The sequence below is a fragment of the Dendropsophus ebraccatus genome, chromosome 5 (genome assembly GCF_027789765.1).
Source record: "Dendropsophus ebraccatus isolate aDenEbr1 chromosome 5, aDenEbr1.pat, whole genome shotgun sequence".
Taxonomy (NCBI): Eukaryota; Metazoa; Chordata; class Amphibia; order Anura; family Hylidae; genus Dendropsophus; species Dendropsophus ebraccatus.
In genome coordinates, this window is record NC_091458.1 from 96,510,971 (window position 1) to 96,580,082 (window position 69,112).

Here is a 69,112-nt window from a genome sequence, read left to right on the forward strand (position 1 = left end):
TAAACGCAGCATTACCTGGCCCAATATTTCCTTTAAAGCGTTTGTTGCAGGGAAATTTTATTTTACATTGCAGCCATTCAGATTAATGGTTTTACACATAACGCATGTGGGGAAGGGGGGGGGCGGTTATGAAGACTGTGCCTGGCATTTGTCCACAAAAAGGCGCAGATTTTTCAGTTGCGCACAAATCTGTGTTTTTTCCGAAGCAATCCCTGCTCGTCTGATGCTCGGGAAAGGGGATTTGGGGGCGCAGCTTCTCCCAATCTATCATAATTTACACCTGCAGTCTTAAACTCAAAAATCGAAACCAGCTCCACATCTAGTGTAGATTTCCGTGACTGCCTCAGAGTCACTAGTGTGCATCTCCCAGTAAATCCAGTCTGCGGAATGGGGATGGGGCTTTATTTAAGACCGGCGTACAGGTACACCAGTCTTGATGAATTCCCCCCATAGAGTGCTAAGCAGGGTAATGCCTCTAAGATGTTCATAGGGCATATAGAAAGGGCTTTTTTCATTAGATAAACAAAAATTAAAGGGGTTATCCCAAGAGAGGGCATAAGTACCTAATTTAGAGGTCCAACTGCTAACTCTGACTCTTTTTACTAGCCCTTGGACTTCCGAAGATAGCTAAATATAGCAGACAAGCATGTGCCAGTCTATTTACATGAGACCCCCACTGTCATTAGTGATGGAAGTCCAAGCAGTTGGTACTTATTATCTATCCTGGTGACAGGTGATAAGTTTGAAACTTGAAATAGACCGCATAACTATTAACCCCTGCAATATGTCACTAAAGCTGCTGTCACAGCAGTATTTTATAAAAAAAAAAAAAAAAAGAAAAAGACTGCCACCAGGCCTGGCTTTAGGCTTTATGGTGCCTTGTGGTGCACCCGCCTACCACCCATACCCACCCTTTTCCAGACTGCAGAATTCCTGTTAGGAACCTACTTGATCGGGACCCAGCATCATCCTCTCGCGCGGCTAGTCTGCACACTCTGGGGACGAGTGACGTCACAGAAACTCAAAGGCAGTGTAACCAGAGACGCTGAGGCTCAGCGTCATCAGCCCAGACACGAACAGTATAGCAGCTATTTCCTATGTGGTACTGACTGGCAGCTTGTCTGTCAGTCAGAGGTTGTGGCCACACGTTATTCATCTTGGAATCAGGAGCCCAGACCAATAGGGGCTGGGCCAGTCTCCTGGCGCTGGAGACTCAGTTAAAGGGGTAACGTAAAGCAGACAACTCCTTTTCCCTGCTAGAACCTCCAAATTAAGGATATGGTAATTAGTAAAGTAGTCAAGGTCCTCTGGTGCATCCTAGATGGCACCGATCCAGGCAGTGTGCCTTTCCTTTATGGAATCTTCTTTATGACCTAAGCGATTGTTTACAGTTCACAGTTGCCATGGTGATTATAGGTATCCCCAGTGATCTGAAGTATTAACCATTTAATGACTGGTGATTTGCTTTACTGCAGTGGTCATTAAACACACGTGTGACCAAGCTTATGGTTGCACTGTAAAGGTTAAAACCAGTGTGCAAAACCTGCAATAACAGCTAGAACGCTGGGGTAAAGCCTGTCACTATGTACTATGGGTTTTGCTTGGTTGCAGCACTACCCTGCTACCGTAGATTATAGAAGCTTAATTGTTGGCAAATCCAGTATATAGGTGAAAAAAGGGGATAATACATTGCTATAAGGCTGTGAACAATTAATAAATAATTAATGGAAAATCGCATTAAAAATTACAGATGAATAATGAAATGCCAATATATTTGCATGTACATCATAAAATGCATGATAGACTTTATTGTTGTGCTCTATATATGACTAATTAATAAAGAAAATTGACCAGACTATTCAATGATGCAAGTCAAGGAGAGAATCTCATTGAGATCCCTCGGGCTGACAGATTTAATTTAGAAAATTGGCACTCATTGTTTCCTTAATATTCTTGATTGAGATCACTACATCTAAGGGTGCGTTTACACAGAAAGATTTATCTGACAGATTTTGGAAGCCAAAGCCAGGAATGGATTTAAAAAGAGGATAGATCCCAGTCTTTCCTTTATGACCTGATCCCTGTTTATAGTCTGTTCCTGGTTTTGGCTTCAAAGATCTGTCAGATAAATCTGTCTGTGTAAACGCACCATAATCTAGGGATAAATATTCTCAATCACAAAGAATTTGAGTGCACTGAGGTCATAACCGTGTATTTCCCAGACATGATGGGCAATAGTAGTGTCTCTATGGTGTCTAATGTCTCCTAAATGGTTACCAATGCTTCACTTCGATGTTAGAAAATAGAAGTGGAGATAAATCAAAGAAGATAGGCCATTAATCCTATCCCTACTGATGGGCGGTCCGGGTGGGTCATCTTTCCACTCTGAACCACTGTGATAAGAGCCCAAGGGACCAATCACAACCCGGCAGGTCACAGACCATTGGGGATCAGTATAGCCAGCCACACACCCTAAAAGCATGTGTGCCTTCATACCTGTGTGCTGAGTTAGCACTGGCGTCATGACTATACAACCACTGGCTGAGCTATATTCCAACCACCGACATAACATCATCCCGGCGGTTGAGCACTGAAAAGGTGCGACACAAGGTCACCACAGAACCTCAAACTCATGGTTAGGCCTGAGAAGAAAGAAGACGACCGCCTTTTGCCAGAAGAGCCCACAGAGTGTCAGGTCTGGTAGTATAAGTGCCAGGGTTGAGAAAACTGGGTGTAGCTAACCTCTCAAGGTTCCCCGATTAGGTTGAGCAGACATTATTGGAGTTTGTCGGCTTAGGCACTTTGCACCACTGCAGACGAATCCTGGATATGTGGATTGTCCTGAATAGGTAGGATGGTTATCCCAAGCAGTTACCCCACCTTTGGGATTAGCACTACATAGATTTTATCCAATACTCCAACCAAAACTACTGTATCTTTTCCCCAAACTCCAACTAACAGAATACTCAAAGACCCCTCCTACCAGGAACTAAGGGACTTAAATAGGAGTGACTGGGACTAAACTCCCATTGGGAAAGTGCTAGAGAGTGGTGTGGGTGTGGAATAGGTAGAGATGTTTGAGGCACCCACACCAGTGATGGGGCAACAGATCAACTATGAACAAAGTTAACCCTTTATACATTCAGCTGTGCTCAGAAATAGGGGAGAGTGAGACCCCAAGTGGTGATAGTGGCAATAGGCACTCATCATTCCAGAGGGGGACACCTGACAGCGATACCATTTGACAGGTGGAATAAAGGCGTAGACATGTTTGTGTAACATACATGGGCATTCAGAAAGTAGAAAAACTCCTATTGGCAGCCCTTATGGGGATCCCTCTTCCCCAGTTGAATAGGGTAGCAGTGTATATGCATCAGAACCAGAACCAGAAGCTCTTTTTCTGTGATTGGTGGTATTGGTGGTATTGGTGGTGTTGCGGCTGTAGTTAAATTTGTAGGACGTAGAATTTAAATTTTTCAACTGTGTATTTATTGACATGTAGTTTTATAAGGTTGGTTTTATTATGACCTATCGGAGTCATACTTTATACTAAGGTCGGCCAAACCCGCCGTCAATATAAGGTTGGGTTTGGTATTCATGTTTTCCAGACAACCTTAGAGCTTTATCCAAGTTCAGCAGCCACCGCTAATCAAATGGCGATCATTCGGGTTCGGATCGACTCAAACCCGAACCCGGTTCACTCATCTCTAATACTAGTCCAATACTACTGACTGAAGATTGTAACTAACAGGGCAGCAAAGGATGCGGGAATTGTTATTTCAGCAATTGCTCTACTGAAAAAGGAAGAGGAGTAGTGATAAGACATGAAGGAAATCTGTGGGTGCAATATATCCGTTAGGGAGATACTGGAATTGTTATTGAAGTAATTGCACTATTGAAACAGATTGTAAATAATAGAAATGCAGAGACAAGAGATGACGGATATGTGGTATACACCTGTGGGTGCAATATCTTTCTATTATGCTGCATTTACACGTAACGATTATCGTGCAAATTTGCGCGATAACGGTCGAATGCGACTGATAATCGTACGTGTAAACGCAGAGAACGATCGAACGACGCACGATAAATCGTACATTTTGATCTTTCATCAGGTCATCAAATCGTCGTTCATCGTACGCAAAAAATTCGCAAATCGTTCCGTGTGAACAGTCGTTCGCCGATTTAACCAATGTGTGAGATAGGCTTAAACGATCGCAAAACGATCGCAGTGCGAATTTTCGTACGATATATCGTACCATCTAAACGCTGATCGTTATAAAAAAAAATCGTAAATCCGGCATCGCTAATCGTACGATCGGGCCAATAATCGTTACGTGTAAACGCAGCATTAGGGGGGTGAGGAAATTGTTATTCAAGCAATTGCAATATTGAAACAGTGTGTTTTTGGCTAACAGAAGTAGCAGTAAGGGATATGTAATATCCATCTCCTGTGGGGGTGCAATATATGTCTATTAGGTGGGTAGGTGAATAGTTATTTGAGCATTTGCATTATAGAAACAGACTGCAGCAGAGTGGAGATGAGCCAATAAGATTCATTTTGATTGATACAAATCTGATTTGCTGATACAACATGAGAATATGTGACATGTGGCTGTCATCTATCTCTGTTAGGGAATTGCATTATTCAAACAAAAAGATCCCAGCTAAGAATAGCAGTAAGAGCTGAGGAAGGTATGAGACACACATTGGGTACTATTATGGTGCGTTTACACAGACAGATTTATCTAACAGATCTTTGAAGCCAAAGCCAGGGACAGACTATAAACAGGGATCAGGTCATAAAGGAAAGACTGGGATCTATCCTCTTTTTAATTCCATTCCTGGCTTTGGCTTCAAAAATCTGTCAGATAAATCCGTCTGTGTAAACGCAGCATGAGCCCTGGGGGATATGTGGAGGCTCCTGGGTGGGAGGAGGCTGGGGGAATTGGTAGTTGAGTGATTGCACTATTGAACCGACTATAAAGCTAGGTGACAATCATTGTTTATATCCCCAAATTGACTGAAATTTGCTCTCTGTATTCCCACTTTTTATTTCATCAGAATTAAAAATTAGGGAAAAAAAACAACCGAATGCCCATTTACTGAGTCCCTATTTCCTATGCACTTTTCCTGTGGCTGCTACTACAGCAGGGCTAGGGAACCTCGGCTCTCCAGCTGTTGCTAAACTACAACTCCCGTCATGGGTGGACAGTGAAAGCAAAAGCTTTAGCTGTCCAGGCATGATGGGAGTTGTAGTTTTGCAGCAGCTGGAGAGCCGAGGTTCCCTAGCCCTGTACTACAGCATTATGTTCCATCTCAGCCTAGTAGTAAGAGTGTCAGGCTCGCCACATGATAACGATAAGACACGCCCCCTCACAGCCTCCCTCCAACCACAGAACAGGGGGCGTGGCTTATGGGAAAAGCTAGTATCCCCACTGATTGACAGCACAGTTATTCCAGGAGAACGAATCAGAGTGGTGGGCGGGACAGTGGCTCAAGTGGGAAGAAGTGGTCACTGCCGGGGGTAGCAGAGAGCTGGCTCCTCTACTGTAGGTGAGTATTAACCCTCTGCAGTATGGGCACAGTGCTGTGGTGAGTGACTGCTGCTGTTGCATAGCTCCTAGCTGCTTCATGGCTGTGCACATAGTACATATATATCCTGATCGCCAGCTACAAGATGTGAGAAAACTCCGCCTCATGTTTGTAAACCTCAGATAGAGAGGAGAGGAGATTGTGAGCTCTTTAGTCCCTGTATTTACTGCTATTCATGCAGCCACTGAGGACAGGCAGACGAGCCATGTTATCAATGGGAGCTCTGTGCAGATAAGTCACGTGATCAGGGGGAGCTCTGTGCAGATAAGCCACGTGGTCAGGGGGAGCTCTGTGCAGATAAGCCACGTGGTCAGGGGGAGCTCTGTGCAGATAAGTCATGTGATCAGGGGGAGCTCTGTGGGCAGGGAACCTCTGGGCAGATAAGCCATGTGATCAGTGAAATCTGTGGGCAGGGGGAGTTCTGTGCAGACCTCTGGGCAGATAAGCCATGTGTTCAGTGGGATCTCTCTGGGCAGCGGGAGTTCTGTGCAGACCTCTGGGCAGATAAGCCATGTGATCAGTGGAATCTTTATGGGCAGGGGGAGTTCTGTGCAGACCTCTGGGCAGATAAGCCATGTGATCAGTGGAATCTTTATGGGCAGGGGGAGTTCTGTGCAGATCTGCACATGTACAGGACTAAAGCAGTGGGTGTCAGTGCAGAACCAGAGGGGCATTATATTCTGACACATATACTGCTCATACCTTCAGAGCGTGCTTGTATTGCTGAGTTCTGTCACCATGTATGATCAGTTGGGGTCTGACCTCTACGGCTCCTGAGAATGAAGGGGACAGGGTTCTGATTTAGCTAGGCATCCCCTTATTTCTTCCTGCACAGCAGCCACCTACATCATGTAGCATGCGGCATTATAAACACAGCAGGGCTATATGATGGTACTGCAGCCCTGGCATCTGGGTGCGATCCAGACCAGTGTATGGGAGCAGTGATACATACACTGTATAGTATACATCACCACCATTTGCCGAGCCAAGGTATTCACACCCAGCCTGGTAGATGTACTGTAGGCAATGCCTCTCAGTAATGACAGGACCAGAGAGTACCCTGACAATATGTTTGGCAGCCATTGCATTTGAGCTCTGCAGGGAACTGCAGTGTTGCTCCATTCTGTTGAATAAGACTGGTCACAGGCGGGTGGCCAGGAGGCTGTGCAAGGAAAAAAAGGATTAGCTGGGGAAATTGTGTAGTTAATTTCAGTCTGACACAGTGTTTCCTGCTGCCACCTCCACCTGTGCCAGGAACTGTCCAGAGCAGGATAGGTCAGTTCTGGTTGGCTATGCTGTGGTCAGTTCCGCACACAGACAGAGGTGGCAGCAGAGAGCACTGTGTCAGATTGAAGAGAGTGTCACAATTTCTTCTGGGAGGCAGAAGCTGATAAATGCTAGAGGGTTTGGAACCAGTTAATTTGAAAAACGTTTTCTTTTCTCCAGAACACCCCTTTAATAAAAAAAAATGCTGATAATATACAGGGGATATGAACCTAACTGGGTCTGCCTCAAGGAACAGTACTTATTTTAGTTCCATTATGGTAGCATGTGGCTCTTTTGTAATGCATCGTATGCACATTGTTTCTGAGGCTATGTGCACACCGCATAAGAGACCAGCCGAGTCACGGAACGGCCGGTCTCTGCAATGATCATTCCGGCTGGTACTGCAGTACCGGCCGGATGATCTTTCGGGCCGCAGTGTTCTGATGCGGACACATCTGTGCACGCCCGCATCAAAGCTTTACACCGCACGCTATGGAGCGAGTGGCCGCATCCGCTCGCTCCACAGTGTGCACTGACATGGTTTTCTGCCACCGCTATTTAATGAATAGCGGGCGCAAAAAACTGACATGTCAGTTGTTTGTGGCGCCGCTAGGGATCCTGGCCGGAGTGTATAAATTAGGGGGGATTTATGAAAGAGGGCGGGGTCTTATATTAAGCCCCGCTCATTTTTTTTACATCAGGATTCGCCTCTTAGTGAATCCGTCCGTCCAGGCGCCCGAATCTGCGTCAACCGTACCAGCGAGTGTACATTTGCGTCATGATTTACACCTGCATGAGGCACGCCGATGACCCTCCTTGTCACGCCCCCCCCCCCCCAAGCTCCGCCAGCCCGCCCATCGGGTGAGCAGGGCGTACAGATGGTGTACGCCAGCGAGAAGGGGCAAATCTGCACCGTCTCCCTGGCGTACGCCTCTGACGTAATGTTCATAAATGTCTACCTATGTGTATACGCTCCGGCCGGGATCCCATAGACAGCAATGCAACGTATATTCTCGTAATAATCACAGCCGTTGTACAACGGTCAGGATTTTACGAAAATATATGTTGTGTGAATATAGCCTGATTCTGTATAGAGCAGACTAGCACAGGATTCTGCTGGATTCTAGGTGGCAGAGATGCTTGACAGTGTGAACTAGTGATGAAGAATATGATGACTGTGGTACACTGGGATACAATTCTAGTGACATGATGCAAGTTTCATGCTTTTTTATATATTTTTGGCAGATTTCATGAAATGGACAAGAAATTGCTGCTAGTGGATGTGGACTGTGGGGTAGATGACGCTCAGGCGCTTATGTTAGCGTTAGCAGCTCCTCATGTCGAGATCCTGGGAATTACCTGCTGCCATGGAAACTCTACTATAGACAATGTTTGCCGGAATGTTCTCCGTGTCTTAAAAACCTGCAACAGACTCCAGGTGACTTTTCGTTCACTGCTTTGAGATACATATTGACATTGGGCGTTGACGTTTGGCCGACAATTGGCTTGTTCTCAAATCTACCAAGGAGTGACTCCAGGAGTGATGGTTGTGGTATTACCAGTCCCTTTTCTCTACATGCTGCATTCACTTTCACAGTGGTGTAGACACTCTCCACTCCATCTCATGTCTCCAAGAGAGAGGCAGTGATGCTGCAGTTACTCTCCCAATACATTTCCCTTTGAAGGTTGTTTTTGCTTTTGTTATATTCCTATGTGTTAGTAGTTGCTTAAATGAACTATATGTGTCTTGCAGATTCCTGTCTATAGAGGGGCAAGTAGACCCCTACTGGGGGAGTCACTCCATGCCTCTCATTACCATGGAGTCGATGGATTGGGTGATGTACCGGATTCTACGTCTCCTGATCTTGACGTTTTAAGTAAAGAACATGCGGTTCTTGCAATGTTAAGATTAGTAAATGAATACTCTGGACAGGTAAGTTAATCAAGTTTATCAGTGTATGAGGAGTATCGTGGTTCAATGGTCACATTTTATGGTCCCACTAGATTCCTTTAGTTAGTGTGTAATCAGGAATACACATTACATACATACATACAGGAAGTCCCGGTAGCCGCATAGCCAGCCAAGATATTTCTGCTGACACCTAACTTTTTGTTGTTTTCTATAAATATCTATAGTAGTTCATATTGCTTTTATCCCAAAAGAAAAATTGTACGAGATCCTAGAGGGATATAAGTTACTGCTAAAGTTAAAATTTGAGGGAATCCATCTGCATATTTTGCCTACTAAACCAGTGCTGGCCACTGGGTGAAGTCTCCCTGGATTCTCCCCTCCTAGCTCAGCTTGATTTGTCTCTCCCTATTTGTCTAACAATCAAGCCAAGCCAGGTGGGGAGAAGCTTGGGAGACTGCCCAAACGACACTTCATCTAGTGCCACCGCTCAGTTGTAAGCTATATATTCCCTATAATGCTTTAACATTTCAGTAAAACAGTTGTCTGTATTGATGGAGCTTTTCAGGATTTCATGTTGCCTATGGTTCCAGCAATAAACATCTCCTTACAGACTCCCTTTAACCCCTTAAGGACAGAGCCAATTTCGATTTTTGCGTTTTAGTTTTTTCCTCCTTGTGCTTAAAAGGCCATAGCACTTGCATTTTTCCACCTAGAGACCCACATGAGCCCTTATTTTTTGCGTCACTAATTGTACTTTGCAATGACAGGCTGAATTTTTGCATAAAGTACACTGCAAAACCAGAAAAAAATTCAAAGTGTGGTGAAATTGAAAAAAAAAAATGCATTTTGTTTATTTGGGGGAAATGTGTTTTTACGCCATTCGCCCTGGGGTAAAACTGACTTGTTATATATGTTCCTCAAGTCGTTACGATTAAAACTATATATAACATGTATAACTTATATTGTATCTGATGGCCTGTAAAAAATTTAAACCATTGTCAACAAATATACGTCACTTAAAATCGCTCCTTTCTTAGGCTTATAGCGCTTTTATCCTTTGGTCTATGGGGCTGTGTGAGGTGTCATTTTTTGCGCCATGATACGTTCTTTTTATCGGTACCTTGATTGCGCATATACGACTTTTTGATCGCTTTTTATTACAATTTTTCTGGATTTGATGCGACCAAAAATGCGCAATTTTGCGCTTTGGGATTTTTTTTTACGCTGACGCCATTTACCGTGCGAGATTGGGAATGTGATTAATTAATAGTTCGTGCGATTACGCACGCGGCGATAGCAAACATGTTTGTTTATTTATTTATTTACTTTTATTTATAACCTGGGAAAAGGGGGGTGATTCTGACTTTTATTATGGGAGGGGGCTTTTTACTTTTAACAACACTTTTTTTTTTAACTTTAACACTTATACTAGAAGCCCCTCAAGGGGACTTCTAGTATAAGTGATCTGATCTCTCATAGAGATCTCTGCAGCATAGATATGCTGCAGAGATCCATGAGATAGGCACTCGTTTACTTCCGGCTGCTGCAGTCGGAAGTAAACGAGTGCCGTGCCGGGGACGGCGCCATCTTGGAGCGGTCCCCGGCCGGCTTCAGAAACGGAGATCGCTCCTCCGGGATAACATCCCGGAGGAGCGATCTCCGCCACTAGACACCAGGGAACAGCTGAATCCGGTAATCGGATGCAGCTGTCATGTTTGACAGCTGCATCTGATTACTGTATTAGCAGGCATGGTGATCGGACCGTGCCTGCTAATACCTATGGTCCCGGGCTACAAGTGGCACCCGGGACCACCGCGGTTCAGAGCGTAAATATACCCCCGATGTCGTTAAGGGGTTAAAGAGGTTATCCAGTATTAGAAAAATTACAGCTACTTTCTTGCAAAAACAGCACCACCCCTGTCCCAAGGTTGTGTGTGGTATTACAATTCAGCTCCTTTCACTTGTAGTGTCTGTGGATTCACATTTTGCTAGTGCGCATAATTTACTTGTTTAACTATAGCCCCTGCTTTTGAGGAAGGAAGTGTACCAAGTGTCTTTGTAAGGGTATGTGTACACTGAGTAATTTTGACGGAAATTCCGCTGCACAATTCTCAGCTCGCACCCGCTTGCGGACTGTGGCGCACACGCCTGTGCCCGTGTCATAGACTCCATTCTATGCACTGGCGGATTCTTTAATCCGTCCAAAGAATGAACTTGATCATTCTTTGGATGGATGAAAGAATCCGCCAGTGCATAGAATGGAGTCTATGACACGGGCACAGACGCGTGCCGCAGTCCACGAGCGGGTGCGAGCTGAGAATTCCGCAACAGAGTTTCTGTCAAAATTACTCAGTGTGCACATACCCTCATGCAGTGGAAATCATAGTCACATGGTAAAGAGAAAAGACATAAGTTAAAATGGTGCATGTATCATTCTGTCTGCCAGACCATCCAGCAGTTGCATCATTTTTCAGTGATTTGCTGATCTTTACTCATTTTGTGCCCCTGAAGATTCGCAGTCACAGTTTACACAATGGTGGAAGCACGTGAGGCCTTTATTACTTTATACTGTCCATTCAACAAGCAATGTCGTACATCATCTAGTACAAGTTCATTGGGCATGGACTGATCACACATACTCATGTCTAAACATTGACCAGTGTTCGTGGCGCAGTTCAGAGGAGTTTACTAACTCCCCAAGCACTAAACCTTTTCTAGGCCTTCATCCAAGTTGTGGTAGAAAGTCATAATACTAACACTGTATGTGCCCAGACGCAGTTTACACCAAAGTCATTCATGGCATATCCGTGGGCTGTTGTGCAAATGTCTGACAGATGGGGTCCCATTGCTGAGACTGCCATTTATAGGACAAACCTTTGTTCTCTCACCCTCATTTTACAGGTGTGTCTGAGCCTGACCACAGCCACCCGGTTTGAAAGAAGATGTAGCCACTAGAGATGAGCGAGTAGTGAAATATTTGACTTTCGAGAACTTGAATCGAATAGGCACCAATATTCGACTATTCGAACGAGTATTCGATCCCATTATAGTCTATGGGGACAAAATTTGCGGCACTTGGAAATCAAAATTCGACCACTTGGAGGTCACCAAGTCCCCCATGAAACCTCCCTAAACGATGCCAACACCTCCGGAATGACACTGGGACATTAGGGGGAGCATGCCTGGGTGCACCCAACACCCCAAAATCGCACTATAATGCCACTCTCTGCAGTTGCAAAAGAAAAATATTTGCGATTGCTTTACGAACATTTACGGCAATGTTCACATATTTCGTTCGTATTTCTTGCGGAGTGTTACATACATGATTCCAATGTGTGTCCGCAAAGCGTCATGTTATTAGCGCGTATCACGCGTAATGCTGTACGAACGTTACTGGAACAGTATGTATGACGTGTCTTTTTCTGGGTTAGTGGAACAATATGTATCACGTGCCTTTTACTGGGCTACTGAAACAGTATATATCAGGTGCCCTTTGTGGGCTACTGGAACAATATGTATAACGTGCCCTTAGTGGTGTTAAACAGGGACACTATAAGTCACTTGTACACACAGGGTACTGGAATGAATACACCTGCTGATGCTGCTGTTATCATCTATTTCTTAGCACTGAGAAGTGCTTTTCATTCAGAGATCACTTTTTCGCTAGTTATTAGCCCTGAAAAGGACTTTTGGGTTCTGTAGTAATCCTGCCTAACCAAACGCTACTAAAACCTCTTTCTCCCTGCTCCAAGATCTTTCCCTGGCTAGGTTGAAAGCGCATCTGCGGTCAAGAGGCGGGGGACAAGTATTTAATATTCCAGGTCATGTGGTTCAGCCATCCAATGAGGGTAGACGCCGCTTTCGCGCTGCGTGCGTTCTCCCAGGGTCCCTCACAGCCTCCCTGCATGGTCATTGGATTAAAAAAAAGCGCCAACTGCGATGGGAGGGCTTTCGAATGTTTCCCGCGTATTCGCCTCACTACTCGATTGAATTTGAATCTTTCCGAATACCGCAATATTCGATCGAATACCTACTCGATCGAATCGTATTCGCTCATCTCTAGTAGCCAAATATGTCTGTAGCCATAATATCTTCATTATATTTTTGGAGGCTACACAAATAGCAGAGCCAGGTTGCTTGGACTTTTGTGTAACTCCCACAGTGTTGACTACTGACCCCTGCGCTGTAAGTGCTTGGAGGCAGGACTCCCAGCTCACTTATTTATGGTATATCCTGGCTGTAAAAATGCCATAAATGCCTTTAAAGGAAAAAAAAAAACATTTTAGTGGTGCGTTCACACCTACAGGATCTGCAGCTGATTTTCTGCAGCAGATTTCATTTAAATAACTGAACACAGCATCAAATCTGCTGCAGATCCTGTAGGTGTGAACGCACCCTAGCATGGTTATTTTTAAATTTTTTAACCTTTTGTCAGGATTTGCAGGGATTTATACCCCTCTCCCCTTTGCTGAATCTTACTTAGTTTTCAGCAGCATCATGATTAATCTCATGTTAAACTATGAATAGTGTGATAAATTGTGAATCCACAGAAAACTCATTTTTGTGAAAAGACATCATATACAATTATCGTACCTAAGACATGATATCACATGGTATATTTAGATGAAGTGGTCATGCTATGGTTTTCTTGCAGCTACCATGCTACAGTCCTATCGCTATTTTACAATACCATGTTGCCAGTAATCGTGGCATTGAACTGCAACATCTAGAAGGCTACATCTGAATATACCCTGAATCCAGCCTCATCGGCAATGCCGCACCATTCATGATAGAATGTTTATTTTCTGGTGTGCAGTAACATTTACATTTTGATTCTGATTCTTGCTCTTTTACTGTGTTTCGGTTTTATCTAAATTGAATCTTGCATTGGAACACAAGGAGTCGGACATTCATTTCCATAGATGCCAATAGCAGTTTACAAAATAAAAAAAAACAACCCTTTTGCTTAAATGAGTTTGTCCTTTCTGTTCAAATATGATATTATCCCCATAGGATTGCATTATACAGTGTGAGAACATAGATTTGGATAACGTTCTAGACCCTGGAGATAAGCTAGCTAAACATTCCTTGTACAGTCTGTGACCTTGCTTAAAATAGAGATTAGAAGAATTATCACACCTAGTGGATTTCCTATTGTCACTGTACTTTTACAATAAAACCTATGTGTTATATTTAAATGCAGGTGTCTCTTGTTGCAACTGGTCCATTGACGAACCTTGCTTTAGCTGTGAACATGGATCCCACGTTTCCACAGAAAATTAAAAGTCTGTTTATTATGGGTGGAAATATGGAATGTAAGTAATTATGTACCACAATATGTGATATTACGGTTCATCAGTATTCACTTCAGTGGAGCTTAGTTGTAATACCAGACACAACCCTTGGACAGGTCGGGTGCTGGTTTTTTTTAAAAAAGACAGCAGCCATGTTTTTCTTTTCCTTTAACGTTGCTTTCACCTCAGTCCCTTGTGCTGCTGCTTCATGTACAAACAGACCTTAAGCTTCTCTCTCACCCAAATCTTGTGCAGTGTTTTTGTGCTGAAAAAATATCTGCAAATAGTTTTTCCTGCCTTTTGGACGTTTTTATCTCTGGGCTTTTATCCGCTTGCAAAAACGTTAATTACATGTCATGGGATTTTTTTCATCATGTGATTCCAGGTTTTCTATTTAAATATGGGGGAAAATATCTTCAGAAAAATTCCAATATGCAAATAATGCTTTTTTTTTCTGGCGTTTTTTACCACTATAGAAGTGTATGGAAGAAAAAATGCCAAAGTTTCTGTGATAAAACGCCCAAACGCAGGGCCTGCTGTGATTAAAAAAAACTGCAAACTGCCTGAAAAAAAAACAGAAAACACAGAAAACATCATGTGGATATTATGTTTAATATTTCCTCTTTGACTGTCAGCTAACGTCTGGCCGCAAAAGTTTGGGGCCAAAAAAAACACACCACCCGACAATTTGGGCGTTTTCATTTTTGTGTTGTCTAGCCAGAGGGTATTTTTATGAGCAACTTTTTTTCTTTGGCAAATGATGGTATAGAAAAAAAGGGAAAACCCTGAAAATGCCACATGCGAATATACCAGAACATTCCAACACTCAGCACAATATATGATCACACTGCTCCAAATTGTGTGCATTTGCATGCCCAGCATAGAACCGTAGGAGCAATGGAGCACTCAGTTCTATGGGAGTTTATGGCACCCAAAGCAATGGGCATTATAGAAAAGAAATGTTATTTTTACTTCTAATATACAATTGTCTTTTCTTTATCATACTGTTCCATACTACATTATTCATATGTTGTTCCCATCAGTACTCGTTGTTATTGTGACTTTATTAAACTGGGTTTCTTACTAGGATATATTATTGGGATATTAACAAAAAGGTATGCTAATGTATACTGCAGTCTACCCATAAGCTCTGATAGACTGAATAGACAGAAAAAGTTTTTGTTTCCTGGACTTAAGCTTTTTTTTTAAATTATTTTCAGAACTCGAAACGTGTTCTGTTATTAATTTAAAGAGTAACTGTCTCTAAATATAACTGTTGACATGTCATCAAGTTTTTGGTCCCACCAGGTCTCACTGCTGACACCCGCTGGGATCGGGAGACATAGTTGGGGAGAGGACACTGCAGCAGCAAGATCCACTCCCTGGCTGCCATCTTTGACTGTCAAAGTAGTCTCATAGACTCCCATTGACGGACAGAGCAGTATGAGAGATACCGCCGGGGATTGAATGTGCCGGCTGCTGCGGCCTTCCCCCAGTTGTGTGTCCTGATCGGTGCAGGTGACACCAGCTGTGAGCAATATCTATTGTCAGTTATTTTTGATGACAGGTACTCTACACAGTGACACTAACACTAAGGGGGGATTTATCAAACTGGTGTAAAGTATAATTGCCTTAGTTTCCCCTAGCAACCAGAGTCCACCTTTCTTTCCTCACAGATTCTTTGAAAATTGAAAGGTGGAACCTGATTGGTTGCTAGGGGAAACTAAGACAATTCTACTTTACACCAGTTTGATAAAGCTCCCCCTAAGTGTTTCTTTTGAATTGGCCTTTGGTAGTTTCTCAAAGTAGCAGTAAGCATTTGCCGCTTACACTGTATGTAGAATATAATATGAAATGTTTCTTTTTGGTTTTTCATTTTAGCAAGAGGTAATGTGACAGTTTGTGGAGAGTTCAATTTTGCATGTGACCCAGAAGCAGCTTACATTGTGCTAAACAGTTTTGATTGTCCAACTAAAATTGCAACGTGGGAGTTCACGTTAAGGAATGACCTTCCATGGGTAAGTCATACTGTTTATTTACTAGTTGAAGGAGTAGTGTGGCGAAAAATGTTTTCCCCCATTCCCTCCCCACATGAAAAGTTATATAAGTTCATAATATATTTCGGTAGGCAATTTCAGCATCTTACCCTACTTTCCCTGTTCCTGCTGGCCACCGGAAGTTACTTACTTCCGGGATCGTCAGGACCATCTTACAGCTTCGGGCACCAACTTGGCTCGAAACATAGGCCGACATGTCACGACCTGGGGTGTTCCTCTGAGCTCCCGGGCACTGCCTCCCATACCTCCCTTTCTCTGTACAGCAATGTCAGTACTATTAGAACTGCAAGTCCCAGCGCACCCGATGGTCATACATATGTCAGTCCAGTGTATGACCATCAGGTGCGCTGAGACTTGCAGTTCTAATAGTACTGACATTGCTGTACAGAGAGTGGTAGGGAAAGCAGGTCATACACTGGCCTTACGTGTACCATTAACGACCGACCCCCCCCCCCCCTTCCCCCCCGAATACAGTTCTGTACACCCTCCAGCAGCGCTAATGAGCCCCACCAACACTCCCCCCCCCCCCCCCCTTCCCGCGTGCGTGAAGATGGATGGCAACTGTTTGGCACTGACAGCTGTGAGCCGCCGGGGAGGGGGGGGGGTTGCCTGTTAACAGTGCCGGCGGGGGTACAGGACTGTATACACGGGGTGGGGGTGGGGGGTGGTTGTTAACAGTGCGGGGTCGGGGGTACTTGTCAGGCCAGTTATGACCTGCTCTACCCAGCCGTTCTCTGTACAGCAATTTCAGTACTATTAGAACTGCAAGACTTGCAGTTTTAATAGTACTGACATTACTGTACAAAAAGAGTTAGGCAGGACTCAATAGCAGAGCTTAGGGAGGTATGGGAGGCGTGCCGAGGCAGGTAGGGAGTGCCCAGGAGATCAGAGGAACGCCCAAGGAACTTTCCAGATTGTGACGTGTCGGTCTACGCCCTGACCCAAGATGGCGCCCGGGGCTGTAAGATGGTCCTGATGAACCCGGATGTGAGCCACTTCTGGTGGCCACCAGGGAAAGTGGGGTAAGATGCTGGAATTGCCTACCAAAGTATATTATGAAGTTATATAACTTTTCATGTGGGGAGAGAATGGGGGGAAACCTTTTTCGTTGCACTACTCCTTTAATTTATTATACATAATCATGTTTAGGCTAGTATAAAATAGAGAAAAAACTGTACTCACCTCCCCCACTTCCCCATCATTCTGACACAACCCAATCCAGCTGTGCAGCAATATAATATATATATATATATATATATATATATATATATATATATATATGTGTGTGTAAAAATTCATCCACTTACATCATTACTACTTATTTCTAGGATTTTTACCATGAGTGGATCTCCCAGAATACAGAAAAGGCAGAATTCATGAAAAAGATATCAGCTCACTCTGAAACATTCATCAAAAAATGTGCTGAGGAAAAAGAGGAATGGGCTAAAGGATTTGTATCTTGTGACTCCTATGCCATGGCTGCAGCTATAGATGACAACTTTGTCACCGATGCTATTAAATGTGTAGTAGGGGTTGAACTTAGTGGTACGTTGACTCGAGGAATGATGGTGTTGGATACATTAGGCTTGCTACAAAGAAAACATAAAGTGTCTGTTATGAATAAATGTGATACCGAGAAACTGAAATTCCTCTTGATGAAAGCACTAGGATAATATTATGTGTTAGTAGGAGGGTCATCATTACTCTAAATAAAATCCATTCATCCAGCATGTTAATAATCCAATAGCCCGGTAGATGTAGTTGTTTCCTATACAGACCTGTCCAGGAAACCAAATTTTTTCATAATTCTTTCCCAGGAAAATATTAATTTTTGAAAGGTTTGGGATCGGACAGGGTTGTTACAATACAGTCATAGGCTCCTGCAGTTTGAATAGAAATTAAAGTGCAGCTGTCATTTCAGAAAACTTCTGACTTACTTCTTATAGTGACATGTCACCGGTTTGATCGGCGGGGTGCAAGTGTATATGCCGGCAGTTGTAAGAATGTTTGAATTATATGCAAGTACACTTCAAATAGCTTAGACCATTAAGACCATTACCGTAGGGCATGTTTGGTGTAGGAACTGCTTCAGTATGAAGCAAACAATACAAAGTGGTGAGTAGGAACACTTTTATCTGCCTTTTTGGGCCCTAATCTGTGCCCTCTTTTATTATAAATCAAACATCTTAGGGCCAGATTGAGGATCTTAATATCCCCTTCACATCAGCAATGTGTATATATACGTTCCTACTGCACAGACTCTGTGCAGTCGGAAGGTATATATATGTTCCTGGCAGAAGGGGCTGTAGATGTGTGCAGGACCGCTGCATTGAGAGAGGCCCCGCACACATCAGTGTGTCTGGGGCCGGAGGTAATGACAAGCAGCTGCGATTCCCTCAGCTGCTTGCCATTAACCCCTTAAACGCCGCGATCTATACTGATCGCGGTGTTTAAGGTACTCATTGACAGAACCAGATTCTGCCTCTGAGTGATTGGGACCCCTGAAGTTTAAAAAAAAAAGGACCCCCCCCCCCCCGGAATGGGTCCCCGAAGTGAGATCAAGGGGAGCTGATGCAATGTTATTGCAGCCCAAGGCCTCTGAGGCCTCCTGGGCTGTCTGACATCTGGAATTGCTTCATTCTGTCTGCAGCAGGCTAAAGAAATTGAGTACTGATATGATGAATCAATGCAGTACATATATCTTGCATTGATCCCTATGAGCAATCAGTGTATTGCTCAAAGAAGTTCGCTAGGGGCACTACAAATAAGTATAAAAATTATATAAAAAAAAACTCCCAACTCCCATCCCATAATAAAAGTTAAAATTGCCCTCCTTTTCTTGTTTTTTAACCCCTTTAGGACAAGCTTCTTTTGGCCTTAAGGACCAGGCCATAATTTTCAAATCTGGCCTATATCTGGTTATATCTCTATGATGCTTTAACTTATATAAGTGATTAAGAGATTTCATGAAAAAAATTAAAAATTTTCATGTATCAAAACTCTTAAAATTTTCTGCAAGTAAAAAAAAAAAGTCACCACACATTTAAAAAAAAAAAAACATTTCACTTGTGTCTATATGTGTGCATCATTTAATAAACATCTTTTTATTTCTATATTTCTGTTGGACGTCAAAAGACATAGACGTTTAGCAGCAAATAATCACATTTTCCAAAATTAACTATAGGGACCGTTTCCGCTCTGAAATGGATGTGAAAGAGTTGTATGGTAGAAACCCCCCCCAAAAAACTGATTTTCATTCACCCTCCGCTGTATCAAGTAGTAAAGCACTGACTGAAGCAATCCAGCACACTCTAAATTCCCCTCCACGCCAGGAATTTGTGTATACATGTAGTGTATAGTTGGACGGGTTCTGTGTGCCCAAAGTGTATACCTGTAGTGTATAGTTGGGGGGGCTGTATACCTTTAGTGTACAGTTGAGGGGGGTCCTGTATACCTGTAGTGTATAGTTGGGGGGGGGGGGCTTTATACCTGTACTGTATAGTTTGGGGGTCCTGTATACCTGTACTATATAGTTGGTGAAGGTGCTATATACCTGTAGTATATAGTTGGTGGAGGTCCTGTATACCTGTAGTTTATAGTTTGAACGTTCCGGCTATATTGTATTACCTGTATTTTATAGTTTGAATTTCTGGTATACTTGTAGTGTATAGTTTGGGGGGTCCTGTATACCTGTACTGTATAGTTTGGGGGTCCTGTATGCCTGTTATGGGTAGTTGTTGAAGGTGCTGTATACCTGTAGTGCAGAATTGGGGGTCCAGTATACCTGTAGTGTATAGCTGGTGGAGGTGTAGTGTATAGTTTGGGGATCCTGTGTACCTGTAGTATATAGTTGGTGAAGGTGCTGTATACCTGTAGTGTATACTTGGGGGGTGGGGGTCCTGTATACCTGTAGTATATAGTTGGTGGAGGTCCTGTATACCTGTAGTAAATAGTTTTGGGGTCCTGTATACCTGTAGTGTATAGTTTTGGGGGTCCTGTATACCTGTAGTGTATAGTTTTGGGGGTCCTGTATAGTTGGAGTAGGGGATCCTGTATACCTGTAGTTAGAGATGAGCGAAGCGCTTCGCTGGATCAGCGCTCCACTCATCACGCCACCTGGCTTCCTGTACTGCTTCACTCCCTGCCTCACCACTCCAGGTGCCAGGGAAATGCTGGATCCATTCCTTGTAAACTGGGAGAAGTTTCCCACGATTGAATCCTATTTTTTCCCGCATCCTTGGAGGTGTGGCACAGAGAGGAGCAGTGTGGGAAGCCCGGCGGCGTGATCAGCAGAGCGCTGATCAAATTAAGCGATTCTCTTCAGTGAGCGCTTCGGCTCATCTCTACCTGTAGTATATAGTTGGTGGAGGTCCTGTGTACCCATAGTGTATAGTTTTGGGGTCCTGTATACCTGTAGTGTCCTGTATACCTGTACTGTATAGTTGAAGTAGGGGTCTATCATATATTTCTGTGGATTTTTTCTCAAGTAGCTGCCCTAGCAACCAATCAGATTCCAAATCCCTTTGAAATTAAAAGTAGTATTCCTATTGGTTGCTAAGGCTTCCAACTGCCATTACTGCTGGAGAGCTGCAGCACTAAGTATGTCACCTGTGTGTGCAGTGTGAAGATTTTCCCATTCATTTCTATGGTGCTCTCTTGCCGCTCCCCCTCCCCTCCTGTACATCTGTCTGCTGCTATTTAACCCTTTGCTTGTTTGTAACTTTTTAGTATATTTTGTTCTTGATCGGGTTGAATTGCAGCATTAGCAGTCCAGTGCCATATAAGCAAAGGTGGAGTACCAGAAATCATTTTTTAACATCATCTTTCTTAAAAAAAAATACATCTTGTGAAACATCTGATCATTTTCTGTAAATGTATCCTTATGCTCCTGTTTTCATAAATTTCTTAGTTCCCTTCTATACTTGGTATAATATCTGCTTTAAATGTGCAAATTGCTTTAGCAGAAAGTCTCATCTGTCATAGTGCGTCATGGCTTTCTATGATATGAAGTTTAATTAGCAGACTGCTTTTACTAAAGGTTCTCTGCCGCTCTACATGACAACATGCAAATTATTGTATTTCACTTTTTAATCTATATAGACAGGTGCCAAGACTACTGCTGGTTTCGAATGTAATAACCATAGATCTAATTCATCCAGTGATTTTTTTTTTTTAGTTATGTTAAACCTTTGGCCTTTTCTACATTGTTACAAAGAGCATTAAAAAAAATTCTGTTAAATTCTTTTTGTTTCAGAGTTCTTTTCTTATTTAATAATGCTCGGGTCTGGGGACAGTGATGTGTGCAGGTCCGATCGCATTGTATCGCAGTAGGAATGTATATAGCCATATGGCTGACGTGAAGGGGTTAACCATGTGACCATCTCCCTTTTTCTTAAATTGCAGGTCATGCTCCATCCTTGTCTTTTCTCTTTAAAAAAAAAAAAAAAAAAGAGAGAGACTAAACATAGGAAGTGACCTCACCCCTGTCCTTTGCACAGAAATTAGATGAGTGTATATGTGGCATGTGGGCTATTATCAGCAGCATAGTGGCTCAGTGGTTAGCACTGGGTCCTGGATTCACATGCCACAGCAGCTGTAGTGTAGTAGTTAGAAAACACAAGAGAATTCACAATTAGTTAATATTTATATGTAAATTAGTATATCACAAGCTAGAGCTATTGAGCAACTACAACTCCTATCATGCTATGTTTGGTATTTTGGGAGTAGTAGTTCTGTAAGCTTTACCTCAGTGGGTATGGTACATTCCTGGAGGTAGGGCTGCTGTTTTATTATTTTAGGCAGAAATAGTTCATGGATGATTATTTTTTTTTAAATGTGCTAGACAACTATGCTTATAAAATGATATGGTCATGATATATAATCTGTATCCTGTGTGCTGCAGTTACTATGGAGCTTTCCTAACTGCACTCCTCTACTGCCCTTACTTGGCAGGCTGTGGGGGGCAGATGACGTCCTTTCCAGTACAGAGTTTAGAAGAACTGCAGATTAGGTGAGAAGAGGAATGGGGATAATTGCTGCCAAAGCAAAAGATTAAAAAAGGAAGGATCACAGACATTGCCCAAGAAAGCCTGCATGGATTTTTTTTTTTTAATACACTTGATGACAGGTACGCTTGAAATATTTCAGGAACTTAAATATGTATTTGGTACCATTTTACAGTGATCCAAAATCTCGGCACAAAAAAAAAGAAAAGAGAACAATGCAGATTGTATCGGTGGTAAGTGAAAAGATTGATGTATCCAAAGCCGATTTCGATCTATAAATCTTTCAAAAATTTAAATCAATTCAAATCTGCTTTGTTTTATTGTCTTAACTACCTTTCTTTAATGGCTCTTGTCCAATCAGCCCCCTGTCAATATGTTGTCTATTCCCTTTATGAGCCAGAACATGTGTTACAAGGTGTTACACGGACTGCCAATGTTAAGATCGCCATGTAAATAATAAGTTTATCTGACCAAAGGACATTGGCTGTTTGCCAGGGATGCCAGATGCCGGGCTGGACCCACGATCAGCTGCTTGCTGTTTTCGACTCTGATCTCAATCTGGTTGTCTTTGATGAGACAACTACTTTAATATTATACATAATAAAATCCATGCACAAGTTTTAACTTCACAGGCAATTTACAGTAATGGTTCTGTATAAAGAAACTACGTCTGGTACTCTACTCAGATGCAGTAAGCAGAGTCTAAACTACACAGAAGGTTGTGATTGAATAAAGCAGTGCTTCTCAATTCCAGTCCTTATGGTCCACCAACAGGTCATATTTTCTGAGGATATCTCATACAAAGAACACCTGTGATACCGGATGCACTGACTATAATTATATGACCTGTTTAATACTAAGGAAATCCTCAAAATATGATCTGTTGGTGGCCATGAGGACTGGACTTGAGAAGCACTGGAGTAAAGCACTGATCGTTGCATCTTTACACACTGTTTTTATACTTTTTTTTTCTTATTTAGTTCAAACACAAAGCTTTTCTTTTTTCTTTTTTTTTTTTTAAACATTGCAGGTGACCATGTGGTTATGACAAATTCATGTCTCCTACTTGTGTTCAAGTTGTCTTCTCTTTGTGGAGTAGTCAGCACCTGACTAACAAGTAAAACCTCTCATTCCTGTGTGGCTAGGTTCATATTTGCATTCATAATTTGTGTTTGGTGCATTCAGTGCTTGACATAAAACAAAGCTGCCTTCACACTGCCTCCTTTTTTTTTGCAAAAACGCCTGCGGCCAGATGTTAGCTGGTAGTTAATAAAAGTTTATGATCTGCCTTGCACACATGGTGTTTTTTTGGGCGTTTTTCTCTCCTCTCTGGGGTTTTTGTGGCTCTGTGGCAGTTTTTGCACAACGTAGCATGCTGAGGGGGTGGCGTTTTTCTCTCATAGACTTTAGTGGAAGTCTTCAGCCTAACCCCCTGTGGTCCACAGTGTGGAAGGGGGTTAATTGTCCCCTTATCTGCTGGGATGGGTGCAGTGCTGGGGGAGAATGTCTTTGTTCTTCAGCAGAGCTTGGCACACGGAGCTACAAGTGTGCCAGGCTCTGCCTCTTCAAAGATCAGTGAATCAGTGGCTGCAGCCAGGACAATGCTGCAGCTGCTGATTGGCTGAGATGATGATGTTCCAGTGTCATTTCAGCCAATGAGTGGCTGAAGTGCATCCCTGCTTAGCCGCTGATGAGAAGACTGAAGGGTAAGTTAACCATCTCCCCCCCCCCCTTCCCCTGGAATGGAGCACAGTCTGTCTCACAAGGGGTTCATTTAACCCCCTGTGGACCAGACTGTGCCACTCTGTGCTGTGTCTGCCACCCGCTCCAGCAATGAAAGGGTCACTTAACCCCTTCCTTTCTGGAGTGGTTGCATTCAGGTCGGCATTTTGGCGCAAACATGGACTTAAGCATTGAAGTCGAAATACTTTTGAAGTCTCAAAGAGACTTTCACACATAAAGGCAAAAACGCACAAAGGGCAACAAAAAGGGCACCCTTAGAATGCAATGACAGAATCGTACTTGTTTTGGTCTGATTTTCATAACCATGATTTTTCCCAGTTGGGAAACCCTGGAGGAAAGATCAGTATATGATAGATTGTGGGTAGACTAAAAATTTGAGGTCCTGCTCCTGTACACATTACTTTAAAGTTGGTCTTAGACCTATAGTAAGGGCCCTATTATATGGTCCCACAAACACTGTATGGTGATCTTGTAGACTGGGGCTTGTTTACTGCACCACTGCATTGCAAGGCTTTACTCATGCGTGACTGATTCATTTTTTTCTACCATCTTTCCTTACACAGGGAAATTTGTGGCCAACAAACACATTTTGGCTGATAAGTGAGGGTACTGAGGCATAGATAAGAAGGCACAAGCCATTTCCAACTACAAGTCCATTGCTAATTTCTATATTCCCCTTTCCAGAAGCCCCTATATTTCATGTAGAAAAGCCAGCAGTGTACTGTATATACTTTTCTATATTAATGCTACAATACAAAAGAATTAGATCAGTTATCCCAGGATTGAATCCAGCTTTTCCCCGACATCCGGGGAAAAAGCATATACATTTAAGAAGAAAAGACATCCGCTTTACCTGCTGGTATGAAAAGGTTATAAACAGTTTGGCTGATTCATAACGTAAAAATATTTATGACCGACCACACGGCCAGATCCAATTTGATAGCCGGTCAAAAGGTTTGGTAAAATGCATCTATCTCTATCTTCACTTCTGCTGTATTATCAAGAATTTAGTTAGAAGGTCCGATCATTTTCACATGTAAATCCCCTTCTGAAAACATGCCTGGAATGTAACTAAAGCCTCCATTAATTCAATGCTGCTTAGCTAATAAAAGTTAACACTGACATCTCATGTATTTCATTGTAGGGGACAAGTGTGCATTTTCTGGATTCACTTTGATGCTAGTTGAATTTTTTGCATTCAAACCTATTGGAGAGATTTTTTAAGACTGTAGGGCAGGCACAGATGCCAAAAAGGTACAGCTGCATGCAGAAGGAGGTGTGGCCTGTGCGTGCGCCATATTTATCACTATTTACACCTACATGTAACTGTAAATTGTAGCTGTAGCTTTGAAGTGGCATAGATGTCTATGACGGTATACAGACAGTTCAGATGCACCTGAATTTATGTAGATTGGTGGACCTCTACATACATCCAACAAGTCTGTGCACTGGTTTGGATTAATAAGACCAGTGTATGAAGCTGGTCTTGATAGATACCCTTCCTTATTTCTTACTTTTTAGCTCTGTGATTTTTATATATGAACACTTTTGTGCGTTGCAGGTTTCAAAAGTTGACCCTTTATCATGGCATATAGCTCCTCCTCTGGCAGGACCATACCTAAGGCTCATAAACCTTGGTGCAGCTTGGGCCTCCCTCCTTTGTGAAAGTTTTCTTTTCAGCAGCTGACCATGGCCTGCCAGTAACCTTCACATGCAATGCTGGCAATGTTGCCTCTAAACCTTAGTAACTGGTCTGCAGGGCAGCTAAGGGGATAAGCACATTTTCATTCGGTGACTTACAGGTCTTGTCTTCTCTCCATTTGTTCTCTTTTCTTTTTGTCCGAAATTGTTATCAAGTTACATCTCTACTAAGTCTTCTTTGCTGCCCAGGCATTTTTTTCCTCGGGCCTCTTTACTACTGTAGATCCAAATACTGCCACACGTTGGGAATTTATGAAAAAAGGATGCTGAAGTAAGTCCAACATGCAGTCTGCTGTGAAGCCGACAACCCCATTGGCTTGAATGGGCAGGACGTAGTAATTTTGTCACTTTGTTCAATTTTCTGGATGTTTATTAGAGATGAGCGAACCGGGTTCGACTTGATGCGAACCCGAACGTTCGGCATTTGATTAGCTGGGGCTGCTGAACTTGGATAAAGCTCTAAGGTTGTCTGGAAAACATGAATACAGCCAATGACTATATCCATGTTTTCCACATAGCCTTAGAGCTTTATCCAAGTTCAGCAGCCACCGCTAATCAAATTCCGAACGTTTGGGTTCAGATGGACTCGAGCATGCTCCAGGTTCGCTCATCTCTAATGTTTACCTTTTTTGTCCTGCCCATTCAAATCAACGGGGCAATCAGCACCGCACAAGGCTGCACTTCGGGCTTACTTCAGCACCCTTTTTTCATAGATTCCTAACATGTAGCCTGACATAAGTCCAAAAATGCAATGTAAACCTAGCCTTATACTGCTGCACACTGTGCCCTGAATATATTACAACTACAGGCTGTGCCTCTGAATTTAAAACTGCCAGACACTGTGCCCAGAATATATTACTACCACTGGCTGTGCCTCTGAATATAATACTGCCACATACTGTGCCCTGAATATATTACTACCACAGGCTGTGCCTCTAAATATATAATACTGCCACACACTGTGCCCTGAATATATTACTACCACAGGCTGTGCCTCTATAATACTGACATACACTGTGCCTCTGAATATAATACTGCCAGACACTGTGCCCTGAATATATTACTACCACAGGCTGTGCCTCTAAATATATAATACTGCCACACACTGTGCCCTGAATATATTATTACCACAGGCTGTGCCTCTGAATATAAAACTGGCACACACTGTGCCCTGAATGCTGTATATTCATACCCCAGGCTGTGCCTCTGAATATAATACTGCCACACACTGTGCCCTGAATATATTACTACCACAGGCTATGCCTCTGAATATAATACTGCCACACACTGTGCCATGAATATATTACTACTACAGGCTATGCCTCTGAATATAATACTGCCGCACACTCTGCACTGAATATATTACTACCACAGGCTGTGCCTCTATAATACTGACATACACTGTGCCTCTGAATATAATACTGCCAGACACTGTGCCCAGAATATATTACTACCACAGGCTGTGCCTTTGAATATAATACTGCCACACACTGTGCCCTGAATATATTACTACCACAGGCTGTGCCTCTGAATATATAATACTGACACACACTGTGCCCTGAAAATATTTCTGCCACAGGCTGTGCCTCTAAATATAATACTGCCACACACTGTGCCCTGAATATATTACTACCACAGGCTGTGCCTCTGAATATAAAACTGGCACACACTGTGCCCTGAATGCTGTATATTCATACCCCAGGCTGTGCCTCTGAATATAATACTGCCACACACTGTGCCCTGAATATATTACTACCACAGGCTGGGCCTTTGAATATAATACTGCCACACACTGTGCCCTGAATATACTACTACCACAGGCTGTGCCTCTGAATATAATACTGCCACACACTGTGCCCTGAATATATTACTACCACAGGCTGTGCCTCTGAATATAATACTGCCACACACTGTGCCTTGAATATATTACTATTACAGGCTGTGCCTCTGAATATAATACTGCCACACGCGGTACCCTGAATATATTAGTACCACAGGCTGTGCCTTTGAATATAATACTGCCACATACTGTGCCCTGAATATATTACTACCACAGGCTGTGCCTTTGAATATAATACTGCCACACACTGTGCCCTGAATATATTACTACCACAGGCTGGGCCTTTGAATATAATACTGCCACACACTGTGCCCTGAATATATTACTACCACAGGCTGTGCCTCTAAATATAATACTGCCACACACTGTGCCCTGAATATATTACTACCACAGTCTGTGCCTCTAAATATAATACTGCCACACACTGTGCCCTGAATATATTACTACCACAGGCTGTGCCTTTGAATATAATACTGCCACACACTGTGCCCTGAATATATTACTACCACAGGCTGTGCCTTTGAATATAATACTGCCACACACTGTGCCCTGAATATATTACTACCACAGGCTGTGCCTTTGAATATAATACTGCCACACACTGTGCCCTGAATATATTACTACCACAGGCTGTGCCTCAATATAATACTGCCACGCACTGTGCCCTGAATATACTACTACCACAGGCTGTGCCTCTGAATATAATACTGCCACACACTGTGCCCTGAATACTTTATACTCATACCCCAGGCTGTGCCTCTGAGTAGAATAATGCCACGCACTTTGCAACACTGTATACAGTGCTGACAGGTGCTGCACCCCTGGATGCAGTACTGCTAAACACTGTGTTCCTGAATGCAGTACTGCCAACACTACTCCTCCACTGTTCACTAAAATAATCCATGATGCCACTGTGCAATGAAACATCAAAGATCACCACTGTGCCACCTGAAAGAATAAAGAATGCCACTTGGCACTTGCAACCTAAGGACACTGACACACTTGAATACGGAGAGATTGAGATGACATGGGTTCAGCAATTGCAGCTGTTGTGGCCCCTATTGCCTCTTCAATGTCCTCTGCTCTCTATCCTGATCAGATTGGTTATACTCACTACATGGCTAGTAGATTTAGGAGCCAATAAATATACACAATAATGGACTATATACAATACTAGAAAAGTAACCCCGTACATTAATTAGCTAGGTAAAGCAGTCGTTTTTTTTTTAACCTATCAGTATTTAATATAAGGGCTTTGTAGAGTGTGTAATATTTTATATGCCTATGTAGCATATAGTTCTGTATCCTGCATAGAAGGTATATAAGACCAATTGTGTATTTGTATCATATGATATTGACTTTGAAGATACAGGGTTTTTTTTTTTTCTTATGTCCGAGTGTCTCACTTTGTATTATATACTGTATTGTCCAACTATTGTTTAACCAGCTGTCACTAAGGTCCAGCAGGTCATTGTTTGCGCCTAAGACCTTTTTGATTGTTGATTGTCATGTGACCTTGCTGTCAAGGGTCATTTGCCACTTTTGCATTGAGCTAGTGACACCATGCCATGCGATGCCTGAGTCACTGGTGTAACTGGCATTGGAAACATAGATATATCATTCTATGTCCGGGTGTGTGTGTGTATATGTATATATATATATATATATATATATATATATATATATATATATATATATATACACACACATACACACGGATATATATATATATATTTATTTTTTGTTATAACATATTGCATGGGGGTATGTGTGTGGGCTGACTTCTCTGTCATATGGAAGCAGGTAAGAGGTGTCAAAGGATCTGCATCTTTAAGAAGCTGAGATTCTCTCCAGCCTGGAAACATAGTCACAATTGCAACCTTCCCAGTGCTTCTTTTGTTTGCTAGTGTGTGACAGCCAGAAATCAACGGGAGCCTTTTCTCATGGTGATTAGAAACAGCCTAACATAAGATGATCCTTCTTTTCTTCCCGTCCTTCCTTCCTTCTATCTTTTATTTTTTTATTTCTCTCTCCCTTCCTTCCGTAAACCTTTAAAATAAATATTGACCAAGTTGGAAGGAGTGAGATGCGCGGCTCCCACACACATTTACACAAAAGAGGTAGAGGAAGACTCCTGACCAGAAAAAGAAAAAGATTGTCTGGGAGCCAAACCCCCTTCAGTGTGAAGTGCCTGCTCTGGATGCTGCTGATAGTAGGGACTGCTCTTGGATTTCCAATAAGCGGCTGCAATTAGAGGCTCATCTTTGTCTGATTGTAAAGGGGGCTCGCTTCTGCTTCCACCACGGATTAAAGCAAGTCCTGCAGGATCATGGCCCTTTGAAGATGGGGAGCTTTGTGGTGTAGGGACATAATTGACTGGTGCTGGGGAGAGATTGCACAATATTGCTTGTTTTTCATCATCAGCGGATCGTTCTACGGTACAAAGTAGGTAAGGGAACTTTAAGTGTTAATTGAACCGGTGACAATTGTTTCTATACCGTGTGACTGTGTATATTCATGCTTCTATGTCTTGGGAGATTTGATCACCTAAAAGATTTGCTTTTATTATCGCTGTCTCTAGCACGTTGTTTTAGGTTTGTTTTTTACCGAAGTTTTTATTATGCGCGTTGTAATACATTGTGATGGTTGATTTATAATAATTTTAAGGTGAAAACCGAATTCTTGAAAGCCGAGGATGGAGGCATATCTGGTAGTGTTGTGTGATGCAAGCTCAGGGGAGGTAGATTTCCTTGTTGCCATGGACAGGGTCTGCTCCGAGATCAGAATGTCACATGTAGACATAGCCTGAGCTCATTTGCTGAAAATATATTGCACAGTGAGAATTGTAAATATGTAGACTTTAAATATTTACTCGAAGGTTAAGGGGCTGTCTGGAGAAAGTGGCCCCGATGAAACGTATCCCTTATACCAGGGATAGCTGCTATAAAAGTGATGTTTCATGGTTTTACTGCTGTTGGTTTATTGCATTGTATCTTGTAGTCAGATCGTTATGTATGGAGTGGACTTTATAGTAGAAAGCTCTGTATTTGTGCACTTTTATTGGAAGTTAGAAGTATAATGTATACAGCTTTTTCACGATAACTTGGTTTATTATGATAATAAAATAAGCAAAGTCTGGCTTACTTATAAATTGTGACGCTATGCTATGAATATACTGTGGCACGTGGATTAAAAAGGGTTTTCCCACCAAGAACACTCATCACCTTTCTTCAGGCTAGCCAATGAGAGTTTGATCGGTGGGGTCCCAGCGGTCAGACCCCAACCAATCAGACACTCATCACCTGTCCTGCGTAAAAGTTTTGAGTGCTGTTAAAGGGAAAACCTCTTTAAGGGCTTTTGTATCAATATAAAAAAATGCATTCAAGGTACAGTATGTGACCAAGTAAACTTGTTATATATTTTGTAATGTACTACAGTTTTAGGCTGGGTTCACACTATGTATATTTGAGGCTGTATGTGGTCCTCATGTCAGGTCCTCATAGCAACCAAAACCAGGAGTGGATTGAAAACACAGAAAGACTCTGTTCACCTAATGTTGAAATTGAGTGGATGGCCGCCATAGAACGGTAAATAACTTCCATTATTTCAATACAACAGCCGTTGTTTTAAAATAACAGCACATATTTGCCATTAAATTACGGCCATCCACTCAATTACAACATTATGTGAACAGATCCTTTCTGTGTTTTCAATCCACTCCTGGTTTTGGTTGCTATACAGCCTCAAACATACAGCCTTAAATATACGTAGTGTGAACATAGCCTTAATGTACAGGGGTGCACATTGCACTGACTTCTGTACAGGTAAGTCTGCATTCACTGGTGTTGACAACACACTGTGTACTTTCACAGTGGAATTGTGTGCAGGAAATCGGAACAGAAATCTCTTTCACGTGCTGTGGAAAAAACATAAAATTTGCACAGAAATTGGATTTTGAGTCAGCAGAATGTCTACTGTGGATTTTCCCTATTGACTTTAGTGGGGGTTACAATTTTCACAATAAATCTTCACTTTTTGAGGGTATTGTAGCAGAAACGCTACATATCTGCAGCAAAATCCACATTGTTTTTTATATATATATTTTTTTTAACTATTAACACAATCTGCTCTCATATTCAAAGCGTCAATTCATAAACAAATCTTCACCAAAATTGGTGCAATGTGGTATGGATTTACCGCTGTACATTGAAGAGGTGCAATGTGATGTGACAATCTCTGACATTTCTGCAAAAGAAGCATTCTGCACTTTCTTAAATGTGCAAAATTCACATGTTACATATAGTTAATTACATAGTTAATACGGTTGAAAAAAGACACATGTCCATCAAGTTCAACCAAGGAGGGGATGGATACAGGGAAGGGGGAGGGGTGATATATTATTTTGGTCTAAGAACTTGTGGATTATGATTTTCAAATACCATCCACCCCATCCTTATGTAACTTGCTGGGGGATTCGCAACAAATTCTGCACACATCTGAACACATCCCAAATGTTCCTAAATGTCCTCCTGTCATTGTATCACCAATCTACATAACCACCTTGCCTAATATTCTTTGTTGCCCACACTGCATACATGTAATATATGCAGTACTAATATGCAGGTGTTTATAGAGTTGATTAGGTATACATTATATCAGTGGTCAGCAACTCTTATGGAACTATCCAGCATGCTGTTACAGTCTGTAGCTTTCATGGTGTCATTGGATGTGTACATTCGAAAAAGCTGGACAGTAATAAGTTGCGTTAAGTATGTAGAGATGAGTGAAACTATAAAACCCTCAATGCTCAGCATTTGACTCTCGGTGGCTGGAGAAGATGAATGCCGCCCTAGGGTTTCTTGAATCTGAACTTACTGTAGTTTCATACCTCTCTAGTGATATGCATTGGGTACAGTATGAATAGGAATTGACTGCCAGGAAGTTTTGACAAAGGAAGGGGGAATGAAGCCTTTTATACAGATGCTGACTAGTATGTTCTCTCTGATACAATGTAAAGGTCAATGTAAAATCAGCTGACTGGCTGCAGGGAATCAGGGGGAGATTGATTGAGCCTGGATTTGCTGTATGTTCTAATATAGGGAATTAAACAGGTCTCCACTATTACACCAACATTGCCTGTTCATATGTGAACTGATACAGTTACAAGTCTTATTTATGTTGCTTTATCCTGAAGAACAGCTTAAAGGTTTTGAGTTATTTGGTAAGTATTTTTGCAGTAAAAAGAGCAATATAAGCAAACAAAATGGCTGTAGGAAAATCTTATTGATTAAATCTATAATTTTATGATATAGAGTAATGCTGCCAAAATGTGTCTGTAATGTACAGTATAAGTACAGTAGAAGCCAGGATGTGAAATACCTACATAGAAGCTTAAAATATTCAAGTCATAGATGCAATGATGTAGAGAGAAGAGAGAAGAACTTATTGTATGTCAGTGCCAGGTTGGAAAGGTTAAGTACAAATGCCATGTCCAACCTGCTGTGCGGCAGATGCTCAAAACAACTTTTGACCTTAAAAGAAATGTGAGCCACCTGTACATGAATTACATAACAAGCCTAGCTAAAAAGCTTAAAGTAAAGACAAGTAACACATTTCTTCAATTTGTATGACCGATAAACTTTCTCTTAGTACTTAATACTAGTAAAATAGAATTATATTCTAAACATTAAGTATAGGGTATAGAACCAAAACAGTATGTCATGGAGTTAGTGTAACATTGAAAACATACAGTATCTAGACTATATTTTGGGGCTAACATGTCTCGATACAGTAATTGATAGTGTGAGTCAAGTTTATGCTTACCTTGAAGCTGATGAACCCTTATCTTATATACAGTATGATACATTTTTGTTTTGCAGGTTTTTGGGTTTAATGCTATAGGGCAGTGCTTCTGAAACTTTTTCTACTGGAGCCTCATCCAACAGACCAAGGCAATGCCTGGGCCTCACCAGACTAACCAAGAGGGCGCCTGGGCCTCACTGCATGTGGTGAAAGTCCATTTAAAAGTGGAAAATAATGCTAGGGCTACCTTTTACCCATCTCCCAAGCTCTAGATAATAATAAAGCAAGTATGAAATAAGTTAATAATGTTGCTAAAATCGAGATTTTTGCAAACAGCAAAAGGACTGAGCAGATCATAGTTACTTTTGTGAAAACTGGCTCCCCAGCTGGGCCTCACCAACAACTAGGGGGCGCCCCTGACAGATTGAGAAGCACTGCTATAGGGCATAGAGGGTGTTGTGTATGGTCCTCATGGTCAGTCTGATTGTTTACAATGGCTTAAAAGTGTACGTTAGATTTCCCTTGATGAGTACAATGTACTGCATGCTGTATTCACTGTCACACTGCCAGTTGCTGGTCATGGTCCTGCAGCTGGCATCTGCTCTTTTTGTGTTTTTGGCTGTCACATTAGTTTGTCCTGTATCTTCGGGTTGCAGCACTCTGCTGTCACTGGATGTTCTTGTTACATTCACTTTTACCAGGTTTAAAGGCTCAATATTTTTTTAACAGCAGGGGCAGGAGAACATAAAAAGTACACCAACTTATCTCTCTTTGTGCTTCTCTAGCGCTGGATCACCACTCCGGAATTCCCACCGAGCCTCTCCACCAGAGCCGAGGTCCCGAACTGGTTGATGGACTGGTTGGTCAGCCAGGACGCCACTGTAGTTACTGATTGGCTGAGTGGGCTCTCCATCAGCCGGGATAGGCATTGTTCCCTGAGTCCTGATGTCATCACAACTTGGGGGAAAACGCCTTCTGGCGGGGATCCCAGGGCAGGAAAGATGTAAGCAAAGGTTGCTTGTTATTTTCTCCCCTGCCCCTGCCGCCTGTTCTCCCCTGCCCCTGCTGCCTGTCAGATATTTGACAGGGCTGGACTTCTCCTTTAACTCCTAATGCACAGGTCTATGATCTACAACTGCTTCTGTGTGTCTGCAGTCTTAGCAATAAGGTATGTTCACTTGCCCATCCTGGTCATTGACCTCCCTTTCTGCTTTGGCTACTCCTGCTTTTGACCTTCTGATTCTGCTATTTCCATCTGCCCTCTGGTAAACCATGGCCATGCTCTTGCCTTCTTTTACTGTTCCAAGTCTATTTCTCAGTCTTGACCTCTGAATATACCCCTGTGGGCTATAACTTGGGAATGTTGCTACATTGAGGTCTGTACATGCTTCTGGCTCGGGGTGAATGCCATACCTCAGGTACTCTGTCCTAGGCTAACATAGATGCAATGAGTTATTTTCCTTAGAATAGTTCAACAACCAATATATTTCCTAGCTTTTTGCCACTGAGCAGTCTGAAAAGCCTGTCAGATGAGCTTACTGATGTAGCGTTCCTCTCAGTGTAAGAGCAGCAGGAAAAGGGAGGAAGTTGTACTCAGCAGCTGAAAGTATTGACCAAGGGGAGGACTGGTCACACAGGCTGTAGATAGGATGAAAAGTACACAAAAGGCAGTTTTCAGGGGAGAATCATATTTACTATGTGCAATTGTAGAAAGAAAAAACAGATCCCAGGGCTCATCCTAGACTCCTGAACACAAGAACCTTACATATAGCAAATGTTAATGCAAGGATGTAGCCACAGGAGAAGAATCTGAATCTAGGAACAGGCTGCAAACTGTATATCAGGAGGTCTAAAAATAAATAACGGCATGAATATTATGTCACCAAACATGAGCCACCTTCTCCTGTTCCCATGTAAAAGTAAAGATACCAGGTTTTGTAAAAGATGGTGATTTTATGGCAAGGGTGTGATTTATTTGGGTATAAGGGAATAAGAAGGAAAGTAAGCTCCATTCTTTTAGAACAGTTGATGGAGATCTTATATAGGCAGTTGACCCTAGGACTCTATTAGTATTGATTTAGGAGACTTTCTTGTTCCTCTAAGGTCAACATAAATATACATACACACATACACACACACACACACACACACACTGCCTTATTTACTAAAATGCCATTGTTTCCCGCTCCTCCGTGGTTTGTGTCCCATTGCCCTTAGTAAATTCCATGGGTTTTCCACACGACAAAGCCAAAACCTGACCATCCCACCACACTAGAAGTGGCTCAATGGATAACCCATAAAAAAGACAGTTTGCTTAATAAATATATTAGTTATGGTGAGTTTTAAAGGGAAACACTCCATGGCAAGCCCACTTTTCGTTTAAAAGCATAAAATGCTGGATGTTTTGGGTTTCTGGTATTTTTGTGTCGCACACCATGGGTGTATAAGGTGAAACAGTAAACTGGCAGGAAAAATGGACACTTTTCTGATGGAAACACATTAGTAAATCAGCCCCACTATGTATGTGGGTATATATATATATATATATATATATATATATATATATACAGTGGTGCCTTAGATTATGAGCATATTTCGATCCGGGACCGTGCTTTTAATTAAAATCCACTCTTAAACCAAAGCGAATTTTCCCTTAAGGAATCATAGAAATGCAGACAATTGGTTCCACACCCCAAAATAATGATTTATTATTATGAATAACATGTAAAACAAATGAAACAAACAGTCAGAAACTGCAGAATATGTGATATTATAGGTAACTGTACAGTAATGGAGAGGATGGGAAACACAAAGGCTGACAGAGACTGCAGGGAGCATGAAGGAGTGAGCAGGACATATGTGGGCACTGTAAAGCAGTAATCTCTGTCCAGGGAGAGAGGGGTTACAGCTATGAAGAGATTACCTCCACAGTCCTGTCCCCTGATGTAAGCCCCAGCCTGAAGTGGATCTGCTATGATTTGGAAGGTGAGGGAGACTTGCTGGATCAGAGTACAGAGTTGTAGACCACACTATGCAGACCTTTCCCCTCCCCTCCCCCACTCGTGCTCCCACCCGGTACAGGGAGCTCTTAAACCACCTCTTGAAAAACTGTGAGCTCTTAAACCACAACGCTCTTAAACCAAGTTACTCTTAAACCAAGGTACCACTGTATATGTATGTATGTGCGTGTGTGTATATACATATATAATATATATATATATATCTATATATATATATATATATATATATGTATATGTGTATATATATATATATATATATATATATATATATATATATATATATACACACAGTGGTGCCTTGGATTACGAGCATAATTCGTTCCGGAACCGTGCTTGTAATCCAAATCCACTCTTAAACAAAAGCAAATTTTCCCATAAGAAATCATAGAAATGCAGACAATTAGTTCCACACCCCAAAAATAATGATTTATTATTCTGAATAACATGTAAAACAAATGAAACAAACATTCAGAAACAGCATATTATGTGATATTATAAGTTACTGTACAGTAATGGAGAGGATGGGAAACACAAGGGCGGACAGAGACTGCAGGGAGCATGAAGGAATGAGCAGGGTATATGTGGGCACATACATGCAGCAATTATTGTCCGGGGAGAGAGGGGTTACAGCTATGAAGAGATTACCTCCACAGTCCTGTCCCCTAAGGCAAGCCCCAACCTGAAGTGGATGTGCTATCATTTGGAAGGTGAGGGAGACTTCCTGGGTCAGAGTACAGGGCTGTAGACCCCGCTATGCAGGCCATGCCCCTCCCCCACTCCCCCTCCCACCCAGTACAGGGAGCTCTTAAACCAAAGCAATGCTCTTAAACCAAGTCATAATTTTGAAAAACTGTGAGCTCTTAAACCAAAGCGCTCTTAAACCAAGGTACCACTGTGTGTGTATATGTATATATATATATATATATATATATATATATATATATATATATATATTAGGGAACATGGAAAAATAACTGCCTAGATTAAATGCGTTTTCACTGTAGGCAGTACCATGGCCTTCATATTAAAATGGTTCTAATGGGAACAGATGAGATGGAGTCATCCTATTTTAAGATTCAGCGTCAGTATTTAATTAAGAAGACAGCCTTCACTGATTCACATTCACTGCTAATTAATTTGTCTCTCCTTATCTGGGAAATCAATAGCGTTTAGCTTTTTGATAGCACCTTCACAAATGATCAATGTGTATCTACATGTCTGAAATGGTAGGGGAAGGCAAGTCTGGATATTTTACTGTAATATTCTGGAATTTATCATCAAGATTTGTATTTTGACTAGAGTAATGGTGAATATTATGATAATTTATGCTGAAACCTTAATTAAAATGCTTCTTAATCTAGGACATGGGTGACACCAAACCTCCTCTCTCTGCAGTCATTGCTTTGCTCCCTCATATGGCTGCATTTTTATGTATGTAGTATGTAGTATATTACTTATTTATGTGACATTTGATGAACTAACAATTCTATGATCCACCAACAAACGTTTGTTGCATATAGCAATCTGCATACCTGTATAACCCATACACAGTTTTAATTTCTTTGTGTCTGAGTTTACTTTCACTTTCGTGTTTTCATGTGTTTTTTTTCCATCTGTAGGGCAGGATTATGGCTTTATTTTTGTTCCTTGACTTATACACCATTATGCAATTTACTGGGCAGGGTTAAGAAGATTATATTTTAATTGATCAGATTTTTCAGAAACTTCTAATATATATGCAGTGCTATAGAATTGCATACATCAGTAATATTGGTGCTCTGGTAATAGACCCATTGGCAGCTCTGGTAATCAGAGACTCACTGGTTGCTAATGTGACCCATCGCCACCCTGCCATCACAAGATAATAAGACAGGAGAAATGGCAGACTATGATCAAAGATAGTCAAAACAGGACAATATAAGAAAGCATGTTTACTGTATGCATGAAACAATAGTATTAGAAATTGTACATGGGACAGTGTTAATATACTCAGATTATAGTAACTATATCAGTAACGGGGGCACCGTTCTACTCATGTGCAACACTTAAAACGAATGTACCTGATGAAAGTGAATCCAGTCCAAATTAGTTTTGAATTTTTTTTTAAACAATGAGAAAAAATAAAATATATTTTTTTCCCCTCATCATTGTTTTTAAAAAAAAACTAAACTTATATGGCCCTGATTGGGAATTCTTTTTTTTTTTATATTTTTTATTTTTTTTTATTTTAAACGACTATATAACTATAACTATATTTCATTTCCATCAGGGGAATTGAACTAAAGAAAACAAACTGGTGCTGGTCTCTAGATAGGCTATTTTCCCCTAGAGCATAGCTCCTACACAGGCTTACAGGTTCAACTATATCTGATTGTAGATCAGTCCTTTATTGATACTGACTGACCGCTGAGTGAGCCGGAGGCCGAGCAGCATTGATTATTCATGAAGATGAGAAGGAAGGAGTGGTGAGGCGTGCTAGAGTGAGCCACAACTCCTCATTGACTCTTCATTACAGTAGGGGACTCGAGATTGCGCATAATCACCTCCATAGACAAATTACCAAAGGATAACATGCCCATTAGGGGACTGCCAACTACACTTTCAGCACCTCGGGTAGGGCTCAGGTGCGGACAGATTCCTTTTAACATACAGAATCAAAAAACAGGAAGTCCTGGTATTGTATTGTTTAAAAGCAATAGCAATAGTAGTATTGATATTTTGGTGCATTGTGCATCCCTATAGCCAGTACTGCGTCTTCCTCAAAAACTGCACCAAAATCATAGATATGAATCCAGCCCTAGGATATAAGCATGCACTTTTTATAAAATGTACTTGTGTTAGAGGGTTTCAGTGTTCATTTTGGCGCACGTTTTCAGAGAGAGATTCTGGAGATTCTAGCCACTACACTCCAGTTTTTTAAACATTCTGTGAAAATAATAGCATTTGGTCTATAGATAGAATTGGTAAAGTTTTTTTCTGGACTGAATGGGGTTTGTTGAAAGCCCATTAACTAACATTGCACTTGGTTGAGTATTGCTACGTTTACACAGAGCGATAATTCGTCCAATAGATTGTTTAACGATTTTGAAGCAACGATTTGGTTTTATAACGATCAGCGTTTAGACAAATAAATCGATAAAAAATTTGTAAGAAAAATCGTTATTGCGATCAAAATGAACGATTTCTCGCTCGTTTGCTGTGTTTACACAGTACAATTATCGCTCAAATGCGATCGTTTATGTGAAAATTCGAACAATAATCGTTCCGTGTAAACGCAAAATAATTTGGTGTAATTTCCACAGCTGAAATCTATAGGTACATGATTTGCCCATCCTCCCTTAGAGCCTCTCCTAGCCAGCCCAATTTGCCAACCTCAGTATAATGTTGATAGGCAGGCTTGATTTACAGTGGGGAAAGAATATTTGTTCATATTAAAATTGCAGTAATTACATGAACATGTGTGGTAACAGATGTCAGAATCTATTGAAATGTAAAGAAAGGAATTCTTACTGATCATTATGCAGATGAGGAGAAGAAATCCCAATAACATCAAATCATAAGAGAGTTTTTTTTATATAGAATTCTTTCCTGGTGGGTTTTAAGACCTAACAATTCAGAATTTAAACTGGCAGCCAAATGTTTTAAAGATAGAAATTTCAATTTTTTTTTTAACCCCATAGGGACACAGCTTATTTTAGTATTTTTTCTCGTCTCCTAACAGCGATAACGTTTTTATTTTTCAGTCTACAAAGATATACTTAGTCTAAAAAGATGTGAGCACACCGTGCCTAAGGCTTCGTTACCACTTCGGGAACATAGCAAGGAAAGGCGTCCATCTCGTAATATAAATGGCCGTTAATAATGATCATGATCATTATTATTGGTCATCTATGTTACAAGATGGCTTCCCTTTTCACGCTATGTAATAACATAGCCATAAAGCCTAAGGGCCCTATTACACGGGACGATTATTGTGCGAAAAATCGTTATATAGTTCGAATTTAAACGATAATCTTCTGTGTAATTGCAGGCAACGATCGAAAAATCGTTCGTATGTCGTTGATCGTTGATTTAGATCTGAACCTAAAATTATCGTTAATAGTTTGCTGTAATTCCATATTCGTTCGCTTGAGTTCCGCATTTGTTCACTAATTATTCAGTGTAATTGCACATTGTCCATTGTTTTGCTGGGATCAGATGGAATAAACGATCATAGTAACGATCTGACTAACAACCATCGTTCTGTGTAATATGGTGAACGATTTTAGGTTAACGATAAACAATCTCGTTTGCGATCGTTTATCGTAAGTCGTTAATCGTAAAAAATCGCTCTGTGTAATAAGACCCTAATTAGATTCACTTTCTGTTCAGGTTGGGGGAGGGTGTAACTGGTTCTTTATAAAAAAAAAACCTGCACCCCGCTCAGTCGTAAAGAAGAACATGAACATCTGAAACAACTGTCTATAGATTTGTGGCTCTCCATTTTGGAGGATACTCTGGTTTGGCTAATATAAATTATTGAGTAGAGCTGTGTTTCATAAGTTTACTTTTAAAGATAAATATACATTGTTCTTCAATTCCTTGGCTTTTTGAAGACCTCTGCTTGCTGTCAGTAACTTCAAAGTTTCTTGTGTACATGTGAAGGCCGAAAATGGTCTTGGTTTGGTGCCACTCATATCAGTGTCAGTATATGTGAAAACTATAAATTGTCTGTCAATGAAGACAAGAGGGGGGTTGTACTACTGCTGCTGTGTGTTGCTCATAATGGATTTTGTATCTCTTGACCAATACAATAAACCTAGCAGCTGTGTGAGTAAAATTGATTACCATAGTTTTTACAGAATGTTTCCATCCTCCAAAATATATGGTGTTAAAGAAAGCATTATACCTATGGACACAGATTACTCTTGTGATTTGGATAGAATTATATAGAGTGACAGACCGGTATTTTCATCTAACTGTGCTATGAATATAAATTACCATAACTGGAAAATGTATTTAGAAGGAAATGAATACCATGTCATGTGGAAAATTCACCTTGGTCTGTGCTCACATTCATAAGACCATGGGCACTGTATTCAACTCCTTCATTTGATTGCAATTTTCTTTCATATTTATAAAGTGGAAGAAGCTTCAAATCATATTTTAGATGTGCAACCATTATATGGTCTGTTTTGTGCTGTACAGGTATTGTATATTCACCCAGGTTTATAGAGATTAAATGTTCTTTTTCTTTAGCATGTGCATGACTTCTGCAAGGCCTATTCAGATAAATGAGGAAGTTATGTGCATTTCTACAACACATATGACAAGAGAACATATTCATATTATAATATGTATTAATATGTAAGGCTATGTTCACATAGTATCTTTATTTGGCCATTTAATGGCCGGGCTGTCTTGTAGGACAGCCGTTATTTTGAGTCCAAATTACGGCCAGTATTTCATAATGATTGCCACAATTGTATAAATAACGGCCATCATTTGTACTCAAAATGATAGCCACCGTAAAGTGGTCAAAAAATTACAATAAGTAAACATAGCCTAACAGTGTGTAAACTGTGTAAGATCCCTTTGTCAAGGGAGAGGAGGGAATCATAGTTTTCGAGCAGGTACTCATATAAAAGTAGTGCTGTCCAATGTTGTACATTATTAGCTTTAAACTGCTGGCTCAAGAATCTGAAACATTCCAGGAGATTTTGAGTCTTTTTCTCTGATTAGACAAGTTGGCCTTTATTTGTCTGATTTCATTGTTTAACCCCAAGATAAATGGTGTCAGGGGTGGCATTCATATTTTCCATTAAATGTGTAATACACATACCTATGTAAACAGTGCCATCACTGGTCATTTTTGGAATATTTTTGAACACAAAAGAAATTGCCCAGTAAATGTTTTTGGCAACTTTAATGCTACATAAAGCCCTGCTCCCATACCCCACTGGATTTACATTCACCTTGTGATCCAGCTTTTCCATCCTGTGCATGAGAAAAGCACACGAGGGAAACGGATCTTTGAACTGATCCCATTTATTTCAGAGACAGTTTAAACCGTCCCTGATTTAAAGCATTTGGCGTGTTAATAGTGCTAGATTGCCAGAGACGCCGTACGTCAGAACGGCCTTAATGTTATGTAAAAAAGGATAGGACAACTGATGCATTTATGCCATCAATTGTGGCATCAGTTGTTACAAAAGAAGAATGCTGGACTGCCAAATACATGTAAACCCAGGACATTAAAGATGAGTGAACATTGAGCACGCTTGGGTTTGTCCGAACCCGAGCATGCAGCATTTGATAACCAGTGGCTGAGGAAGTTGTATCTATGTTTTTCAGGACTTCCTAGGACTGCATCCAACTTCTTCAGCCACCGGTAATCAAATGGTACACGCTCGGGTTCAGATGAACCCCAGCATGCTCCAGGTTCGCTTATCTCTTTTAAACATACTAAGAAGTGAAATTGACCCAATGTCTCATCACACCACACCTGTAATAGTTTTCACTTCTGCACAACAAGATTTGCAGTAATTTGACATTTCGGTCTGGGCGCATTATTATTTATGTCGATTTATGTATTTGCACAATTTTGAAGCATTGTGACATGCTGAAAAAACAACCAAAAGGTTTATGTTTAAAACATGTCAAAAGGAAGCCGACACATGATAAAACATATTACTTATTCGGGTTAAGATTAAACAGTTTTAATTTGACACGGTTCTAGTATTTTCCTCTTCACATTAAGTACAATATGTGAGGGGAATAAAGCTGTCACTATTACTTGGAAAAGCATCATCACTGCCATGGTTGTCTCTGCTAAATTGACACATTGCAGATTTCTAAAATCTGGTGTAGTCCTGCCGCTCTAAAATGGCTTAATCTTAAAGAAGGTTTATTGATCCTATGTTACTGCTCATGTCTGAAAATACCATAGACGCCAAATAACTGCTGTATTTCTGTGTGTTCAGGGGTATGTGTCCATTTCTATCATATTCTGCATTTAAGCTATTTAATAAAACATTTGCTTCTAGCATATCTTAAGAAGGGAATGAGCGCCTTATTTTTAGTCTCCATTTCTCGAGACGAGTCAAATTAAGGGAATTCTCACAGAGGAAAACATTGTTTTTTGATGTGGTGTGAAAACCCGACATCTGTTCACCATATATTAGGATGTAAGCAGCAATGCACCACGTTACCTCAGTTGCCATAGTGATAACAAAACCAATGAAGGAACCACGTAAGGGATGAGTGAGGTGAGTAAGTGTGAAATTGATTCAGTTGTACACTGGAATATGGGGATGTGATTATTTTTTCAGGATGCAATTTCTGGTAGGGAATACCATTCCTATTTATTAATGTTATCACCACTCTGCATATTTACCCATGATCAAAATAATCCATTTTACTTCTGTGTGAATTTGCTTTTTATTTACTGTGACGCCTGACTTTTCATGTAGCTGTATTTTATTATCTGTAATGTAGGCTCCATACAGCAGAGTTGATCTGTTTATGGCACTTTAGATTTTAATGTATTTCCATATTCATAGATGTTTCTTTGTCAATATAAACTGGGGAAGTGTATTCTGTGCTGCAAATAGGACTTGTAATGTGGGTTGAGCCATTGGATGTTTTTGTTTGTCTTTACGTTTCTTATGCTTTCTATAGTCCCTTGGTATTTTGCCTATTTTGTGAATGTCTTGACTGTTGCTTTGTTTTCAGCCATTGATATTTAGTTATATAATTGGTAGTAGCAGTATGTCAGGACTGCTTTGTGCCATAGAAAGCTTCTTTGTGTCTTACTGAAAGGACCAAAGGTAACCAGTATTACTGATGACATAATGCAAGGGGTTCTATTAGCATTGCAATTTGATATCATTTCTTTCTTAATTTTTTTCTTATTTACTTCAATGTGTTGGTTACACTCTGACATCAGGAACACCATAAAAGATTATTTGTATTTTCCGGCATGTAAGACGACTTTTTAACCCGAAAAATCTTCTTAGAAGTCGGTGGTCGTCTTATACTTGGGCTATGGTCACCCCATATGGTGGTGGTGGTGGTGGTGGGGGGTTAAAAAATGACTGCATCCCCACCGTACGGGGCGACCATTATAAAAAACCAAACAGTTAACTCACCTGTGGTCTGTTCCTGTCCTCCGCGCGTCTCCTGGCCCATTCCCGCCGCAGGCAGTGTGACGTACACTGACTGCCCGGGGATCCACCGAAGCTCTCCCGAACAGCCGAGCGTCTCATCAGATATGCTCGGCTGCTGGGAGAACTTTGGGAGAATGACGGAGGCTCTGGAAGTACCTGAAGCCTCTGTCATTCTCCGAAGCTCGCTCAGCTGCTCAGGAGAGCTTCGGGGGTTCCACGGTGCAGGCAGTGTACGTCACACTGCCTGCGCCTGAAACGGGCCAGGAGAGGCGCGATGACGCTGGGAATGGGCCCCAGGTGAGTTAAGTTTTTTTTTTTAAATTTAGCTGCAGAATCAGAGGTTGTTAAATACGCCCAGTCGCCTTATACGCCAGAAAATACGTTACATTTGGTATGTACACTTGAATACATACTAAATTGAACATTTATGCAGCCAAATGGCTTCACATGTTATGTGATCTATATAATTGCATCTTTGCCATTGACTTAAGGGACACAGTATTTTATTGATGTATTAAAAACCATAGTTAGGTGCATTTTGCAGTACAGTTAAACGAAGGGGCTTTGGAAATGTTACACTGTATATCCAGACAAGTCAACAAACAGTACGTAATAGAACGAGGACTATACCTCATAAGAATTATTATTTTTAAGGGACTAAAAAAACCTAAATGCTTACATGTGTTATGTAGTTTCTTCATCTTTCTGGATAACATTTGTGGGTTTGTTGGGAGGGAGTTATCAATTCTTTTACCAGAAAACTTGTAGGGGAAAAAAAAATTGTGCCGTGCTCCTAATTTTTGTGCACAACATAAGGAAAGGCATATGCTTTTCCAAATAACGGATTGCTCAAAAATATGTGACAGTTTTTCATCAAAACCTACACAAAAATGATTGATAAATTCCCTCTGTGAGGTATAAAATTATAGGAAACCTGTCATCGCTTTCATGCTGCCTGAACTATGAGTCATCAAGGAGGTCTCCAGCGGCTTCTCCCAGAGAATGGGGTATTTTAGTTTATTTTATGCCCATAGCAGGCTGTGTTTTTTATGTGAGAAAACTGCTTTGAGATTGTTAAATATTTTCTCAAAGACCTGTGATCTGTATAAAAGCATTTGACATGTGGCCTTATTTTTATATGGCCATAGAATTTCTTAAAGACTTCTTCTAATACTTCTGTTATTAAGGCTGGGGTCACACATGGCAGATTCTGGGAAATCAGAAGTGGAGTCAAAAGTAATGAGAAAGAAATAGAACATATACTTCTCCTTTTTGCTTTATCCACTTCTGGCTTTCAAAAAACTACCAGCTTGAGATACATTGTACCATATATGATGTGAACAGTTTTTATATCATGCACAATAATTAGGGGGACATTTATGAAAAGTATGGAAGCGGGTGTAGATTTGATATGGCAGGCGCAGGTTCGGGCGCCCGGCTGGATTCACTAAGAGGCATGGGCTCTTAGTGAATTTGGCCGGGGGAAAAGGCGGCAGGGCCTAAGTTAAGACCGACATACAAGTATGCCGGTCCTCATAAATGCCCCCTTAGTGTTTAGCTAATAGGTGGTCATCAGCTGATGTATTCATACACATGTGGCCAGCTACTAATGTGGCCTTACTTTTGTAGTTTAGTTAAAGGGGTTATTGAGCTAAAGAGCTCAAATATTTTTCTTTCATATCAACTGGTTACAGAAAGTTTATATAGATTTGTAATTTGCTTCAGTTCCTGTCTCAGACAGAGATGTCAGCAGAGAGCACTAAATAGTTGGCATATTTACTAAGTGTGTTGCAGGGTAAGACATAAAGATGTAGCAGTTAACTCTTAAAACATCACCCTGTATTTAAACTGGCAGGGTTACAAGGGTTATCCCATTACAAATGTTCATGGCATATCCACAAGAGTTACAGGAACAGAATTGCTAGAAAACTAAGACAGAATACCACTGCAGTTGGGCCGGGGACCATTGTTCTACAGATGGGTGCAGGTTCAAGAACTGGCAAATGTAGCAGCTGAACATCACAACACACTGGTATTAATTTCCTTCATAGTGTATTGACTGCCCAACACATTTATAAAGGAGTTTTGTCCCAGAAAACATAGTAAAATCCACCACACTTGACACTTTATTTTCACACACTAAAAAGGGGATTGCTAAGGATTAGCTGTGTTAAAAAGAGTATTCTGGTATAAGAGAATTAACCCTGCAAAAAATAGCTGCATGTGAAAAAGGTGTCCTACTCCAGAATAGCACATGCATGTACAAACTTGGGGCCCGTTTATTGAGGGTGGCTATCAACCTGTTTAAAAGTGGCAGGAATCAGCTAACAAATGAGCAAACAATTGTTTTTCGAAATTATTGTTATCGGCGACACATCTCCCTGTATAAACAGGGGATATACCTCTAATAACAATGCATTTAAATGGCCATACAAGTGATCTAGCAATCATAAAGTTCTTGTGAAGGCTCTGCAAACATTGGTGTCTCCCAATGGTTTGTCTGTCTAAAACCTAGCTAGTGTAAAGTAAGTTTTAGGAAATCCCCCCTCCCACAATGTAAGCAGTCTTTATCAACATAGGTACTAGAAAAAAATATGTTCCCCATATTATCACAGGGTATCCTCTATTAGCTTGCTGCATGTGGCTATAAAGTCAAACTTTGAACAGCCTGTGAGCAGGTGGCGGGGGGATTGGGGGGGTTAAGGGGGCCGGCATTTACATACTCGCAGCGGGATGACAATTTTTTTTACAAATGACAGGGAAGGTATACGCAGCGGATTTTGCTTTTAACTCCCAGCGTGAACTCTGCTGCCGATATGGTACGTGTGAACCCACCCTAAGGGTAGCTTCACATGTACCATATTGCAGCACACAGCATCAAATATGCACCATCAAATCTGCTGCAGACCCTGTACGTGTGGATGCACTTATATATTACCTTGTATCTGTTTGGATACTATAAGCTGGTCCCATATACTTATAGAGTATTCTACATCACCAGTTTTTACAAAATTCAGTACTCAAAATTGTTCTTCCAAACTATAGGCATCATGCGGCAGCTTAGGTTTTGGCTTGAGATAGAGAATGACAATAAACAAATTCTCCACTCTCCCAATCACATTAGAGAGAGATTTGATATTTAATTTCCTGTCAATGGACATGTATCTATGTGTAAAGTGATATTGAAAAACATCTGTATCCTAGTAATTGTCCTAGTAATCTAACTGTGGAGATCAATGAAGAGTCTGCAAAATGAAATTATAATGGTCATTTCTGGAATCCCGGCGGACTTGTGTTTATCCGTATTTCCATTTACTTTCCTTATATTCTTATTAATGATGACCTAATGGTGTGTTTATTTGGACAAATATTCTAGCTTAAACTTTCACACATTATAATGGGAGTTGACTTGGCCTGATAAGAGGGGAAAATATATCTTCATAATATTCAGTGTTGTGTATTACATTAGCCTACACAGATAATATGGCAGAGCTTGGAGGATTGCTGCATTTAAATAAAAAAAAAAGTGAACTGAGGCTCTAGGGCAACGACTTTGTCTATTGAGGCTTAGGAAATATCATGGTATAATGTCATTTGTAAGTTAAACAAACTCATTATAGAGAGTCCTGATTAGAGTCCCTGTCATGCTGCAGCTTTCTGTTTGCTATTTAATGCAGGTTTCACATAAGCGTAATGTACCTATGATGCTGTAAGTTATAATCATTAGACCCTGGTTGACCTTGGATATGTGATTGTTATATAGGTGCAGATATATATTCATATTATGCCTAAAATAGTTTATCAATTGTTTATTGCACAGGGCAGGGCGTTTTTGTCAGTCTGCTATCAGAATAACAGAGTAAAGAATATCAACTGCACACAATATATTAAGTTGCCATCATTTTTGTGTTTTTTATTTAAACCTTTAAGGTTTAACAGTTATCAACACGGATGATGTCGATTTTATGGAAATGTTACCAGTATACCATATCACTCCTGGACGTTTCGGTCAAAACAAGACCTTTATGAACAGGCCATACTATTTGCATGAAAAGTTAGGCAGACCTTGTAGTAATCTGCTCAGAGGATGATGATGGCTCCGGCCACCATCATATCTACAAATTTTATATATATATATATATATATATATATATATATATTCTTTATTGGGATGGGACATTTAGGGAGAGTGAGGGGTGTGGTTACAGTATGCTGCCTTGGGCTGAATGATGCTCCGAGAGCGGAGAGGGAGTAAATGCAGCAGGTGCTGCAACCCTGTTTTGCAATAGTCTGCCGTGAAATAACATTTTCTACAACAGCTTTTGGGGAGAGAGAGGGACTGGCAGAAGGGTTGTGGGAAAGGTGTAGGTAGTATAGGAGGGAAAGCCTGGGAATTCTGGGAATTGTAGTAGAACTGTTCAACCAGAAAGTACAGAACTAAGACCTTCAAAACAAATAGATTTTTGGTAGTTTTAGAACTGGAGCAGACAGGTTATCCATTACTGAATATCACTTGCATCCAATTATCCACACTCCATGATTTTCTCTATTTAAAGGGGCACTCCTGTGAAAAGCTTTTGTCCAGTAATTGAAACACATTACAAAGTTATATAACTTTGTAATATGCTCAGCTCTGATTGGCTGAACAAGCTGTGAGCCGTCTAACAGTTTTACAGAGGCAATTAAACATCACAGGAGACAAAGTACATCATGAGAAACCCCAAACCAGGAAGTAAAGAAAAAAATTAAGACACCAACTGGAGCTTCAGGGACCTGCAAACAGCTGGAGATTCAAACAAAGACAGACTCAGGAGGGATGTTAAGTGGGAAAACTATGTTTATGATTGATTGATTTTTTTATTATCAGTGCCCCTTTAATCCACTGTAACCATGTTTTCCTCTCTTTAAAAATGTGTGCTATTTTTGCCTTTTCTTAAGTTAATCTCTTTTCATGTAGCCAATTAATTAGTGTTTAGTCATTAACATTGACTCCAATTTCCATCTATTGACTTTTTATTTGTTTTATTATTATTTCTTTTATTAGAATTTAGTTTTGCTTTTTCTATTCTGCAGCTTCTCATGTACAGTATATCTGCTCATTTGTTTGTTTTCCTTATAATTTTCTGATCTTGTAAAGTCTTTCCTTTTAGCTGACAGCTCTCTTTTTCCAGCCGTTTTTGTCATTTATCCAAGTCTCACAGTTTGGTAAGGTTTGTACAAACTTTCCCCTTTAATTGCATACTATTTCACCTTTGAGTCCATTTACACAGAAAGATTATCTGACAGAATATCTGATAAAGATTTGAAGCCAAAGCCAGAAACAGACTACAAACAGAGATCAGGTCATAAAGGAAAGCCTTAGATTTCTCCTCTTTTCAAATCCATTCCTGGCTTTGGCTTCAAATCTTTGGCATATAATCTGTCAGATAATCTTTCTGTGTAAATGAACCCCTAGACTAGTATATTGGTATTCCATAATTTTTCACATACATAATTTAGAAAATGTAACCGCTTATTTAAAATAACTTGGGTTCTCGCAAAGCAACGATGTTCAGCTCTTAAGCAAACATTGTTTAGTTCTGTGATTTATGTGCCTCAAGGACAAAAACAGGATGAACATTTTTCAAGCATGGTAATTGTAATATATTTGTTGCAGGTTGTAGTGTGAGAAGCTTAGCAGTCTACACAGGGGTAAGGATACCTGTAACCTAGCACAGTATAAAAAACTGCATATGTGACGAGGTTATACAGAATAATAGGGCAGTGAATACTAAATGCAGAGGGCATAGCAGACATACTGAGCTGAATACAAATGAGAGACTGCCAACACTCATTAGCTCAATATACATTATAGCCGAGTGAAAATAAGCCAAACAATAGTCCAGCGCCCTATGTATAAGCAGGTCTCATTTAACAGAATCTTCCATTGGGGCCCCTTGGGACAAGTCCTGTGTCTTGGGAGGCACATACCTCTATAATGTGGGTGTGATTATAAGGGGTTAAGCACCATTTTACAGTTCAATCTTACACTTATCCCTCAGTCAGGCTACAGATTAGGCTACATTCACACAACGTAAATTTCTATTAATCACGGCCGTTGTTGCCGATTTGCAACAAAGGCTGTGATTAATAGAAAATTTACATTGTGCTGCAATCTATGGAATCACGGCCGGAGTGTATACGCTCCGGCCGTGATCCCTAGCGGCTGCAACGAAAACTGACATGTCAGTCTTGTACGGCCGCTGTTTATTAAATAGCTGCCGCACAACCTTGACAGTTCACACAATGGAGAGTGCGGCTCTGACTGCACTTTCCATTGTGTGCAATGGTGAATTGGGATGCAGGGGCACACGGATGCTCCCACATCCCAATTCAATAGAAATTAACTTAACTGACACCGGCCGTTCTGTGATGCAGCTAGGTCACAGAAGGTTACAATTATATTTCACTGCAAACTCCCCTGGCTTGTACCAGTGCCATCATTATCATCTGCCCCTGTGCCTGAGGTTAGTTACCTGTGCTGTGCTGATAACATTGCACGCTTACTGCAGCATCAGACTGAACCCTTTCTTAAAAGGGCTATCCAGGATTAGAAAAAAAACATAGCTACTTTATTATAAAAACATCACCCCTGTCCCTGGGTGATGTCTCTGCTGACATCTCTGACTGAGACAGGAACTGTCCAGAGCAGGGGATGTTTTCTATAGGGATTCATATAAAACCAAGACAGAGTCCCTGTCTCGGCCAGAGATGTCAGCAGAGAGCAGTGTATCAGAATGAAAATAAAACATTTCCTGCATGACATACAGCAGCTAATAAGTATGGAAAGACTTGAGATTTTTTAATAGAAGAAATTTACAAATCTATATAACTTTCTGATATCAGTTGATTTGAAAGAAAAGATTTTCACTGGATAACCCCTTTAACATTAAACCCTTTCTCTGCTTTAGACCACCAGTTTATTAATTCTTTCTCTATGCAGAAAACATTCAAGGGCACTTTTTAAGGACACATGTTAACAGTATTTACAGTATAAAATAAATTACCAGGTTCCCATTTGGTTCATTGTGTAAAATCTCTCAAGCTAAGACCTAGATATATACATCTATACATCTATAGATGCAGCAATACAATTTGAAAGGGTATTCCAATATCAGAAAATTGCTTTAAAAACAAAAAACAAAACAAGATATATAACTTACTAATATAGTGTTATCACTAATAGTACTGGCTTCAGCATGATTTTGCTTCATTTAAATTGAAAATAGAAGAATTTCAAAATGCATTGTATTAAAGGGGTATTCCCCCCAAAATTATTTTTGCATTAATACGTTGCCCACCCGTAGCTTTCCATCTTTCCAATATAAAGTTATAACGGATTCTGCACAGTTTTGCTGTTATCTAGCTGCATTCACCCCCACGGATTTCATAGAAACATCAGCTCTCAATCCCTGCTCCTGGCCCGCACCCTCTGAGACGGCATCACGTGTCCTGCATCTCTTCAATGGGCCGGGTTAGTGCTTCTATCCCAGCCAAACCAGTGATGGAGGACACTGACAGGGGATGGCTTCTGTAAGAGAGGGAGACAGTGATCAGTGCAGCTGTCACTGTCTCCCTTTCTAACAGCAGCCACCCCTGTCACCCACACCGTGTGGCCCCAGAGCTCACCCCCTGACTATGCCCCCTCACTCGTGTCAGCGCTTAAAGGCAGCAACCTTCCCCCCCTTACTGGCAACCACCCTCCGGCCCCCCACCCACTGGCGGCACTGGCGCACTCCCCCCACCCCCCATTATGGTTGTGCACAGGCCTGGTCACTCACGGCACCCCTGTCATCAGCGGCTCACTCTCGCTTCACTCCCGCAGGTCATTCACGGCGGGGTATACATGCGGCACCCCATACCCCCCCCCCCCCCGTGAGGGCCGCGGGTGACAGAGGTGCCGCAGGACTCAGGGGTGCCGCAAGTGGCCGGGTCTGGGCACAATCATAAGGGGTGGGAGTGTGCTGGTGTCATCCGCGGCTCACTCGCGCGGCACCCGTGTCACTCGCGCGGCTACCGGCAGCTGCACCCGGAACTCGCCCGGCCCACAACAAGCGCCCCCAGCAATCCCCCCCCCCCGGTAACTCACCCGCAGCACCCCCCTCACCCGGAACTCGCCCGGCCCACGGCAAGCACCCCCAGATACAACTCTACTATATCACACAATCATTTCTACTATATCACACAATCAACTCTGCTGCATCACACAATCAACTCTACTATATCACACAATCAACTCTACTATATCACACAATCAACTCTACTATATCACACAATCAACTCTGCTGCATCACACAATCAACTCTACTATATCACACAATCAACTCTACTATATCACACAATCAACTCTGCTGCATCATACAATCAACTCTACTATATCACACAATCAACTCTACTGCATCACACAATCAACTCTGCTGTATCACACAATCAACTCTACTGTTTTGCTCACTCAACTCTGCTGTATCACTTATTGCATTTTGTTTACAGCATGCTGCCTTATGTGAAATGATATACGACCAGGCAATGAATGCAGCAAGTGCTGCAGCCTCACTGCCTCAATAGTCTGCTGTCAAATTAAAAGGTTTTTTTACAGCTCTAAGTGGGGAACTGTCAGTAGTGCTGTGGGAGGGGAGTAGGCAGAGTGGGAGGACTGTGATGGAAAGCTGAGCAAAAGCAATGCATTTTTGGAATTGTAGTACTGAACAACTGCTCAAACTAGAAAGTGGTTAACTTAGACTCCAAAAATAAATGGATTTTGATGATTTCAGAACTGGGGTATACAGGTAAGCAACGCTATTTGCTTTTGCATCATGTTTTTTACCTGATGTTGAAGTACCCCTTTAAATGACCTGAGAAACTGATATGCATGGTAGCAGTGAAAATGTTTTGTATCCTGTGTCTGTTGAAAAGGATAAAGGAATAAAGGATGAAAGCAATGCGATGAAAGTATTTGGTGAGCCATGAGAAAGAAATTGGATAAGGGAGATGAGTGTAAACAACAGTATAAGAACAGCAAAAAGAATTTCTTGCACCTAGTGCATCCTAATATACAAGAATGTAGCTGACTGCCGTGTGCTATTCTCTGCTATTCAAGAATGCAGTGCACAAGTAAACAGACATACAATTAGTCATAGCGTAGAACTGGGATAATTACTGTTTATTATGGCTATTTATTATGATATAAATAGGTTTGTCTCAGTAGCGGCCCTACAGCAGTCAGCTGATTTTGCTGGAGAAAGTTACAGCTCATAGAGAAGGACCCCTTTATGATTTCCACATGTGGTAATAGGTTATATGGACAGGAGTTGTCTTAATAAGACAATCCCTTTAGGGTCAGCATGTTGTAGAGGCAGATCCATTGTAGATTAGATAAACAGATCCATTGTATTAGACAAACTGCACAAAACTATTATTCTTTAGTTAATAGCTGAAGCCAGTACTATGCAATTATACCACATAAAAAAATTATTAAAAGTAATTATTTTATTTCAATACAATTTTCTACTAGATAACTCCTTTAAGGAGTCGGATGCAATGAAATTTAGGAGGGTCTTCTCTGTATACCACTTTTTCCAAGTTCTGTGAATCCCACTTGAAGGGCCACATGGAAGGTAGTGTGCCCCTCTATTTGCCCAGTCTGTTAAACTGCTGATGCCAGCCTAGGGGTATCCCACTAAACCAGGAACTAAAATGCTCCAATCATTAACATTATATTGAGCAAGCATGCTCCGTTGAGCCCGATTGAGCAAGGTGGTCAACCTGAAGGAATAACAAAAGGACAAAATAAAGCTGTACGAGAAGATTTTTTTTTACAAGTATATGTGTATATATATATATATATATATATATATATATATATATATAGTAAAATAGACAGGTCAGGAGAGGCCACAGGTCCTTTTTAATAAGTTAATTAAAGATACATTTGGAAACTAAATAATTTTTTGAGAGCGTTAAACAGAGTTGGGTGAGTTTGATCATTTAGGAAACCTGCTCTCCCTTTTAGTAGTAGCATCACAACAATACCCCAGAGTTCATTCTATTAAAGCTTCAGCGACTTCTCTCCATAAACTCTCAATGACCCCTTCTAACAACAGTCCTCTTTCTCTTAAATAGATTTTCTTTCTGAACTTTGTTGAGTCTTTTGAAACATTTTAGTTTCTAACCACTCTCCTCTAAGCTATACTTAGTTCTTCTAGGGGATAAAAATTGATTTCCTGAGAGACTGGAGTAAAGCAATTTGGTAAGATTATCCTGTTTCTAAGACATCCTACCCTCCAGGAAAATCCTAGTGTAACATAACTACTCATTTTGGTGTCAGTTATTTGGAAACATTGGGAACAAGAAGATAAGTTCACATTGTCAGCAGGTAAACGTTCCTCCTTTCCCCATTTTTAACTTTGTGTTGTTTTTCTTCCAACTATACAGTAGAAGTTTATTAAAAAATACAGTGGGTAATTGGCTATTAATTCTTTATAAAATTCAGCTATTCTTAACATATCTGGAATTCCTTTAATAAAGAAAATGTTAATACTTGAAATAAGGTGTTGATTAAACCACAGTAAAGTATCATAATTGTGTTAGTAAAAACCGTCATATTACACAGCTGAAAGGGAAGGTGTTAAAGGGAATCTGTCATTTTTTTTTCTCAGCGTGTCCCACAAGAAATTCAACCAGCAAAACATATTGTCAGTCCGAGCCTGTACAAAATAGCCACATTCAGTCAAATCAGCAGGCGTCAAGACTGGAGAATTGCTGGTTTCTTAAAAGATCAGGACACAAGGCTTAAATCCTTGCTACAAATGCACGCAACTTATCAATATTTGATCCAAACATTACATCAATGCAGTGATTACTTATTACTTCCATACTAATACAGCCACCCGTTTGGCTGTTAGGTATTTAGGTTAAAAATGTTATAAGCAGTGTTTACCTTCCAGGGTATATAGGACTTCTTATGATTTCTTGTGCATAGTTCCATAGACTTGTATTTATCCATATACTATTGTGGACAGTAATCACAGATGTGTGCAAGGGGCCTAAGCTTGCACATTTAGAGCATTTGCATTTAACCCCTTAGCGATCCATGACGTATCTGGGAACCCGGGACCCTGCTCTGAGCGGCGCTGATCCCAGCTGATATGTGCAGCCGGGCAGTGCCTCTATTAGCCGGCGTGGGTCCCGTTGCCGCGCTGGCTACTAAAGCCGCTAAATCCAGCTGTCAAACCTGACAGCTGCGTTTACAGGCTTTACGTCGCAAGTCCCTGGTGTCTGGTGGGACGGATCTCCCCCCTGCCGTGTAATGGGGGGGGGGGGGGGGAATCCGTTCTTCTGCCCGTGCCAGGCCTCAGCGTCGCAATGACGCTGATCCCGGCTCGGCAATAGATTGCTGTGGCCTGCAGCAGGCCAAAGCAATCTATGAAATCCGACATAAAGAGAGAGGAGCGGCTGCACATCACACCTATGGCTGATACTAATGCTGCTAAGACTATTTTAAAATACCAACTTCAGGATGTTGGAATATGAATAGATCAAGCCATATCGCCCCGTGTACCAACGTGCAGGTCTCCTGGTTCATACTGGTCCCTGCGCTAACTCCACACCGTGTCGGTCAGTGACCGCCACCCCCGCAAAGCGTGCACATGCAGGGAATGGCCCTGCAACCCCCATGTCACAGGACCAAACCCAAAGTGCCCCCCCCAAAGTCCCAGCCAGCACCACCGGCAGGGAAGGCTACTGATCTAATGGATCTTTGCTGTGTATATACACAGCATTGATCTCTAAGAGAGATCAGTGCTGTCTATATACAAGTACCCCAGGGGGACTTCTAGTTACAGTAAAAAAAAAAAACCGTAAAAATGTTTTTTTATTAATAAAAAATCCCCTCCCCTAATAAAAGTCCAAATCACCCCCCTTTTCCCATTTTACAAATATAAATTAATTAATAATTAAATAAACATATTTGGTATCGCCGAGCGCGTAATTGCCCGAACTATTAATTAATCATATTCCCGATCTCGCACGGTAAACGGCGTCAGCGCAAAAGAATTCCAAAGTGTGCATTTTTGGTCGCATCAAATCCAGAAAAAATTTAATAAAAAGCGATCAAAAAGTCGCATATGCGCAATCCAGGTACCGATAGAAAGTACATGTCATGGCACAAAAATTTAAATCTCACACTACCCCATAGACCCAAGAATAAAAGCGCTATAAGCATAGGAATAGAGCGATTTTAAGGAACATATATTTGTTAACAATGGTTTGAATTTTTTACAGACCATCAGATAATATAAAAGTTATACATGTTACATATCGTTGCAATCGTAACGACTTGAGGAACATGCATAACCAGTCAGTTTTACCATAGGGTGAACGGTGTAAATGCAAAACTCCCCGAAATCAAAACAAATTCCTTTTTTTTTTTTTCAATTTGACAGCGCAAATTATTTTTTTCCTGTTTCGCAGCATATTTTATGGAAAAATAATGCCTGTCATTGCAAATTACAATTGGTTTTGCAAGGGCTCATATGGGTCTCTAGGTGAAAAAATGCAAGTGCTATGGCCTTTTAAACATAAAGTGGAAAAAGCAAAAGTGCAAAAAAGAAAATTGGCTTTGATCTTAAGGGGTTAAATTAATTTTCAATATATTTCTGTAGGGATATATCAAGGCTTTGATAGCTTTAACCTTAGTTAAAAAAAATAACACTCTCACTATTACCCACCTTTTTCCCCTTAGAATTATTACCTGTATAATAAAGTTAGGATTACAATTGTTCTCCTATTTCAATAATTTATAACAATAAAAATTGCCTATCCTTTCTTTGGTTGACTCTACACTCAAATCATGAACATTTGCTCAATGTTCAAAATAAAAATTCTAGGCTATCTGGTCTCTTTTGGACACTTACTCTACTAATAATTTTTTTTTTAATATGTATTTTCTCAGTTCTCTATTTGTGAGTTATCTCCTTTTACTGTTATTTCTCTTTCTAGCCTCTTGTTGATTTATCAATATGACTGCAATTGCTATATTTGTTTATTGCTGTAGCTTTCAGTTTATTTATCAAGAAAACACAGTTAACAAAACACATTCCTAAACTCTTAGCATACTCTCATAGAGAAATCATATAGAGACTGCTGCCCCCTGGTCCTTCAGTAAAGTATTAGATCCCTTATTTGTGTTTTTAACACCAAAGCCCTGTAATAAGAATTTATATAAAGAATATAAAGATAATGAAAAATAAACAATAATAATCATTTCCACTGTAATAGTTTTCAAATAGCAACATTATAATTAACTGCGTATTCAGATCTTTTGATTCGACAAGTGACTCTTATTAAAGAATTAAACTACGTAACAATTAAAAAAAAACTTTTTCCCCCTAAGAATTAAAGTGCATGTATCACCTAGATTGTCTTTCACTAACCAGAGTTAGATACTGAAGGTTGTTCTTTTATTCTAATTTGTTTCTATTTTCTGACTGTATTTTTTTATTTCACTTTTTGTTTGTTATTGAGGCTGTCGACTTTTTAACAGCATTCAGTGGCATGCTTTGAAGCCAGGCTCATGGACATAAACGACAACAGACAGTTTGTCCCCTTGAACTGAATGTGAAACCTTTCTGAGTGTGCTCTGTGACCTTTTAAGAGATTGCTATTGCCTTGTATTGAGGCTGTCTATCTACTGGTGTCACTGCAATTCTGTAGAGATGATTTTACAGTAGTCTCCTCTTATCACCACATACACAAACGAAAGCCTCCGTTTAGTTTTAACCCCAGTGGTGAGAATGAAAACTGGAAGATTTCAGGATTATTTTATAATATAGACAGTAAGGGCTCGTTCACACTGAGTAAAACAGCAAAAGCAAAAGCCCTGCTGCAGACTCCGCTCAGAATCCCATCTGCCTCTCCGAGGGGTGCATCACTTTGAGACACTGAGGCAGGCGGGTTTCGGAGCAGAGTCCATGGCATGGGTTCCGCTTAGAATTTCCACCTGTTTAACGCCTGTGCACGTACCCTAAAATTGAAAATAAATCAACTAAAATTCTTTAAAAAATTATTGCCATAAAAACATTATGCAAAATCATATACTGGAAAGTCCTATTTATACAGTAGTTCCCGCAGATGGATGTGCCGGTACATGACTGGGATGACACAAGCACAGAAGCTGCACCCGTTCCATCTGTGGGTGGGAAAAAAACTAAAAGGGCAGACTAGATGGGCATGGTGGCCTTTTTCTGCCGACAATCTTCTATGTTTCTATATGTCATTCTTGATGAACTCTCTGGGGAAGAACAGCGTAAAGTGAGAGCCACTTGTAGACCCCCAGCCTTCCCCCATGCAAGGAGTTGATGCCATCACTACACATCAAGTTAGGGCCCATAAAACAATTTGTCACGGTTCTAGATAAAGCGTCAACAGCTTTCAAGATCTTTTCTCTACGCTGTCTGAGGCAAAGTTCAAAGCTGCCAACAAAACACAGCAATCACTGAGCTCAGGGAGATCAGTGAAAATATTCCAATGATGTACTCCATTGATGTCCCCTAAAATTTTAAATATGCAAAAAAGGAGTCCATGGAGCCTCGGTTGCAAGTCTCAAAACAAAGTCTAACTCGTTTGTGAGTATTGCGACATGACAACGGTTTACCAAGGCAGGCATCCATCAACAGACAGCTGTTTTTGGGTATTTGCCCCTCGTCAGTGTGGAGCAGAATTCTGGCTAGTTGGGGCAATGACAAATCGACCACAAAAACACAGCAATCACTGATCTCAGGGAGATTAGTGAAAAGATTCCACTCAATTACCATATCAAGAGTCTTCATTGATGCCCCCAAAATTTAAATATGCAAAAAAGGAGTCAGTGGAGTCTCTGTTCTGTGTCTCAAAACACGTGAATAGCCAGATATCCCTAGCCTGTTGCCAAGGGGTGCCTCCAGGGAGAGCAACACACCACCCTGATAGGTAGCCCCTTAAGTCCCACTCGGACTCTATTTATGTTCCAATACTCTTAACCGAGTGGGACTTAAGAGGCTACCTACCATGGTGGTGTTGTGCTCTCCCCATCTGAAGGCACTCCTTGGCAACAGGCTAAGGATATCTGACTATTCACCTGTATTGAGACTCCACAGACTTCTTTTTTTGCAAATTTAAAGGTCAAAGCTGGTTTTTAACCTGTTTACTGAAACATATTCAAGTTAAGCTTCACACTGTTTGAAATCCGTTTTTATCATCTGCGTTTGCAAAAAAAATGGATTGAAACACAGATGCATTTGTGTGCATCCGTTTCCATCTTGACTTCCATTATATAAAAATGGATCAAAATACATTTGTTTGTTGTTTTTTTTTAAACACAAAAAGTCAGTCATCTCCACCTGCATTTCCCTGGGCCCCCCTCCTGCTCCTCCCCGCTAGATGTCTGTGTATATTATAGCACAGACAGTGAGCATGGGAACGAGGAGGAGGCGAGCGCTGACCTGACAAGTCGGCGCTTGCTTTCTTAAAATTGGGTCATGTAATAGGGCCACAAACAAACAGCAACTGAAAACCACTGCAGTAAAGGCCTGGTAGAGCATTAAAAAGGAGTGAACACAGTTTCTTGTGATGTCCATGAATTCAAGACTTTAGACAGTCATTGCCAACAAAAGGTTTTTAACCAAGTATTAGAAATTAACCTTTTATTTACAATTATTTAATATGTCCAAATACTTTTTATCCCCTGAAATGAAAGGATTGTGTTTAAAAATGCTTTAGTTCCTCACATTATTATGCAATTATTTTGTTCAACCTATTGAATTAAAGCTAAAAGTCTGAACTTCAACTGCATTGGAATTGTTTTGTTAAAAATTAATTGTGGTAATGTACAAAACAAAAACTAGAAAAATGTTTTCTTTGTCCAGATATTTATGGACCTAACTGTAACCAGTTAAGAGAATAGTCAAATTCTAAATAGGTTGCCTCTTGGTTAAGAAAACTTATTTTGAGCATGCTCATTTTGTGTCGTCAAGTGGTTTAACAACTAATGTTTCTATTAGAACTGAGTAAATTCACAGTTAATTCTTTTAGTTTTATAAAAGACATTCTGCTTTCCAAGTGTTCCGATTTACCTGTTGTATTTGTTGGCTGATGGCGGACACTCAATTGACAAAACATATCAGTGGAGATAGGGGTTGGGAGTGATAAAAAAAATTGCTGTCTGACTCCATTGTTTTTGGAGAGATAAGTCACCAGAGCACTCTGGCTTTGGCTTAGACCTCTGCCCCCCATAAAGAACACAGGAACGCTCTGCCATTCTGAACGTTCCTGTGTATGAAAATATCGAGGGACAGAACAGGAAAGATACTTGAACTAGCCAGCAGTTATTGAAGCTGTATGCCCATTCTGCATTCTGTCACTCTGCTCCAGGGAATGGGAACACAAGCTGAATGACTTTTAAAGATTATGGTAGACATTTATCAAGTCCGGCTTTTTTTGTATCAGGCCTAAAAATTTCCCAGCAGTGCAGATGTTCACAGGATTTATGTAGAGCTTTTACTGACATTTTTCCTGCGGCGCACGCAGAGACGGCGTCCCCTCTACATGTGGCTGTGCCCCCATTACTTCCCCTCTCCGCCTCTCTGCCGGAAGTGGCATAGAGACCCATTGAGCCTATGTGTGCCACAAAAGGACATCTTCGCCAGATGATAAATGTCCCCCTAAGTGAATCTACAGCCAAATTTATTTTATTTGGATTTTGTAAATGATATTGTTGCTTTGGTCAACTCTAATTTCTACTTGTATTACCTAAGCAGATCAGCAGATAATTTACATACAAATATTCTATCATTTGTTCTTTTTTATCCTGTATACCTTTGACGCATCTGATGCTTTAATAGACATGTCCTTCTCCTTTCCCTGAAGATTCTTATAGGTTATCTGTAGTCTAATCAGCTTGGTTCCCTTTACATGCCTAAAGCATCATGTAGACATGTTGGATATATATATATATATATATATATATATATATATATATATATATATATAATTAACAATGTACTTTCCCTTTTTCTGTATACCTGGAATAATCTACAGGTGTGTGAGAAGGTATAGTATGTAAGAACAACAGTGTATAAGTGGTACATGAAAGTAGGCATGGCAACCAAGATAAACAGTGTACTAAATGTACACTGCAATTGTAAAATTGTACATAAACTAAAAGATTTACAGCAACATGTACTATATCAATCTATCAACATGAATAAGGAAAGAAATGAAAAGGAAAGAAATGGAGGGTAGGGGATTGCTACTATATATGGCTATACTTTACACACACACACACACACACACACACACACACACACACACACACACACACACACATACACACACACATATATTACAGAATATATGCTCTATATACAGCTACATAATAGCTATATATACACCAGCCAGACCACTACTTTTAGAGAAGAGTAGTGGTCGGGATCCTAGATGACTAGCTGTCAACAGGGAGATAAAAAAGCAGCATATCAGGAAAAGGCAAGTTTGCTAATTGAAAATAGTTGCAAAAATATGTCAGTTGCTGAGCCCTACAAGCTTAAAGGAAAACCGTCATCATGAAAGTGCTACTCAAGCTATCAGCATCATGTTATAGAGATGAAGGAGCTGAGCAGGTTGATATATCTTTATGGGAAAATATCCAGTATAACCTGCACTTTATTGAAATATCTGATGTTTTCATCCTAAAGACTCCAGTCCATTGAGTGACACTGGGCACTGGACTCCTTACCACAGAATGATCAGGGATTTCCATCAACAGGTTACAAGTTATACTGAATCTTTTCCAACATATCTACTCAGTTCTTCCTGCTCTATAACATGATGGCAATAGATAAGATATCATTGTTTTAGTGACAGGTTCCCTTTAACTGTTGGATTGGAATACCCCATTTAAGCTTTTGTGTAAATTGGTTGTACTATGAACAACATTCCTATCTCTCTGGACATTTGGGCACTCCGGTAATTACATCATTACCTAGTAAAGCAGTACCTCCAGTTGTCAAAATGCTATAAGAGTAAGATTTTACAGGTGCAAAATACTGATGGGTGGGTTGATGTGTAGTGTAATAATTGCATTTGGATAAGCATTCTTTAATGTTACATGGTTATGTATAGTGCATCATGCTGGCTTGCAGCCTATGGATCATGCTAATACATTGATAATAGGAAGGGGTAGAAAATAAAGTATGGTATGGACTTTTACAGGAGCCAAATTGTGATAGCTAGAAGACTGTCTGGAACTGTCAGTTCCTGGTATGCCATGTTCACACAGCCGGTGTCAGAGATGATCAGAGATGATCTTAACCGTCGCTGAATTCGGATGCGGGCGCATCCATGTGCACCCACATCCGAAGTCCCCACTGCTCACAATGGAGCGTGTAGCCGGAGCCCTACGCTCCATTGTGTGAACTGACAAGGTTTTTTGTGTCCTCTATTCACTGAATAGTGGCCGCAGAAAACTGACTGTCAGTTTCTTGTAGTACTGCTAGGGATTCCAGCCAGAGTGTATACTATGGGTGGCATTTATTAAGTCCGGCGTTTTTTACGCCGGACTTATAAATGCTCCGGCGCTACGGAGATTTATGTAGAGGCGGACTGCCTCTGCATAAATCCCGTGCGCACCGCAGAAAACCTACGCCAGCTGAGGACTGGAGTAGGTTTTCGGCGTATATTTGGGCGGAACGGATGGTAAATCGCGCGGACTCTGAGTCCGCGCCCTCCGTTCCGCCCACTACACGCCCCCTTTCCGCCCCCCCTGGCGTACTCGGCGGAAAGTGCCGATTTGCGAATTTTGTATTCGCAAATCGGCCATTTGCGAATAAAAAAATATGCAAATCGGCACTTTCCGCCGAAAATCATCCGTTCTCCGGATGATACATGTGGCCCTATGTGTATACACTCCAGACAGAATTCCTTAGAGTTCCTTAGCAGAATTCCTCAGAATTCCTTAGCACTACGTAAGTTCCGTAGGAATCACGGCTGTTGTTACAACGGCCATGATTACTACGGAACTTACGTAGTGGGAACATGGCCTAACAAAAATGCAAAAAGTACAGGAAAGGACAGTTGGTGACCTGTCAACATGTTCCTTATGTATATGGTCCAGTCCCTCAGAATATTCAGACCGATATTGAGAATATTCCTTTATTTTTCATATAGTATGAATGAAAGAAAGCTCACTCTTGAACAAACAATCTTTATCCAACTATCGTTTGAAAATTTCCAACACAACCAACTTCTTTTCAGATAAAAACAGTCTATGCTTGCATAACATCTTTTTTTCTGTCGTTTTGCGGACGCATTTTTGGACACCCTTCATTTAGAGCTGAAAATTATGTATTTTTATGTAATTATGCTGTATTAGGCATAATTATTTTTGCTTCAAAATGACAGCCCTCTAAAAAGTCTGAGATGCGGCCAAAAAAGAGATATTGTGTGAACATAGCCTTAAAGAGAACCTATCACCTAAAAATCACTGTCCCTATTATCAAAGTACATCTCTCCCTAAGTCTATCTATGAAGATACAGACTGCCATTGCAGTCTGTATCTTATACTTTACCCAATTCCTGGTTTTCGGTGCAGCAAGGCCGGGCGCCGCCATCTTGATTACGTCACTTGCGTTCCACAGCGGTGGAACGCAAGTGACGTAATCAAAATGGCGGCGCCAGCCTTGCTGCACCGCAAAAGAGGGTTTGGTAAAGTATAAGATACAGACTGCAAAGGCAGTCTGTATCTTCATTTTGGCCATTTATAAAGGTACAGACTGCCTTGCAGTCTGTATCTTATACTTTACCTGATCTTCTTGTTCGCTGCAGTAGGGCCGGCGCCGCCATCTTGATTACGTCACTTGCGTTCCAGCAGTGGAAAGCAAGTAATGTAATTAAGATGGCGGCGCCGGCCTTGCTGCAGCGAACAACAGGATCAGGTAAAGTATAAGATACAGACTGCAAGGCAGTCTGTACCTTTATAAATGGACAAAATGAAGATACAGACTGCCTTTGGTGCAGCAAGGCCGGCGCCGCCATCTTGATTACGTCTCTTGCATTCCACCGCTGTGGACGCAAGTGATGTAATCAAGATGGCGGCGCCCGGCCTTTGCAGTCTGTATTTTATACTTTACCTGATCCTGTTGTTCGCGGCAGTAAGGCTGGCGCCGCCATCTTGATTACATTACTTGCGTTCCACCGCTGGAAAATGCAAGTGACGTAATCAAGATGGCGGCGCCGGCCCTACTGCAGGAAACAAGAAGATCAGGTAAAGCATAAGATACAGACTGCAAAGGCAGTCTGTATCTTCATGGTTAAACTAACAGGTTGAGTCAGGACAGACATACACAGCGACCTCGCGTTGTATATTCACAGAGCGGCGGGCAAAGACTCATGGGAGCTTTTCCCGCTGCTCGCCATGCCGGGAGTTTCAATAAAAGTCAGTACAGTACAAAAACGAAGCAATAAAAATAATTAATTATATTTACAAATATTATAAAAATCACGATTCTAATTCTAAATCTAATTAGCAAAAAAAAAATTAATTTTTGCTCATGATTAGTTCTCTCTAAGGTCACGTGTAAGTTTTAACATTATCATGTTACACTTTTCGTGCATATCGTCCTGGTACAAGAACAGGATGACAAAGTTGCAATGAAGGGTGACAGGCTTTATGTGCAGTGTTTGGGCTCGTTGCCTTACTGCACAATATGCGGGGCGTTTATGAAGTGGGAACATTTGCAGAGTTTTATGTAAACGCTGTGTTGCACAAAAACTATGCAAATTTGGTGTCTCCACCGCTCTTGCTCCAGGGGGGCGGGATCGTGGCCATGATCGCACATAGCTCTGAGCTGCACCACAGGGAGCTAATGTGCACATAGGTTTATACAGCAGTGTGCGTCCCTACATTAATCCTGCTTACCTGTATACTAGCACTGGGGTAGGAAGGATTTCTAGTGTACTTAAAAGACATATTGACATAAAAAAGTGTTAAATGTGTTTTGTAAAAAATGAAATAATTTCAGAATTTAAATGTTTCAGAATTTAAATTGAGGACTTTCTTAATTCAAAACTCATTTATTCACTATAGATAGTTAAGTGAAAAGGTATTTATAAAAATGTGTGCTGCATTTATGTCCTGAATAAGGTTTTTATGCCCAAAGCCATGCCCCTTTTGTGAATGAGGTCTTTTGCGAAAATGTTAATGGCCCCAGAATCATCAAGCCAAATAAAAAGCTTTTTAAGCATGTACTGATCTAGCAGATCGGTGCTTGTTTGCACCGCAGCTCGGGCTGTGTAATACAGCCTTAGGCTATGTTCACACGTCGTATGAGACCGGCCGTTCCGTGACCCCGGACGGATCACCGAACGGCAGGTCTCTGGTCGGATCATCTCCGCCCGTATTTAAGTACCGGCCGGATGATCTTTCCGGGCGCAGAGCTCTGATGCGGGCGCATCAGCGCGTGCCCGCATCAGAGCTTCCCATAGCACACAGTGAAGCGAGCGTCTAGAGCCGATTCACTGTGTGAACTGACAGGGCTTTATGCGGCCAGAATTCACTGAATTCCGGCCACAGAAAACTGACATGTTAGTTATTTGCGGTCCCGTATGGGATCCCGGCCGGAGCGTATTCGATGTGTATACGCTCCGGCCGGGATCCCATTGAAAGTAAGGCATTGTTTCACCATGCCAAAAGTACGGCCGTTGTTGCCATCGGCAACAATGGCCGTACTTTTAAGTAGTGTGAACATAACCTCAAAGGGAAAAAAATCTAACCAGCTAATATGTCCCAATAGTACACAGGGCGCTGAGGATGAAGGTAAGTTTTTAACCTTTATCCTCTTTATCATTTTTCAGGATATTAGCAGTTTATTCATTATACTAATGTGGAACTATAGGTCCCGGTGCTCCTACAGATCTGCCCCTGCTAGGCCGCCCTTTCTAATTAATAACAGCAGAGCAGGCCAGCCAGGGGGCAGATCAGTGCGGGGAGGGGGGTTCTTAGTCCCATTCCCACTGCACTAAATTGCCTCATTAGCATAGGGAGAAATTGCTAATATTACAAAAACAGCACTGAGGATGAAGGTAAGAAACTTACCCTCATCCTCAAGGTCCTATGGACTATAGGGACATAGCAGGTTAGATACTTCTACCTGTAGGATTAGCTAATAACAGTTGAGAGACTGGTGAATTAGTGATTTATTCTAGTAGTATTTACTTCACCTTTTTTAGGCATCATTGGTGGGACAGAGATCTGCAAATACACTCAACACATATTTTAAGAGCTTTTTCTGAAGTTGACATTAATTGTAAGGTACAGAAGCATTGTGCACTGAGCCCTAGGTAGCACAATGTGAGAAGAGGGGGCTTCATTAACTCTGTAGAATTCCCCTCTTGGGACATTAATACTTGTCACCCACCATTTGTTTTCTAATAAATCTAAAACTGCTGGAAAAATTATTCAACATTCTGATGTATTCAAGCAAGAAATAAATGTATAAATGCCATGAATTCTTTGGGAGAGCGTGATCTCTAGTGTTATGGCGGACACTGTGGCTAGCACTATTTTGGGCCATTGTAACATCATAGGAAAACATTTGGCAGCAGCTGGGCTATAATACTGGGTGACAGATACAAAGTGGCTGCAGAACCCCATATTACACACCACCCCCTTCTCCGCTCCTATTCCTTCTCCTGGTCTAGTTGTTATTACAGAAGGTGGGGTGTATATTTTACAAATCATTACTGTACCCCCTACTGTAAAGTAAAAATATTAGAAGTAGACCAGATTTCTCTGACCTGTATAAAATCACTTGATGCACATATTTACTTTTGTATAGTGACGGAACTTTGCAATATTAATAGTATGCTCCTATCTTTTGGTAAAGTGTATATTTATACCATACACTGTACAATAAACATATAACAGTACACACCAATGATTCTAAAGAAATCAAATTATTTATCATAGTGTTCTATATAGGTAGATACTGTCAGGCGACCTCCATGCTTATATAGTTTATGGAGAACAAGATAAAGTATGCTGGTTGAATACAATCATTCCTTGGATTCCTTTGTTTATGCCATTGTTATGTCTTTGGAATTCGATTTCACTTTGAACCTTTCTTTTGACAAATGGATAAAAATTCTAAAATGCTGAATAGAGATTATTCTGAGCAGCTGTTCCTCCAGCCTGGGCTGCACAACAACTGCTGTTGCCTAAAAATAATCTTTATAAAGAACAGTTAAGGAATCTGATCATGTTGGAAGGCATGCATTTCCTAGTCCGGTGGAACACCCCTTTTCCTGCAACTTCATACAATTAAGCAACCAATCTTACTTTGCTTGCCATCTGAACACTATGGAAAGCTATTAAGAGACAAGATTGTGAGAGCCGCAGTGCTGCAGAATCCGAAGCAGCAGCATCACACCTCTAATCTGAAGGAATGAGCCTGCACACCAGTCATATTCCTCTCTTCCCAATGATATCGGATTAATAGCCGGGCATAGCAGATATACTACACTGGCACGTGCACTGTCTATGCTTGAAGACACACGTAAGGATCTACGGTGACTTCAGCAGACAGGTGAAAATGAATAGAAAGCCTCTTCGGTACCTTGGAATATAAGCTGTTCTAAATAAATAATGCATTGAGGGGTGAATCGGATACCTGATGGAGGAGTCTAAATAATGCACGTCTATACACAAGAGTTTTAGCAGCACAGAATGCAGACAACTGTACCAAGGCTCACGGGCAAGATTCAAGAATGTCTCACTATCATTTTATCAAATGCTGTGAGTACTCCTATCTGCAAATGTGTTTGTAATTGATTGTCTTGATGCTTATTACAGTTTTCTGTATGCTTCAGAATGAATTAGAATGATATGTAGTAGGGGCTGGTGCACAGAGCTTACTGAGACCAGCAGTGCTTGCTATGGCAGGCGAAATCTTTATGACCCTGCACTATACCGTGTGCTGGTAGTAACCATAGCAAAATATAGCAGAATACAGTATGTATGTGCAATACCTTGGTAACCAATATACCATGGTCAGGATGATTATGGAAACATGGTACTTTTTAAGCAGATGTTTGGTATCTATTACTATGTCTCTATATCAACCATAAGCTGCTATTATTTCTGTACAAAACATAACCCAATGTTAATAACACTTACAAATAGCAATCAATACAGCTTGTCGTGGATCGGGATAATGCGTGAAAGCGTTTGTCCTAAACGTTTTCTTTCAAGGTCATCCATAATAATATCCCATTGCAAATTACAGTTCATATTGGGAATAAAGAGGAAGTGCTGACTGAGTCGATTCCTCTATTTGGAGGAATTTGCAATATGTATCAGTAAGGATTTTTCCAGTCGTCCTGTTATGATTGATGCCTTCACATTTTTTATGCCTTTTTCTGTGCTTGTGATAGTTATGTGCATGTGTTTTACTATTAGGAAATAATCAGGCTTCATTTATGCATTTTTGAGCATTGGGTCTGACGGAAACAAACAAGCATTGTGGATTCAGATGCTACATAGTAAACCATGTCAGTATGAGGTTTGTGGTTTAGACAAGATTGACTAGTGCCAGCTCATATACACAAATCTTTCCCAATGACTGTATGCTGGTATCTGTGCTGTGTTGGTACATAACCAAGCCAA

General features: G+C 40.9%; 1 protein-coding gene across 1 annotated transcript; it reads left to right on the forward strand.

The window, feature by feature from the left end:
• The first annotated feature begins 5,491 nt into the window (after positions 1–5,491).
• LOC138793687 (nucleoside hydrolase-like) lies at positions 5,492–18,921 on the forward strand. The gene is made up of 6 exons (XM_069972364.1): positions 5,492–5,556; positions 8,107–8,299; positions 8,615–8,794; positions 13,977–14,088; positions 15,949–16,085; positions 17,453–18,921. The coding sequence occupies exons 2-6, from the start codon at positions 8,117–8,119 to the stop codon at positions 17,795–17,797; spliced, it is 957 nt and encodes a 318-aa protein (XP_069828465.1). The 5' UTR covers positions 5,492–5,556; positions 8,107–8,116; the 3' UTR covers positions 17,798–18,921.
• The last annotated feature ends 50,191 nt before the right edge of the window (positions 18,922–69,112 follow it).

Coding starts and splice junctions, on each gene's coding strand:
- LOC138793687 (XM_069972364.1), top strand. CDS start 8,117: ATGGACAAGAAATTGCTGCTAGTGGATGTGGACTGTGGGGTAGATGAC. Junction 8,300..8,614: donor AAACCTGCAACAGACTCCAG/GTGACTTTTCGT, acceptor TGTGTCTTGCAG/ATTCCTGTCTATAGAGGGGC. Junction 14,089..15,948: donor TATGGGTGGAAATATGGAAT/GTAAGTAATTAT, acceptor TTTTCATTTTAG/CAAGAGGTAATGTGACAGTT.